Source organism: Numenius arquata, chromosome 21 (genome assembly GCF_964106895.1).
Source record: "Numenius arquata chromosome 21, bNumArq3.hap1.1, whole genome shotgun sequence".
NCBI lineage: Eukaryota > Metazoa > Chordata > Aves > Charadriiformes > Scolopacidae > Numenius > Numenius arquata.
Window position 1 is genome coordinate 7,068,761 of NC_133596.1, and position 70,016 is coordinate 7,138,776.

The 70,016-nt window shown below is 52.2% G+C and overlaps 2 protein-coding genes across 3 annotated transcripts; one reads left to right on the forward strand and one right to left on the reverse strand.

The window, feature by feature from the left end:
• The first annotated feature begins 3,302 nt into the window (after window positions 1–3,302).
• TFAP2E (transcription factor AP-2 epsilon) lies at window positions 3,303–25,772 on the forward strand. The gene is made up of 7 exons (XM_074161987.1): window positions 3,303–3,329; window positions 3,462–3,908; window positions 4,219–4,270; window positions 21,582–21,810; window positions 22,093–22,211; window positions 24,959–25,100; window positions 25,484–25,772. Exons 1-7 carry the CDS (start codon window positions 3,303–3,305, stop codon window positions 25,770–25,772), a joined length of 1,305 nt encoding a protein of 434 aa, XP_074018088.1.
• An 11,906-nt stretch (window positions 25,773–37,678) lies between these two features.
• PSMB2 (proteasome 20S subunit beta 2) lies at window positions 37,679–48,655 on the reverse strand. 2 transcript variants are annotated; one of them, XM_074162028.1, is made up of 6 exons: window positions 48,499–48,655; window positions 46,755–46,877; window positions 46,100–46,170; window positions 40,980–41,142; window positions 39,451–39,500; window positions 37,679–38,529 (listed from the first exon to the last, which is right to left on the reverse strand). In XM_074162028.1, exons 1-6 carry the CDS (start codon window positions 48,587–48,589, stop codon window positions 38,422–38,424), a joined length of 606 nt encoding a protein of 201 aa, XP_074018129.1. In that variant the 5' UTR covers window positions 48,590–48,655; the 3' UTR covers window positions 37,679–38,421. The 2 variants fall into 2 exon arrangements, with proteins under 2 accessions (XP_074018129.1, XP_074018130.1); XM_074162029.1 differs by having other exon boundaries at window positions 48,574–48,589.
• Window positions 48,656–70,016: the final 21,361 nt, after the last annotated feature.

The following is a 70,016-nucleotide window of genomic DNA, read 5'->3' on the forward strand; positions in this document are numbered from 1 at the left end:
TCAGCAGGAGGGTGATCTCCTCTCTCCCCCAGCGCTGCACTGGGCTGGCTGTGGTTCCCAGTGCTGGCTTGGCCATCATCCATCTCCATGGGCAGCAGTAGAAGCTTCCACAACACCTGACCGGGGATCCAGGCTGGGCCTGCAGGACCCCATCCAAGAGCAGAGCAGTCCTAGACCCGGAGGCTTTTGGCTGCTGGTCTTTAATTCCCAGGCAGGCAACCTGGCAGCCAACCAGGAGCCCAGGGAAGTCCTCCAGCTCATCCTTCACCACATCCCAGGGCAGTGGGGTTTGGCCACCAGCAGGTGCCCGGAGAGGAGCACCTGTCCCTTATTCTCACACTCTTCAATGGGAAGTCCCACCAGGTGCGGGAAGGACCATCCCTGAGACCCTGATGGTTCACCATATATTTGAACTTTTGTATAACACGCAACATGGTCCTCTCAGCTGCCCGTGGGCTGATAGAGGACAGGGTGAGACACCAGCCTTGCCCTGGGATGTTACCGAGCTGAATGCCAGAGGAAATGCGCTGTGTAGGTGCTGGGGCTCCTTGAGCAATATCCCTGCTCTCCTGTCCCAGGACACCACTTTCCAAACACATTCTCGGCCAGAGAACCTCTAAAAGGCTGTTTTCCCTCCCCAGGATCCCTGGGCTCTGACAACAGCATGTTCAGGGGGGGAGAGCACTGGAGCTGGTGGAGGCTCGGGCCACGCGGGTGTCTCCGTTGGCTCTGCCTGTGCGGGTCTGCAGACCCCGGCGTGCTCCCAGCCCAGCGTGAGGGAGATGGTGCCCCAGCAGCCTGGTCAAAGCTTCAAAGGCTGTGGGGTCTCTCCTCGGCCACCCCGAGCTTTGCGAGGCCAACCGCAGGTTCTGTCACCGGCAGCTGGCATCTGCGGGCATCAGTCCTCCACTGCCAGGAAGGTGGATGTCAGCATCACCTCATGTCCCCTGCCTGCCACAGCGCTTTGAGATCCCAGCACGGGGTGGGACTGCAGCCAGCAACACCCAGAGCAAACCGCGCTTTGTCTCCCAGTGCATTTTCAACACCAGGGCGAGATCTCCAAGAACAAGATGATCGTTCACCGTGGCTTGGACAAGACGGATAAGGCCCCAGAGAAGCAGATGCACATTCCGTTTTGCTTTGACAGCTCAAATGTCATAATGCCGTTGCAAACCCGACTGTGGCATACATTATCTTACAGTGTTTATTCATATCACCCCAAATGCACTGGCAATAAAATTAAATATTTCATAAAGTTGTTATTTGGCTGCTGCGCTGCAGGAACCAAGCGGCTTCCCTCTGAGCTGCTGCCGGGGAGCATCCCCGCGGTCCCGCACGCAAGCCGGCTCCCGGCCCTTCCCGCCTGGATTTCGCACAGCTTCACCTCCTTCTGATGAATAAAGACTCAACATTATACGGACTAGATGAGCAAGGGGCGTTAAGAATGGACTGGAACATAACTGCAAAATACAGCATGTCCAATCCAATTTTTCCTAGCAAATGAAACAGATCTGGTGGAAAATAAATACAGAACTTCCAGGAGCAGCATCGTTCAACAGCATTTGAGGGGAGATGAAGAGATTTGAATAGATGAGCCCTTTACACCTCCACACATCCCTCCTCCCTCCCCTAAATGCCATCTTTAATAGAAATAAATTAGAATAAATGATCAGCCCTTGCCTCCTAAAGACAGGTGGCAGGGTAATATTAAAAGAAATGAATAAAAATTCATTTAATGAGCATTGTTAATTAAACCTGGAAATCAAAGAGGTCTGAGTTGTGGGAATTCAGAGGAAAAATGAAAATGAAGGGAGCCGTAGCTCGGGGCAGGAAGAGTGGAATTAAATTAAATGCAATGCGGGATTGTGTTTGTTAATGTCTATCACACATCACGGTGTATTACAGCTGGGGGTAAAGGGTTTGTTCTCTGCTCGCACACGAATTACACGCTGCCACCAATGGAAACTCCTGCACGGCCACGGGCAGCCCCCTCCCGGCGGGTGGCACGGTGAGACCGCGGGGACCCCGCGGGGACACGGCGCCCGTGGGGCCGGGGGTCGTGCGGGAGCGTGTGCCCGTGGGTGCCGCGGGGGTGTGCGTGCGGGTGTGCGTGCGGGTGTGCGTGCGGGTGTGCATCCCCCTGCATCGCCGTGCGGGTGCATCACTGCACGGGCGTGGGCAGCCGCCTGCGTGGGCGTCTTACCGCGGGAGGGGGGCGTCAGTGGGGGTCACTCTGTGCCCCTGGCAGGGCCGCCCCGTCCCCCCGGCTCGCCCCGCCGGTGCCCGGTGCCGTGCTCAAGGACCCGGTGCTGCGAGCCCGCCTCGCCCTGCCCCGGAGGGAGGGCCCAAACAGAGGGAGGGATGGAGAGGAGGGAGGGCTGGAGAGGAGGAGGAGGGAGGGCTGGAGGAGGGAGGGGAGGGCGCGGAGGCAGGCACGCTGCCTGTCGTTGCTCCCCAGTTTCCCCTCGCTCTCTCTCGCCCGCCCGTCCCCTCGGGCAGGGAGCCAGGCCCGGGGCACCCCCAGACACTTCTCCCTCTGCCCAGGCCCGCGTTGGGGCTCTCCGCTTCCCGTCGGGGAGGAGGGGGAAGAGCCCCGGGGGGACCCCCGGGCTCTCCCGGCAGCACCGGCCCCGGGCCCCGCTGCGGCCGCCGTCGGGCGGAGGTTGCAGCTGCCCCCGGGGCCCTCGCTGTGCTCACGGCCGGGGCCCCCTCTCCCTGCTCGGGCTAATAAAGTCAAACCGTAGAGCATCGCCGCAGCCCCGCAGCCCCGCAGCCCGCCCGCACCCCCCGGCCCTCCCGACCCTCGGGGCTCGGCCCCCGGTCCGGCCCGGGGCGCTCCCCGACAGGGCTCTCAGGCGGCGCGGCCCGGGGCGGGGGGAGCCGGGGGTGGCACCGGGGGGGGGGGGTGTGGGTGGGTGTTGCGGCACCGCGCGACACGGGAACGGCGCGGGGAGCGGCGGGAGCGGGGCCGTCCGACGGCGCGGGGAGCGGCACCGGCCGCGCTCCCGGGGGCGGCGGGAGCCCCTCGTCCCCCGCCCCGGCCACCGTCGGGAGCCGTCGGAAACCGTCGGGAGCCGTCGGGGCCCCGCGGGAGCGGGCGGCGCGTCCCCGTCCCCGCGCTCTGACGCGCGCTCCCGGCGCGGCGGGCGCGCCCCCGCCGCTATAACTGGCGTGCATGGAGTCGGGGCCGGCGCAGAGGAGCGGGCGGGCGATGGGAGACGCCGCTCCGGCGGGATAGAGGGGCGGAGACGGGGGCACCCCCGGGGCCCGGCCCGCCCGGGGCTCGCCGCGGGCCCGCACCGATGCTAGTGCACAGCTACCCGGGCATGGTGAGTGCGGGACGGGGCGCGGGCGGGGCGGGACGGGACGGGGCCGCGACGGGGAAGGAGGGGGGGGGGGTGGGGGGGGGTCGGGACCGGGGGTCCGCGCCCTCCTCACCGCCGCTGTCTCCGCCGCCGCAGGACCGCGCCGAGGGGCTGCCCGGGGCGCCGGCCGGTGCCCGCCTGCCGCAGCTGCCCGCGCTCAACCAGGCGCCCTACGGCTCGGCGCCGCCGCTCTGCCACACGCCCGCCGCCGACTTCCAGCCGCCCTACTTCCCCCCGCCGTACCCGCAGCCGCCGCTGCCCTACCCGCAGGGCCAGGAGCCCGGTTACCCGCACTTGGGGGACCCGTACGCGGCGCTCAGCCCGCTGCACCAGCACCAGCAGCCCGCCTGGCCCCCGCAGCGCGGCCGGCAGGAGGACGCGGGGCTGCTCTCGCAGACCCACCGCGCCCTGGGGCTCGACCCCCGCCGCGAATACCCCGCCGTGCCCCGCCTGCTCCACGGGCTGCCCGACGGCGGACACGGCCTCGCCGACGGCCCGCTGGGCCTCCACGGCCTCGGCCACCACGGCATCGAGGACATCCAGGTACCGGGGGGACGGAGGGAGGGCGAGGGGGTGGCCGCGGGGGCCGGGTACGAAACGGCGGGGACCGATTCCGCCGCCGCCCGCGCGCCCCGGGGGACGGGGGGATCCCGGCTGCGATCGGGTCGGGCCCCGCGGCGCCCGTACCCCCGGGCAAGGAGGGCTGCCGGGCCGGGAGCCCCGTTACCGGAGCTCGTCCGCGCCCGAACGATTCCTCCCGGCCGGGGGGCAGCGGGTGGACCGTCCGCCGACCGCTCGGGACCCGTCCGCACCGGGAGCCGCCGGCTGACGGCTCTTGCTTCGGTTCTTTCAGGCCGTGGACGACGGCGGGATGAACCTGCTCGATCAGTCCGTGATCAAGAAAGGTAAGAGCGCGGCGGCACCGCGGGACGCGGCACCGGGCCGGGCTCCGCGCCCCGCTCCTGCCCTCGGGGATCCCCCCGCGTCGCGTTTCCCCCCCCCCCCGCGACAGGCGTCGGTCCCGCGGGACCGCTCTCCTCCCGTCGGGAAGGGCTCGCTGCTGTCCCCGGCGAGACCGAAACGAAAGCGGCGGGTCCCGGCGGGCCAGTGCGTCCCTTCCCCCGCGGCCCGGTACCGAGGCCGCCGCACCTTCCCGGTACCGGGGACCGAGGGGCCCGGACGGACGGGTCCGGCTATCGGGGAGCCCCCGGGGCCCGCCCTGCCGGCGGCCGCGGACGGTTTGCGTGGGAAGCCCCGGGGATGCCCCGGCAGGGCTCGGCGGTAGCTCCCGGTGCTCCCGGTCCCGCCACCCCGGGCCTGAGCCCTGCGCCCGCCGGCGGGGGAGGCGCTGGGCCGCGGCGGAGCGGGCCCGTTCGGCGGGGCTCGTACCGGGGGCAAGGACGCGCTTAACGGGGACGGGGGGTCGGCGCGGCCGTTGGATCCGGTGCTGCCCGTCCCCGCGGCGGGGAGCATCCCGCAGACCCCCGGGCGGCCGCCCCCGTCCCGCCGCCGCGGCTCGGCCCTCGCCTCGGCAGCAACCCCGGGCCTGCGGGGACTCCTGCGGCCCCAGAAACGGGGCTTCGCCCGGGGACCGGCGGGGGGACCGGCCGCTCCCTCCCGGGGCCGGAGCGGGGGAGCGGGGCTGCGGGCAGGGGCCCCGCACGGCCCCCAGGGTCTCCCGCCGCCTCTCCTAATTTACTGCCGTTTCTCCCCGACCTGCTGAACAGCCCCCCCGCTTCCAAACGCGGCCCCGTGGGGAACACAGCTCAACGCCGTAAAATATTTTTCTAATAAAAACTTCACCGGGGCGTCGGGGGGAGCGGGGGGGGGGACACGGGAGCGATTGATGCGGCCGCTCGGGGCGAAAACTCCGATGAAATATTCACGCGCCGCTCCCGGGCTTCTCCCCGCGATTTTGAGCAAAAATAGGGAGATGGAAAGGAGGCGTTTGGCTGCTGCGCGGTGCCGCGGTCGCCTGCTCAGGCGGGCGAACGGAACCGCAGCCGCCCGTTGCGGGGTCGGCGGGGGTTAAGGCGGGCGGGCCCGGTGCCCGCAGCCCGGCGGCGTGCGGGCTAGCTGGGGGAAACGCCGAGAGCCCCGGGGGCAGCGGGAGCTGGCCCCCCCGGGCCGGGCAAATTGTTGTTGAAACCGGAAGGGTTTAGGTCGGTAGCAGCGTCCGGGGCTGCAGCGAGCGCCGGTCCCGTCCCGTCCCGCCGCGGCTCCGGGCACGTTTCCCACGGCTCGGCCGCAGCCGAACCCCCCGGTAACTGCCCAGCCCCGGCATTTCGGGAAGAATATCCCGATGGTGCGGGCCTTCTCCCGCCGACACCGGCAGTGGCGGTCGTTACACGGGGGGAGCAGCGTTCGCGGTGCGTTACAGCCCCCCTTTCCCATGAAAATTGTTATTCTAAGAACACAGCTTCGTTACACGCGGCATTTCAGGGGAACATTAATGACCGTAATTATTTTAGCTTTAATTAGAGCACACGAGAGGCATTTCATTAAATATCCTCGCATGAGAAACGGTTGCGACGAGCTGCCTGTGCGCTCCCGTCGGGCTCGCTGCTCGGTGGGCGCCCACAGAAACCACACCGGTAGCTGCAAAAAACATTCCGCAATGAGAATATTTCTCTGGAAGTTCGGTTGAAGTTACAGTGGGTTTGGTTTTGTTTTGGGGTTTTTTTTCTCTCTTTTTTTTTTTTTTTTCCCCAAAACGTGCCATTACTTGGTAGTTCCCGTCTGCTGCCGCAGTTGTTGTTTAGTGCCAGATTTGTGCCTGCGGATCCTCTAGTCTTTCAGAAAAGAAAAAGAAGAAAAGGAAAAAAAAAAAAAGAAAAAAATTAACAAAACCCACCAAAAAGAAAGAAAGAAAAATAAGGACGATAAAAAGAAATTAACCAAATAGCCCTGGCTGTGGGTGCAGTTCGGCTGCAGCCCCCGCGCCTGCGGAACCTTCCTCTTCCCATTCCGCTTCTCTTCCTTTTCCCCTGCTGAATTAGGGATAACGATGCAAACTATATTTCGGCGAATAATCGGATTCCGGCGGCAGCCCCGGGGACGATGCGCTGCCGGGGTGTCCCCGGCTCTGCTGGAAGCCCCGCGTTTGCGGGAGCAGCCTGAGAAAGCCACGGATCCAAAGCAAAGCGTCTTTGTCGGGGGGACGCGGGCAGCAGCGACCCCGGGACGGAGGCGACGGGGGGGTTTCTTGTAGCGGAGCCGGAGTCCGGGACACCCCCCCCCGATCTCCGGGACCGGGGGCCGCATCCTGCACCGCCGCACCGGGGCTCGGGCCGGGCTCCGGCGGGTCCCGGTCCCCGTTCGTCCCCGTTTCCGAGGCCGCGCTCCCTCTTCTCCGCGGGGCGGCCCTGGAAGCGATGCCCCAAATCGGGCGATTTGAGCCGAAAAAGGAAGCTGGGGAATTCTGGGAGCCGCAGCCGGGGAAAGGCCCGAGCCCGCGCCGGTGACCCCCGGGGACAGGGCCAGGCCCCGGGCGGCGGCCGGGAGCGGCGGGTGACGGTGTGCGGGTCCCCGAAATAAGGGGGGCGTTCGCTCCGCGCCGCGGGAAGCGCTGCGGGCGGGAGCTGCCGGGTGCGAGCGGCACCGCCGCTGCCCTCCGCTCGACCCGGGGGAACGCATCGCCTCGCAGCCCCGCTCCATTCAAATTTTTTTAAAAAATATATAGTGCGGGGTCGTCCTTAGTCGGCTGGCTCCGGCTGCTTTAACTGACCCCGGAGCCACAGCGGGGGGGGGGGGGGGGGGGGGAGCCCGAGGCGACGCCCTGGACCCCGCGGCCGGGATGAATTACACCCTCGGAAAAAAACGAAAATAAAACTATCAGAGAGAAATCCCGAGCGGGTCCCAGGCGGGCGCCGAGGGCGCGGAGGTGCGCGGGTGGGCAGCGGCGGTTCCTGCGCGCTGCTCTCCGCGGGGGGCGAGGGTAAACGTTAAAAAGCCCAGTTTTGCCATAAATCGCGCCGAGGTCTCAGCTGCCTCACCGGGGATGATTAATCCTTGAATTCCTGACGGTATGGCCCTCGGACAGAAACCTGATAGAAATCTGTGCATGTGAAAACAGATAAATCTCTCCTTAATTAGTTGCCGAGATACTGTTGTCCCGGTTCAACAAAAATATTAATCACCTGCCCCAAACCTCCAAAGCCGCCTTTTAACTCCGGGGCTCGCAGGCGTTTTTCAGTCGAGCCAAGTGCGGGGACGCCCCACTGAAAACCAGCACGAAACGGGGGGGAAGAGCCCGCAGCTCCCGGCGGTGTCCCCGCAGCCTGTCACCTCCCGCGGCGGGGCTGGGATTGCGGGTGTCCCCCCCGGGGGGAAGGAACCGCCCGGAGCCCCGCAGCGCGATGCCGGAGTATCCCTGGCTGCGTGTTTGCTTTCCCCCCCCTTTCATTTTAAATACGCTTCAACGGTTTTAGCGGTTAATACCATTACAGGGTTTTTTTGAGGAGAGGTGGGGGGTGCAGCTCCCTGATACACCCCGGGCGGGTTTTCCCAAGGCTCGGGGGGGAGCCGGGGTCCCCGTCCCGCAGCCCCGGCGGTGGCTGCGCGGCTCCCGCATCGCCGGGTCCCGCCGGCGGGGATGGAGCCGGGAGGCAGGTTTGGGCTGAAAAGACGCGTTCAAAACTAAATTTTCAGGATCGCTGTCGGGACCGGCTCCGGTTCGTTATTCCCGTGGGCAGCCCCCAGGCCCGAAGCGCTGGGCACAGCCGCGGGTGATGCGGGGGTCTCGGGGGACAGCCGGTGCGGGGGGGATGCGGTTCGGCTGCGGGGAGGTGGTTGCTGGTGGATGTAGAGCTGGGATCTCACTCCCAGCACGGGGAGTGGTGAATAGCACTGGAAAACAGAGGGTGAGCTTCCCCAGCACTGGTGTGACAATCAGGGGGTATGTTTAGTTTGAGGATTAAATGGGTAAAATCCTGAACAGGGTAGAAGAGCCTTTATAATTTTTTTTTTTAATACATATTTGTTTGTTCTTTCTCCTTTTCAAAAGTATTTCAGAAATTATTTTCTGTCTCATTTTTATTGTTGTTGGATTTGTTTGGGAATTTTTTTGTGTGAGTTTTTGTTTTGGTTCATTTTTTTTTCTGTGAGTTTTTGTTTTGGTTCATTTTTTTTTTCCCCTCCCAAACATTTATATAAGACCAGGAAGATATTTGACTAGAAAACAATAAAAATAACTCTGAAAAAGTTTAGTCCAGGGCTCTGGCTGCTTAGGCTACAGCAGCTACAGACATTTTCTGCTCTGTTCACCCAGTATTGTCCTGCCATGAAACCCCCCAGAAAAACGGCTGGAGCCCCAGCGAGCCCCGAGCAGCGGCTGCTCCGGGTCCTTCCCCGTGCGAGCGAGGAGAGGGTGATTTTCTGCTTATGAAATCAAGAATTACGCCATCGCACTTGGTAGCAAAAAAATCCTGCAGCTTGCTTGTAAAACAAGGAGGGGTTTTATTGCTTTGACATCCCTTCAGGATCAGCCCAAAGCTTCTGATAGAGCCTTTTTATTACAAAGAAAAACACAAATCTCTTTCCCTGGCCGCTGGACCCTGGGGGCACCCTCGGGTGCAGGAGCAGCCTGGGGTCCTGCCGGTGGAGGGCCGGGGCGAGAGGGGGCCCTGCGGGAGAGCCAGGGGTGTCTGCACACCCTGCTCGCGGGCAAGGGTTTTGGCTGCAGCGTTTTACGACCCGGAGTGGAGCCGGAGCAGGGTGTAGCCGGCGTGGGCTGGGGCTGGCACCCAGGCGCGCACGGCACAGGGGTGCTGTGTGGCTGGTGGGGACTGGACTCCCGGGGTTCATGTTGAGGCAGCAGGATTTGGCCGCTGCGCTCACTTTAGTGTTTGTGACTGGTTTAAGTTTCCATCTGAGGCTTTTCGGCTGCCGCGGAGTGGCAGCGCTAGCGTTTCTGCTCAGGAATGTGGACCTGTTTGGCTGGATGCTGGACAGACGGAGGGAAAAGCTGTGCCTCGGAGTGCTCCGAGCCCACAGTTAGAAATACTGCAAGAAGTAGCTGTCACTACTAAAGAATGCAGTGGAGGAGGGAGATTAAGACCGAGATGCTCAGATCCACTCGCCACCGCACGCGAGCTCCAGGTTTGGATGGAAAGTCTCCCCCTGGGTTTCACACGCGGGGCTGCTGGTGGGACCCGGGTGCTGGCGTGGTGGCCTTGGTGCCATTTTCCCATCGTCTCGGCCCGGGGAGGAACTGAGCTGTACGAAATGCCGCGTGAAGCCAGATGTGGCAGGGAGGAAAAAAAAAATTCCTGAAAGAATGGTAGATTAGATAAACATCATTTCCTGTGACGAGCAAGGTAATAAATGAGGTCATCCTCTAAAACACCCGGGGCTGCAAAGACACGTCTTTTCTAAGACTGGCCGTGGCCGCGGGTGGTGGTGCTTGGACTGCAGGCAGAGGCAGGGCGCTGAGCTCTGCCTCCCGGCCTCCTCCAGCTCTATCTACTGTGGGAGTTTGCCGGAGTGGGAAAAGGGGCTCACCTGGGACAAGCCGGGTCTTGACTGGAGGCTTTTGCTGCCTTAGCGCTGCTTGCGAAGGCTTTAAAGTTCAGACAAGCCCTCGCACACACCGGGGGGTAGAGCGTTCATCCAAGCGCAGGCACACCTCCCTCGCCGGGCGCTTCTCCCTCGCACACACATGCGTGCGCGGCAGGAACACCTACTAATCAAACAGGGAAACTTAAAAGAAAGTTTTTACTCTGAACTGCATCCAGATCACCATTCCTCCATTAAAATTATATTTTTAATGTCCTATAATTGCACCAGGATAAAACCAGGTGTGTGTTCATGTGAGATAACACACACGGGTGCCGGTGAAGGCGCTGGGCTTTGTCTCAACCTCCCTGCTGCCTCCCAGGCATGTGTTATCTCCAAGTTTCATGTACCTTGTCATGACTTACTGTTTAATTAGATGTTTTTAAATGAATTTTTTTTTTTCTTTGTTAGAAGTAAAGAGCAGTTCTTAAAGGGTAGGTTCAGAGAAGCCAGCTTGGGTTGCTTTTTAGCATGTGGCTTGAGTCAAACCAGCAGCATCTCTCCTCAGGAGCTGGACCCCAGGTGAGGCTCCTCCAGCACTGAGCGAGCACCAGGGATGCACCGGACTGGCTCTGGGCAGCTCTTCCTTGATTTCTTGATTTCTATTTTTGCAGCTCAGTGGTTTGGCCGATGCTCGTTGGGCCGACAGGGCTTGAAGCCGTCCGTGCTCGTGGGTGAAGGGGTCACCAGGGACTGGCTGTCCCCAGTCACCCCGTGTGCTCCCCCTGTAATTTGAAAATCTCTGTAAAGGCATGGAAACTTCTGGGGAAGAGCACAGCACACGCTCCCACCCCACTGGGCAGTGGGTCACTGCCATGTCACACCACGGCCCCGGCTCCCATGGGGGGTGGGCTGGCAGTGGGGCCACCAGGAGCAGCCTCATCTGGGTGACATACACCCTGTGATGCTCATCCCCATGAAGGAGGTGGGACTGAGATTGTCACTTTGCAGACGGTGCCACGTAGCAGGCATGTGCCTCGCTGGGGTCCCATGGGTCACCCCCACGGCAGCACAGACACAGGCAGACCCACAGGGACTCGCTCGTGTGCCTCCAGCCCAGGGTCACACCAAACCTGTAGCAGAGCAGAGGCAAATGCAGACCATTCCTCCCTGTTTAGTAACATGCCAAGATACATGATCTCAGAAAAAAATATGTTTGCAATCTGTCTTAATTATTTGAAGAGCCTAAATGAGGTTCTCTGAAGTCCTAGACTACCACCCTAACCACTAAACCATCCCACCCTTTCCTGTGTGATCCTGGGGAATTACTCATTCTTGCTGTCCTTCCACTTGTTTGTTTATTTTAATTCTTAATGGAGGAACTAATTAGCAAATGTGGATATAATGCTTGGAGCTGCTGCATCCTCGGCTCTCGTTCTCCATGCCCTATCCCATATCGAGCTCTGCTGTGTCTGGGTATCGGAGAGAGGTTAAGTGCTGGGGCTTGGTGGAAAAGAGCAGAGAAGCACGAGGGAGTGAGAAAGAATTGCCAGAAATGAGCCCAAACTACCCATTGCAATTAAATATCCCAGAATATGGTGTTCCTGCGGCTCGGGGGGCTCTGGAACGGAACAGGGGGAGCTGTGAGCAGGTTCACCTTTGCAGCCCCAAAAGCCAGGGCAGGTCCTGCAGCGCCTGCGGTGCGTGCTTGGGATTCCAGCCCAGCCGAGTCTCCCCACCCTCTATCTCAGGCATTTATCTGGCATCAGTCACCCAAGTGCCGAGGCGCCAGGGAGCGAGGCATCGGGTCAGGCCCTATTCCCTCTGGACTGGTCGGACAGGTCCCGGGGAGCAAGCGGTGTCCCCAGGGAGGTGGCTGCGTGGGGATGGTGTGTCCCCAGGGCTCCCCGGGAGCCCCGAGGTGGCCCCATGCATCTGACCGACGGTATTCAGGATTGCTCCAAGCACAAGATCCGAGTGAGCAAGAGATGGGGCCATCATTGAAAGAAACATCAGAGGGTTTGTAGACACCACTAGAGCTGCCCCACTGTCACCCACATGCTCCTGCACCGCTGGCTGGGTTCTCCCCCTGCTGTTTCTGTGCCCGGTGGGAGTTTTCCCCATGGAAAGACAAGGACATCGCTCCTTCCCTAAGGCTCCTCTGTGGTGTGTCCCGGCTGGTGCAGAGGGTTTCCCGGTGCGGCCCTGGCAGGGACATGGTCCTCACTGGGCAGCAACACCTCTGCTTTGCCAGACATCCCACCAACCCACAGGCCTTAGGGACTCAGGGCATCTTCCAAGCAAGGAAAAGTCTTTGCTGTGGTCGCAGGCGAGTGGTGCCTCTCCCCAGAGCCACCCCCGGCCGAGCCCATGGCTCCGGAAGGGCAGGTGAACCGACAGCTACATCCCTGCCCTCCGAGGCTCAGCCAAACCCTCCCGCACGCTCTGTGCGTTGGCAGCAAGTTCTATATGAAGAGAAGCAATTTTTCCCCTTCCCCCCTATTATTTTTCATGTCTAATCTTTGCTGAAGGGTCTTTTGCCCTTCAATAATCTAAGTACATTTTAACAAATTGATAGCAACAGTACCGTGGCTTACGTGGGATCCGCCGCCGTTCGCAAGAGACACTGCATCTTTGTTCTCCCTTTTCAGATTATGTAGATCCAAGCCACACAAATTCAGGCGCTTCTATAGGGAATACAGGGAAAACCTCTCAAGCATGTTACTGTAAAATGGATTATACTGTTTAAACACATAAAGATCCCGTAGACTGGTTGCCAAAACCTAATGGGAGTTTGTGCTGCTAAATGAATAAACCTGTGCTGGTTGATGGCACAGGGCAGAGCGGTGGGGGGTGTGGGGGGGTCCGGGGTGGGGGGACATCGGATGAGAAACTTGCCTTGGTGTCACCATGGCACAGCACAGGGTTCCGGTTCCTTTGGCTGAAATCCTCGGGCTCCTGTTTCAGTTTCTGCCTTCCCGACACCTGCGTGGCTTGTGCTGTGAAACACAGGAATTGTGTGAAAACAGAGGCAGAGCTACATCGGTCCGTCCAGAGCAGTTCGTAATTGAACTGAATTTTAAACACTGGTTAATTTTCTAATGTAGGTATGAAACAGCTTAGCTGCAGACTCAGCGAAAAATAGTTTTGAAGAAGGGGGAATGAAATAATGTGAATTACTGCACTAAACTGACTTTCCGAATGAAGCTGCAAAGGGGGGAGTGAGAAGTGCAGCCTTCAGGGAGGGGACGGGGCACTGCGGTACCAGCAAAACCCACCTGCAGTAAATACCTGCAAATATACCTGCAAGGGTTCAAGCGCTTGGGTTTCCCTCATCAGGAGGGCAATTTAGCCATTAATATTTGCTGCTTTCCAGCGGGGTATTCCTGAGGTTACTGCTCAGGCTGCTGCATCGGAGGATCCCCAGACAGCACAGCCCAATCCATCAAGTAAAGCTCAGCAGGGAAACCTGTGGGAACTCACAACAAGTTGTTTGTGAGCAGTTTCTGAAAAATTCACAGAATATTCTGAGCAAGCGGCACATTTGAGGCCGAGTCATTCCTAAAGGGTAAAGCAGGGAAACGCATTAGCTGAAATGATTAGTTACTAACTGCTTACTAATCCCCTTCCCAGTCCTGAAGGAGCACAGGGTGCTTTTGCAGAGCTCTGAGTAAATTTTGTTGTTATACTGATTGGCCCATTCCTATCGGGACACAATGTACAAAGCAGGTACCGTCCTTAACTGAGACGCCGTATCTCGGGGAGGCTGAACCTTCCTGCCCCATCGATCCGTCCCAAAGCTCCCCAGGAGACACCTGCGGTGACACACGGCAGGCAATTTACTGGGCAAAAGAGAGGCACAGAAAGAAAAATGCAATTAATATCACATGGCATCTTAGCATTTAGTTCGTATCCTGATGTATTGATTTGCATGGGAAACAAAATGTTAAGTACAGGAGCTTTGCATAGGCATGGGACCCATCCTGATTTGCTTTCTCATGGGAATAGTTTGAGGCTGCTGAGTTGTATCCCTGGTCCCTCTCTTCTTCCGAGGGTCCGAGATCCATTTCCCTATCAGGACTCAGCAATCTGGAAAGCCCTGAGATAAAAAAACAAAACACCAACAAGATTCTTTCCATCCTTCCATTTGAAAAGGCCTCCGAGCCGATTACAGCGTTTCCTAGAGAGGCTCTTTGACACAGGGACCTGGTGCAGGTTGTGCATTCAAGATAAAGAAAATACCTGTATAATCCCCTCTAGGAAGAAAGGATAATTACAGGCTGCGGGTTTGAAATATAGCTGATGGCACTGACCTCCTTCCCTGGACCATCAATAAATACCTCTCTGCTGAAACACCAGGAAATTGGAGCAGCTGAACTCTGCAGCACCTCCTCGGCAAAAAGGGGCTTTTAAAGGGATGGTAGGAGCAGTCGCCTCTGGCTCACACCCACATGTAGATACTTCTTTATATATGTATCTCGTCTTATAATTTACATCAGAGACATTCAAACGAAGGTTAGATTAGCTCACTGAAAGCTCTTCCTGAAAGACAGCAGCAATCCCTCGCCTTCCTGGAGCACCTTTCATCAGGGGCTACACACAAGCATCCATCAGCCAGAGCTTCCAGCGCAGGGCAGAGCTGCAGGACCCCCATCTACTTGCAGGGGGGGAACCTGGGAGGGGGCTCAGGGCTGTCATCATCGGACCTGCAATACCATGGAAGCAAAATCCCAGCGGCTGCAGCGAGAAGCAGCCGAAATAGGTTTGCATGGTGCCCCTTCGCAGGGCAGCACGAGCAGACTCTTCTGGGGCTGCCCTGGACCCACAGCGATGCTGAGCTGACCCACACGTGGCCCCAGAGAGGGACCTGGGGGGCTGAGATGCTCTTGGGGTGGCTGGAGACAGCACTGTGCCTGAAGATGAGAGATTGTTTTGTCCCAGGTAGTCTCCTAAAAGGATTAACTGATACCCCTTTAAAATGCGATCTAAGCTGTGGCACACTCCCACTTTTGAAAGAGATGTTGCAACAAAAGCTCCAATACCCAGGGATTCGGCGCTGCCGAGGAGGAGGATTTACCTGTAATGTATCTAAGGAGAGAAGAAAACAGACTTGTAAGACGGGCAGCGATTTGCATGTTCCCTCTGGACTTGTTTTTCCCCTCGCAGCACCCCCAGCTCCAGCTGGAAAAGGAACTGAACAAATAACACCACGATAAGCAATTCAATTTCCAAGTACCACAAAATTTCCTGCTTACAAATGATTTTGCAGGCAGGTAGCACGGTTCTCAGATGGAAATGAGTCAGTACATCTTTTTCTTTTTGTAGGCAAGATCTCTTTTCCCCTAAGAATCCCCAGGAGTGGATGGTGGTGATCCCACAGTCCCCACAGGCAGAGCCTGAGCCCAGGCTCCAGATGCACCTTTCACACCGAATATTTACATGGAAAAGTGGCTGTTTCCAGGAATCACAGTGGTGGTTTCAGACAAGTGTTTGTGAATGTGGATGGGGAAGGAGAGGGAGTGAGTCAGCAGCTCAGGGATGGAGCATCGTCAGCCCGGCTGATGGCAAAGGCACAGGGCTGGGGATCTGTCTGTGCTGAAACTCCTCCGGGAAAAGCAGGAAATTCCGGGACTTTCCAGCTCCCTGGGTAAAAGCCTTGGAAGAATGGGTTTCTTTTGCTCCTCCTTCTTTGTACCTGGAACTTAAAAAAACCAAGGGACCCACCTCTGCAAACCAGAACAAAAGCATCAGAAACTTCATGGCTTATCTTGGGACACCTTGAAGGCACAAAGCTCCTTCCTCCATCAGCTGGATCACAACTGAGCGACCACCAGTTGAGTGGTGTTTCTTCTCTCTCACCCTGCTGCCCGGTACCTCCTGAAAAGCCCTCACGGAACCAAGGCTGTGGCACCCCATCACACCCGCAGTGTGGCTGGAGGCGTCAGCACCTCGTGTTCACGAGAACTGCCTTTCCAGGCCTGTCTGCCTCTCCGAGGAGCATCTTCAGGTGCCATGCTGAGGTGCTGGACCAGCTCCTTCTGGCTACCTTCACCACTCAGGGGCTTCTCACCTGGAGAAGCCTTTCATCCTGGGATCACTTGGCAAGTTTTAATTAGGTATCACAGCACCCCTCCCAGGTAGATATCATTATCTCCATTTTGTTGCTGGAGACAGTCAAGCCCAAATTGGGGAGTTGACTTGCCCGGTGTCATAAAATGATTCTGTGGCAGAGCAGGGAGCCAGCTGTGGCCATCCCAGCCCATGGGCTCCCTGCTACCTCCAGGCTGCTGGGCTGCACAGGGGGACAATGCAGGCAGGGTGCTCCCCAGCTCAGGAGAGCCAAGGGATGAAGCCTTTCCTGCTCTTGGAAAGCAGGACCTGTTTTGGAATCGCCCTCTCTCCAAATCAGGGGTTTTCATGCCACAGCACATGGAGTTGTGCAAGTTCCATCATCTGACAGCTACACCCAAGGCAAGTTTTGAAGACAAACTAGATCTGACTCGGCACAAAAAAGGCACCTCTGAAGGGAGATGACAAGCCTCGTGGGTTCAAAGGGAAGCCGAAGCCATGGGTCCCTGCATCAGGACAGGCCACTCGCACCGGAGTTTGTGTCACACTCCACGTTGCTGCTCAGCGCTCTCCTGAAAGGTATAATGTATTGCAAATGGTACCTGCCCTGCAACATGAAAGGAGGCAGCGAGGTGCTGAGCCCCGTGGAAATGCTCCCTGTGACGTTATACAGAGGAAACGGGGACAGTTTCCCTTCCCTCATTCGGCAAGGCATCCTACGCCTGTGATTGCCGTGCTGCCACTCTCAGCAGCTGACTTCCAAATACAAGAGCATCAGGAGACAAGATGATGCAGTGACAAATATTGCACAGCATTAAAAAGAAAGCCTGGAGTGATAAAAGCAGAGGCCACACTTAATCAGTGTTTATAGCTGTTGCCCAAGCGTTAGGAACTGCTGTAAAGCCTGGATTGCTTATAAAAGCATTCCCACAGACCAGAAGCGCAGGCATTCGGATCATGCCCATACACCTGATCTTTGGTAAATCATTTAACTTGTTCTGTGCCTCAATTTTCCCCAGCTGCAATAATGATCCAGCTCACACAGGCACTGGGAGCCAGTTAATGACTTAAGTGGCTGGTCCCATCCCAGCCCTGGGCTGGGGATTAGCGACGTGCGAAGCTCTTTGAGGTCTGTCAGCAGAACCTTGTTTCAAAATCAGTTTTCCCTTTCAAATCCGATCCCTGCGACGCTGGTGCTGTGCAGCCCCACGGTGCTCACCTGCCTCCAGCCCCGCTGCTCCCCAGGACCGAGGGCTCACCAGGGCAAAAGGCTTCAGTTTGTGAAATCCACAGCCGAGCTCACCTCTGCGTGAGGAGCTGAGTATCAGCAGCACCAGTCCAGGCCTTCTGGATTTGCTGAGTTAGAAGCAGCAGGATTAATCCTAACAACGTGACGCTCCCATGGGAAAAAAACCTCCCAGGAGCAGCCAGCAGCTAAAGGAAAGAGCAAAAAAAACTTTAGAGGGACAAAGTGGAGCAACCAAACCTCAACGACCAAGGGGTCTCAGGGAGCAGACTAAGACTTATTTTCTTTTTTAGCTTCGCCCCACGTAGACACATCTACTTTCTCTCTAGTAACTCACCCTGCCGGGACTGTGCCCAGGGCTTTGGTCCCTCTCCCACCATCCCCAGCCCCCGGGGTGACACTAACCCACACAACAGTTCATTTTCTCAGAAGGCCCCAATTTCTTGCATAAACAAGTCAGCCAGTTGCAGAGCACAGATGTTCACCCTCACGTTCCCCCGATTCAGTGGTGTCTTTGCCATGAGGCTCCTGAACAGAAGCCACTGGCACCAGTTAGTCCGGCTGCAGACCCCGGTTTTTGGGAACAGCCTTTCCCCAGCGCTGCTGCAGGGTCCCCTCCATTCAGCCATCTATCACACGGCTTGCAGTGCTCACACGGGGGTAATTAGGAAATAATAATAATGGACATAAAAGAAAAAGACCTTATACTCCCCAGGAGTTCTCTGAGCCATTGCTAAAAGCCCATCATCCTCATCTTCTCCTTTCTTTGGCTGAATCAACCCAAACACAGCCTCACAGAGGAAGTTCAGCTTGTGACCTGCCCTTTATATCTTCCTGGGGTGGGGGCACCCAGCTGAGCCCTGTCCCACTCATCAGGCAGAGCTGGGAGGGGGCCAAGCACCTGGGTACCAGCAACTAACCCTTTCCTCGACAGCCTGTGCGATGTGTTGGTCCGTCACTGTATGAATGAGCGTCTCTGGGGAATGTTTTTGGTGAAAACCTGGTTCTCCACGGTCACGAGTGGGAGCTGAGCCTGCCCAAGGCGCTGCCATGGGGGTGAGCAGGGTGAGAGCTGGGTTATTGAGGGAAAGGCACCGTCCTGTCCCATGTCAGAGACGGGCATCTCCTATGGCTGGACCCAGGAGACCTCAGAAGGGTTGACCGGTGCAGTGACACCGATGTGACATTTCCATTCCCAGCTTCAAAGCACCGTGTGTGGGGCTCATGTCCGCTCCTCTGCTGGGGCACGGCGGCGCCGAGAGCCTCCCGCTCGCGTTGTGGCTGTTTGGCACCCGGCGAAACCTCGTGGTGAACCCCCCATCCTCTGCCCCACTGGTTCGTTTCTCTGCCCCGTGGCTGGGATGGACCCTCGCCACGAGGCACGTGGCTCTTCCCGGCGGGGCCGGCCGCCTGCATGCACCCGTCCGGGTTCGGAAGGGTTCCGTGGCGCAGGGGTCGGCGTGGCCAGTGCGCCGGGGCGTTGGGCTATCGGCTGCGCTCCCTGCCCACCCGCAATGGTCTCATGCTTCCTTCTTGTCTGCAGGCTGGCTCAGGTGCTCCGATCACCTGCTGCTTGCGGGAACAGGAAAGCAGCAGCTGAAGATCGAGGGGGACTTTTGGTTTACTCAGATGACAAGAGACAATTTTGGTTCCCCAAAAGCCAAGGAAACAAAGCTGTCAGGCTTTAATGGTAGCTTGTCTCCCTCCTGCAGCATGTTTATGGGCAAACAAGCTGCAGATCAGACCAGGCAAACAGCAGCAGGTGAGGCCAAATAACAATAATTAATAATTAATGGCGAACGTGGCTATGTTTATTCTTGTTGTATTGAGGCAACGCTGTCTAATGGATGAAGCACTGTTACAGGACTCAAGAGACCGGCTCGGCTTCCAGCGCTGCTGCTGCGGGATGGGCCCGCCACCCCTTCCCTTCCTCCCTCCCTCCGCATCCCCCGTGTCCCGCTGCCGAGGGTGCGAGCCCTCCGTGACACGGCCGACCCCATCCCATGCCCACGTGTGCCGAATGCGATGGGGCTCTGGCCGCGGCGGGGGCCCGGAGGCAGAAGAGCAATGCCAATAGTCACGTCCTGTGACGTGCCCGCACGGTTGGCTGCTGGCACGGAGCTGCCCGCGCCGGGCATTAACCTCCGCAGCGGCAGACGCTGGGTCACGGCTCTTCGGGGGGGTTGTTTCTGACATTAGGGTCATTCCTAGAAATGCCGGTACGTGTTTCAAACGTGTCGTGGTGCCTCCATGTCATCGCCCCGCTGTGCATCGGCATCCATCCCTTCCTTCCCACCGCCCTGTCCATCCGTCCCCTCCCCGGCAGCTGCGTCAGACCCATCCCCAGCCTGGTTTTCCGTAGGTTCCGGTGTTAATTCCCGTCGGTGCCAGCTGGGTTTGCCTCCTCCATAAATGCCATGTTTCACGGACACGTGTGGTGAAGGCACGATCCCCCGCTCCCCTGCATGGCTGTCCGGTCCCTGGTGCGTACGCAGGTCCCAGCCCCGCATGCGGCTGGGATGCACGCCACTGCACGACTTCAGGCATGCACAAATAAACAGAACATGTAAATTATGCAGAGCTCGTTGTGGACAGACAAAGTGTTTGATACTCCCAGCAACACCAGCTCTCCAGGGGTGTCTGGTTCGGGGATGGCCCTTGCTGCAGCAGAACCCAGCTCTGCAGGGTACCCGGACCTGACGTGACACACGCCTGGCAGGGCTGCGTGGCTGTTTGTGAAACACGCTCTGACTTTTTATTTTAAGGGTGACCCCTAGAGACAAATAGAACCTGTTCTGGGCCTGCGGAGGAAAGCTTTGAAGTTGCCGCTTCCTGGAAATAGCTCTGGGTTCCTACGTGGCACGGTGATGTTCCCGTATTTGCTCTTCCCTGAACATCCCTCCACCAGCTACAGTTGTGGCAAAGGCCAGCACGGCCGTGGCTGGCTCCAGCGGGGCACCGGTGCATATTGCCCTTCAGTCCCCTGCCTTGGTCCACGTTTCATGCTGAGAGGAAACTTAATGTACCTTAACTCCTTCCCATTCATCTTTTAGTCTTAAAACATTGGCCGTTTTTATGTACCATGTGCTGCTTTTTATTGCCACACTAACAAGTCGTTGAGCTGTATTTACAATATGCTGATTGTAAGCGCCCACTAACAGGTCCAGCCTACGGACCCTCCCCAATTAATTTTCAGGTTTTCTTTTTCATCCTGGGCATGTGTATTTCCTTCATAAAACCCGCATCTCGCCCTGGATTCCTTGCTGCGTTACTTGCAGGAACCATCTGACTGTGCGTTGTGGAACAGTCATTGCCGAGGAGCCACAAAGAATGCCAGGGCGGGAATGATCCGGAGCGATGGCATTTCCAGTCCTCTTTGGATTCTTTCAAAACCTGGTTGTTTTTTTTGGTTTGGTTTGTTTTTTTTGTTTTTTTTTTTTTTTTTTCCTCCAGGATTAATTTGGTTATTAATTTCAGAACATAAAAGCCGGAGAGATTTGGCACAGGTTTCAGCCACGGTTTTAACCTATAAACCTTTATTGCGTCTAAGAGCGTTTCTTGCTGGAATGACGTATGGGAAAACCCTGCCCACTTCACCCCGGGTGTGACGCCAGGGGCCCGATGCGATGCTGCAGTCACCATTGCCCGTCCAACCTCTGGTGTTAACCGACTCTTGCCCATTAAGTAAAAGGAAGTCTGTGCTGGCTTAATTGGGTTTGATTTTCTCAAGCTCCCCTTTAAGCTGGGGATGACGGAGGTTCAGGGCTGTGGCTTGTTGTGGGGCTGATCCCAAAGCTGAAGTCAAAGAAACTCTTTCCACGGGTTCCTGTGGGCTGGTACTGGCAAACACGGCTCTCGGCCAGCCCAGCGTCGCCCGGGGTTTCTGCAGGGTGTGGAGGTGGTGGCTGTCGATCCTGCCCGGTGGGACGCAGCCATGTGCCTGGACCCGGGCTGTGGCTGCCACCCCGTCCCCGAGCCGGGAGAGGAACGGCCGCCACTGCCACCCACCTCCCCGGGCGCCCCAGGAGACAGGGAGGGGAAGCTGGTCACAGGTCCGGGCAGCGATGCTGCGGACAGTCCTTAACCCTCCGGGAGACCAGCCCAAAACCTTGAGTTTAATTAACAGTAGAGCTGGGAGGCGTGGGAAAGCGGGCGAGAGCAGAGTCCAGGCTCCTTCCATTATTTTTTTTCCCTTTCTTTACTTTAGTTTCATCACCTCACTTCTCTTGTTTTATTGGGGAAAATATGAAACTAACTGAGATATCCCTGCCAGCCCTGCTGACGTCTGCGATGGCAGCGCACTGGTGCTGGGGGCCAGGAAGCTGCCAGGAGAGTCACCGAGCAGCGTCCCTGGCCCCGGAGTCTCTCAGCCACGGTCTCTTCTCTCTCCCTCCCTTGTCTCCCAGTGCCCATCCCCTCGAAGGCCAACGGCACCACCATTTCCACCCTGTCGATGAACAAAGACGGCCTGATCGGAGGGGTGACGAACCCCAACGAGGTCTTCTGCTCCGTGCCCGGCCGCCTCTCTCTTCTCAGCTCCACCTCCAAGTACAAGGTGACCGTCGGGGAGGTGCAGAGAAGGCTCTCGCCCCCCGAATGTCTCAACGCCTCTCTCCTCGGAGGAGTCCTCCGCAGGTAAGCGGCTCCCGAGAGCCCCGGGGCAGCCCAAGGACACGGGGCTGTGCCACGCGCTGAAATGCAGGGGCCCACGCCAACGCAAACTTTGTGTTGAGCACCAGCTCTCACCTCTCAGACTAACGGAGACGAGAAATTCTGGCGTGTGGTTATTGGGGAATAGCACTTCTGTTGCTTTTTCTTCTTCCCCTTCAAACCTAAAAGTTTAAACTGGGATTGGTTATAGTTAGTTTAACATTAAATGCATTGTAATTTCCCCCCCTCCTTGTTTTCTCTTTTCAGAGCAAAATCAAAAAATGGGGGTCGGTGTTTAAGGGAAAGGTTAGAGAAAATCGGGCTAAATCTACCCGCAGGAAGGCGCAAAGCTGCCAACGTCACCCTGCTGACATCCCTCGTGGAAGGTAAGAGCCTCCCCGCTCCCGCGGAGGAAGGGAGTGCCCAAACTTCAATCCCAATTCATTTGCAGCTTTCCACAAACGAGAACGCTTAAAACAAAGAAGGCAGCGGTCACCGCCAGCCGAGACTGGGAATATCCCCGCGTAAGTCTCCGTGCTGATCCAAGCACGTCTGTCTTCCGAAACTCAGACATTTCTGTCGGACCAGTCACAGCCCGTGGGGAAGAGGCGCCTGCAGCCGGGACGGGGCTGCGAGCTTCCTTTTGGCTGGATCTAAGGGTGCCCTTCCCGCCTGGGAACCAGTTCTCATGACGCTTAGTCAGGTTCACAGAAACCCAAATACAAAAAGGCTTGAATAAAGCGGCCAAGAGGTTTGGTTCAGTTTGGAGTCTGGTTCTGCAGCACCGCGTGCCCACTGAGGACACAACTCGGGGGCAGCATCGGCCCCTTCTGTCGAGGCTCCATCACCACTCGGGGCCGTGTTTTGTCTCCCGTAAGAAGGAGATGCCCCGTGTCCCCCTCCCCTGGGACAGCAGGGGACCGGTGAGACAGGGAGGAGATGCCACACAGCCCCGAGGTGCTGCGGGAGGCGGGAAGCTCGGCAGCAGCGTCCCTCGGAGCGCGGCAGGAAGGGCTGAGTATGGAAAAGGTGTGACCTGCCCGGACGCGTGAGCTGCCCCTGCTCAAAGCCGCTTGTTTATTTGCTCCCCTCCTACTTTTTGCCCTATGGAAATGATGATGTCTCCGCTGCGTCTCGGGAGAAAGGGGCACGGGGTACAAACAAACGCACCGACAGCTCCGACTCCCTCCCAGCTTCGGAATCCATTGTGTGTGCGCCCAGCGTGTTGGAGGCAGCTGCCTGCAGTTTCTGAATAGAAAATCATCTCCATTGTTGCCGGCAAATTAAATGACCCGCTTCATTAGGCGGAGGTTGTTACTGAGGGCAGTTGGTTCGTGCTGAATGAAAGGCTGATTTCCATTAAAAGAAAAGACAGAAAAGAATGAAAGAAAGAAAGGAAGGAAGAAATGTACAGTTTGATTTCAGGTGGCTGCTGATGTTTTGGTTACTGCTTACCAGCCCATAGTAAATAAAAGAGGGGTGCCGTGGGTGCTTGATGGATATAATTTCCTCCTGTGCATAAGCGTGGTGGTACCCGGAGACGTGTCACCCAGAGGAAGGTGCTATTGCATTGTCATTATTCCGCTCACAGAAACTGGCCCCTGTGCCCCAGGCACCCTCTTTCGTGGACATTTGCTGCCTTGGTTTAATTTGTTTTCTCCCCTCTCCCTTTGCAGTGTCTGCTCATTTGAAAAAAAAACACTGGGTGTTTTTTTGAGGGATAGACTTTAACGATAGACTTTTTCTTACACTGACGCACAGCTGTTTGTATGGACGGGGGGGAACGGGTGCCGGGGAAGCCAGGGAGCGCTGTGAGGGCTGCAGGTAGAAATGCAGCCTCCTTTGGGAGCCTTTGCCACCTACACCCAGCCCTGGCCCTCTCTCGGGCATCTGCTCGGTGGGAGCAGCTCCAGCAGGGCCCCAGGGGAGCAGCAGGGCTAGAGGTGTGCGTTCAGGGTGGCTCCTCTGGCCTCCTGCCCCACCAGCGGTCCCTCTGCTCCCCTGGGCTCTGACACCTTGTCCCCTCCACAGGAACCCCTCTCTCTGAGCCAGCGCCCAAAGTGCCTGTAAAACTCGTACACACTCACGGTGGAAATAAATCCTGGCTCCAGCCTTAGTTCTCACCATGAGGTCACGCAGCCCTTTTTTATCCTCACAATAACTGCTTTTCAGCAGCTATTACTTTCTGATAGTTTTTTGACATACAGACGACTGCAGTTCTGATTCTCCAGGTTCACCTCATTTGCTCTTTCTTTGGAGGAGGAGATAAAGTGGAAAGTATTATGGTTATAGGGGAAGCGCAGACACTTTCCCCGTAACGTGGCTCCGCAGAGGGAGCCCCGGGAGCTGGGGAGCCTGCGATGGGATCTAGGTTAATGCTGTCAGGATGGATGGCCTAATACGAGTGAGCAGCAGGGGGGCAAGTCAAATTAGCTCTGCCTGCCCGACCGGGATTTCGGGTGTTGGGCATGATCAATTGCCATCAGCTCTGATTATTTCCACGGGGACGCCTGGAGATGGATCAATTCCATCAATGGGTGGGCATTTCCACGGGGTGATGGATACGCTGCCGGTGCGTCCCGCCCGAGGGCCCCCGCTCGCCGCGGGAGGATGTAACCCCCTTCCTCCTGCCCGCTTCTCACATCCCCGTCTCATCTTGCAGTCGTGGGGCTAAGGTCGCTTTTTCACCCTCCAGTCCCATTTTAAATCTCTGCTGAATTAGGAAATTTTGGAAGAAGTGGGGAGAGAAAGACGGAGCGAGGGAAGTGCCCAAGTGAGAAACCCCCCTTTTGGAGGAGCAGCCCAGCGTCACCCCTCGCCCTGCTCTAACTCCAGCACCATCTTGATGCTTTATTAAATCTGGCAAAAGAAGGAACCAGCTTCTGTTTAGAATTTGGCAATGGGTCATTTAGCCCCATGTGGAGTAATCGTCTGACAGAGGAGTGTGAGAAACTCATAGTGGAGTCTCTGCACCAAGAGCCAAAGGTGGAGAGAGTTCCCGGGGGCAACTGAGAAAGGGAAGTGCTCTGGTCCCAGCAGAAATAAGGCACCTCAGTGAGGTGGCAGAAGTGGCCACAGAAGGTGGTCCCCTTTGAGGCGGGTGCTGACGCTTGTCAATCTGTCCTGCCCGTAGGTGAAGCCGTTCACCTGGCCCGGGATTTCGGCTACGTGTGTGAAACGGAGTTCCCAGCCAAGGCGGCGGCAGAGTACCTGTGCCGACAGCACTCCGACCCCACGGAGCTCCACACCAGGAAAAACATGCTGCTGGCGACCAAGTGAGTAGGGACGGCAACCAGCCACCCCCGCGTTAGGTACCCGCAGCCCGGGAGGGCAGCATTAGCCCCGAAAACTTACCCTTTTGTGGGGAAGAGATGGCCTCACTCGCTGCACACAGATGTGGGAGATGCAGCAAGGTGAATAGTTAGCGCGGATTGAAGGGTTGCTCTGACCCAGGAGAGGGTAACGTGGCTCCAGGGAGCATTTTGGCTCGGGCACCAGCTCCCACTCTGCACCCGGGAGATGTGATTCTATGATGTCCCGAGGCTGGAGCCGAAAACCCCTGGGGGGAGGGAGCTGCTGGGGCAGGGAATGGGAAAAGACACCCCAAACGCAGCTTTCCAGCATCACTTACAGTAACACCAACCTCTCTCTCTCGCAGGCAAATTTGTAAAGAGTTCGCAGACTTGATAGCCCAGGATCGCTCTCCGCTGGGGAACAGCCGCCCCTCGCTCATCCTGGAGCCCGGTGTCCAGAGCTGTTTGACTCATTTCAGCCTGATAACCCACGGCTTCGGGGGCCCGGCCATCTGCGCCGCCCTCACCGCCTTCCAGAACTACCTGGTGGAGTCCCTCAAGGGGCTGGATAAAATGTTCCTGAACAGCACGGGGAACGGGCACACGGCCGGAGACTCCAAAGCCTCAGAAAAAGAAGTGAAGCATCGGAAATGAGGTGCTGTCTCCCTCCCTCCCTCTCCCCGGTCACGATAAGGGGGGGGGAAAGACGATCCAGTGCACTGTTTTCTGAACTGCTACGGTTGAACTTGGGATGAAACTCGTAAAGCAAACAAAGAAAAGACAAAAAAAAAAAAAAAAAAAAAATTAAAGAATTTAAGAAGGAAACAACTCCAATGGACATAGTGAGAGTGAAAAAAATAAGCCAGGTTAATGGCTTTGGGGGTTTGCCTTTTTTTTTTTTTTATTTTATAAATTGTGGATGATGCAGGAAGCCAAGTCATGTGCAATTTTATTTTGGGTTTTGCTTTTTTTTTTTTTTTTTTTAAAAAAACCTGTAGTGAAATCCTGACACGCTCCAGGAATTTTTTCCAACTGAAAAACTGAGAAGAAAGAACAAAAGCCTCATCCAGGGCAGAGGCAGAAGCAGCGGAGGGCAGGGAGCTGGATCGCGGGCGGTACCTGGATTTATCAGCTGCTTTTGACAGGCAAACACCCGGGAAACCTTCCTGTTTCCCCACCTGCAGCCCAGTCCTAAAGCCAGGCCAAGAGAGAATTTGCCAGCAGAACTGCTTTGGATTTAAAGCAGTCTCAGACTTCGTTTACAGTTTTCAAACTGAGACTCAAGGTGGATTTTCCCTGGAATGAACCGCAGACCCCGCGGTTCCCAGGAGACCCATCCCCACGGCTGCGGTCCCAGCGAGGGGAAAAGCAGGTGAAGTTAAACCCAGGACTCATAAAAACTCCACAACCTACAGATAACAGCACACAAGTTTCTAAAATTAATAATAATTAATAAAGCACAAGGAGCAGAACTTGAACCAGGCCAAACTGAACTGTTCTAAATCTGTATATATTTATTTATGTGTAATTAAAATCTGAAAGTTTTAAAATGTCCAGTGCAAGTTATTTATATCAAATTGAGGTTGTTTTTTTTTTTTTTTTTTGCCTTTTTTTTTGTTTGTTTTCAGGTTTTATTTGTTGGTTTTTTGTTTGTTTTTTTTTTTAAATGAAAGTCTTTGGATTTTCTGCCATTAGAAATGGGAATGAAGTTTTGGATCCACAAAACTGTAGCATGGACAAGATAGGCTGTGATGATAATGACTATAGAATTTCTGCAGGATTTTGTACTTGCTGTTGTTTCTCTTAATGCTGCAATAGATGTACAACACCCACACCACGATGTCATTCTCATTATCTCAATAAACCTCTTTTTATTTGAAGGAAGCACCTCCATCGTCTTTGTGAATAAGGATCCTTCTGCCTCTGTATCGTGAAATATTATATAGATTTTTAGAAACCGTCTCCTCCAGTTCCATGGCTGACGTTTGACCTGTGCAGTCACAAATGAAGCGCTCGGAGGATGCCAGGAGCCGGGGTTAACGCCCCCATCTCCCAAATCTCTCCATCTCCGCCAGCGCCAGGGATGAATAGTGAAATGATGTGTTTGAGGTGCTCCAGAACTACTCAGGGCAGTCAAAGCTAAACCTGTCTGCGAGGAGCTGCAGCAGGACCTCGTGGTATCAAGACAAGGAGTGATAAATTAAGCTCCACTAAGCCATATGCAATGAAGCTCTCCCCGTGAGCTGCTGTGTTCGTGGCATTATTAAGGGTAGGACTCTGAGAACAGGCACCTCGGGCTCACAGGAGGTTGGAAATACAAAGAAAATGATGGGAACTGTTAGAAAAGGATTAAAAATCCAGAACAGTGATTATAGTGCATGACACACGTGTTTGTACAGTATTATATTGGACTTTCCTCAGGGCTGTGCCCATCAGTTTTCTCGGGGGGCTGCAGAATGGGCTGGTGATAATAGGGAAATAGTCAAACAGTCCCCAGAAAAGACCACAGGCTTCCGGAGGGATTTCCCTTTTAGAAAAGTGTGAAAGAAAATATTTTCTGTACTAATATAATTTGTGGGGATGGCTCAGAGTCAGAAACTCACAGCTAAATACTCCCTTCCAGAGCTTAGGGATGCATTTAAATTGGGAATGGGATTGGAAACGTCCCTTGGTAAGAGGTTTGTGAAAGCAAAGACCTCAATGACAGGCTCTGCAGGTCTGGTTTTGCTCTGGACCTTCCCAAAGGAAGAGCCAGGGAAGGAGGAGGAGCCAGGGAGCAGAATGGAAATACTACAGACACATTAGAGGCTTGTTTACATTTCAAAGCTGTTTTGGATAATGCAGGGTGTAAGCCGAAAGCACAAAAACTATTCCTATTTAAAATTATTCCAAAATAGGAGGGCCCTGTTCTGCATCAGCATAATCCATGTTTAAAATGGATTATGATAAAGGAGAGTAAGGTGCTTTTGTGCTACAACACAGGTTTCCCTACATGGACCCTACACGGAGTTATTTAGGATAACCACCCTGAAATAATTCAATTTGCAGGCATCCTCCGGTGCACGGTATCAGAGAAGAGCAAACTACGCTCCCATACGTGATGAAAGTATGTGTGTGTGCACTGTAATATACAGGCGTGAAACTATTCCATAATGTGATCATCTTATGAAAACCTGACGTGGTCAGGGCACTCTTTGAATATCAAGGAATTCTCAGCCATCGCAGCGATGAGCCACACGGAACCGGGAGATGCCTACAGTAATTACATGCCACGTCCATCGGGTGGAAAAATACCTCCCTCCTCATTTTCCTCTCTGGGCAACTGCGAGGCTTTTGAATGTTTGATGAGGAACAGCCTGGTGCCTGAGACACCAGGATGCCACCAATTACCTTTTAATTGGGAGGAGGTTTGACGATTTGGATTCACTTGTTGATTCCGCCAGGGATGCTCAAGACCGATGATGGACGTGACACGTGGGATCAACCTTCTAAAAGCACTGAGACTTCTTCCACTTCCCAAAATTTTGGGCACCTTCCTTTCTGCAGACCCACAGAGGTGCTTGAGAAGAGCATCTTTCCGAGGCTGTACCAGGCTGATTATTATAATGAGTCAGTACCAGAGTTCCCCTCCCGGCTCATTGTCAAACAACATCCCCTGATGTGCTCTTTGCCTCTCCATCCTAGGAGGCAAAGAAAAAAAATAAAGGAAAAAAAATGGCATTTACACAATTCATGGCTCAACCCCGGTATAAATTCCCACACTGATTACAAATATTATCGTGGGAAAAATACGTGGGATCGTGTCAAAGAGTAAAAATAGATTCAGACTCATGGTTTCTACGCTTGTTATAGAACACTCTGGAATTTCAATCCTGAAGGGGAATTGAAAAAAAGAAAATATCTTTTTTGAATTAATTTTGAATGAATGACAAGTCCAGGGAAACCACATGACAATCTTTGACAAGCGAGAAAGAAGAAGAACGTTAAGAAAAACTCTTCGTTCCCAACAGCAGCCACCCCGAGGGTGACGCGAGGGTAAGAGTGACCTGGGACACTCTGCTGCATCTTCAACGTAAACAAGCCGAGGTGGTGCTGGCATTTCTGCACGGCTTTGGACAGGCTAAATAATTACCTGTAAGCAGGCCACCTTAAAAGCAAGAGGGTAATAATAGCTCTTCGTGCTAAAGCAACACAATAAACAGACTTTGCTGACCTGTAGTTAATGCATTCTTTCATAAATGAGAGAGTTCATTAAATTCCAAACTTTACATAGAGAACCCAAGGAGCCACACACCACCAGCGAGCAAAGGAAGTTTTTCCTGTTGGTGCGACTGAATCAAAACACCAAAACCGAAACCATTTTCAAATCAGGCAGTAAAACAAGTGTTGTTTGCAAGGGTGACAAAACACGCGTTTCAGGGATGATTGACTGGGCAGCCCAGAGAGATCACACGGAGCCATGTGCGGCACACGGCTACAGCCTTAGGTACCCGAACAGATTTGGGGAGAAACAGCCCAAACCCAGCCATTACACAGGATCTGAACACGCTGAGCCAGGAGGTATCATTTTGGTCTTCCTGCCTGACCTCCTTTAGGTTGCAAAGAATTCCATTCCCACTGCGGCCACCTGAGCATCCCTGCATTTTCAACAGCATCCCAGAAATAGCAGTAATGATCCCAGACACTGAATAGACACCCAGGCTTTGGCCCCACAATCGCGGTCCTGACGCACCCCAGCGACCTCCGAGGCAGGCAGCAAAAGCGATGCTGGTGTTATCCTGGATGGCTCCTTCGTAGGTTTTTATCCTGACACCTTCAGATGCTTCTCATTTGATTCTTCGCGGCAGAGAAAAGGCTAAAATTATACCCTGAAATTCAGAAGTGTTTGCCCTAAGGATAGCTTCATCTCGGTAGCAAAGGTTATGGCCAAAGAAGATTTGTTAAATGGAGACAGCTCAGCTCTTTTTTGGGTGTGAAATGAGTTCAGAGAAAGATCAAGCTCTTGCTCCAAGTTGAGAAGTTCTGCAGCGTGTCAAGATGTGTCTGGATGTCACAGTCTTCTCGCCTGCTGATGGCTCTGTCCCCGCAGAAGTGCCTTGGGTTCCCCTCGAGTTTTCCACTCCACAGAGCCTTAAATTGGCTAAAGGATCCCCAAGAGGCAGCATTTTCTCAGCCTGACTGAATGACCTGCACTCAAAAAAACCTGATAATCAGTCCACCATCCTCCTCTGTCCACACCCAAAATTTCATGTGCTCTATGTGGTTCTTTTTATTTTCTCATAGAAGAGAGAAATTTCAGCTAATTCTGCGATGGTAGCTTGGGTTTATTTATTCTCAAGTGCGTACTGTAAGTAGTAAATCCCATTCTTTCCACACGCCTCTCCAGGTCCTCACAAACTCACCCTGTGTTACAGACCTGGTGACAGGGGATCCCTGAAGGTTTTTACTCGAGCTCCAGAACATCTGTGGCTGAAACACTGCACGCTTTTGTTCTGGAGTTCACGAGCTTCATCACACCTTGGAGACTTCACTGTTTCTGACCACTGCGTGGAATTGCAGACAGAGGACTTGCCTGTGTTTCCTACATAGATTGTATCATCCAGGGACACTTCCAACAGGTTTACTTCTCAGCATGCAGCAAATATTTTCAAAAAAAGGGCATTTCCTATGAAACCATTTCATGCAATCAGCATATCCAGCTATTTGTCTTGGGAAGGTTAGGTTTATGTCCTACTAGTACCTTGTTGTGCCATCAAATCCCCTTTGTATTAGGCCCTGTACAAAGAGAACTTACCCCAACGTTGCTATTTCAGTGGACAAGATTATAAAGGAAATAGTTACCTGCATCTTACAGAAAACAGATGCCGTGCACAGAGCTAAAGCGATTTGCAGAGGGAGACATAGGGATCTGGGGGAAAAGCTGGGATCCAAACCCTGATAATTCAAGTCTAGCACCGTAACTACAAAAAAAACCCCAAAACTAGTTTCAACAGTCTGTTTCAGACAAAGACCTAGTCTATATGTTTATTTTATTTCCAATGATAAAAAGTTATCTCCTTTAAAAACCCCTGCCCTACTTCGCTGCCTGTCGGTTCATCGCCAAAACGAGAAGAGCATCCAAAGGGGGAAGGGAACCCGAGGTGTTGGTGCTGCCGAGGAGGCGCACGGTGGAAAGGCCAGTTTGCTCAGTCCGGACAATGGAAACAGCCTTTCTACACCCTCTGTGTAATGTGCTGCTGTTTTGACTCTTAAATGGACCCTGGCACCAGAGGGAATTGCTGCAGCCCAGGCCTCCCACTCCTGACCCATTTTCATTTCATTTCCTCCCCCCCAGCCCTGTCATATGTCAGGAGCACATTATACCTTTGAGAGTTTCCTGCTAATTTGGTGATCACAGGGAGCCTCCAGAAGAACACAGTAATTACCGTGCTAAACCAGGAGTCTTTTTAGCACAGATAGCTCTGGCTCTGCCCCGTTCGGGAGCTCTTTGCGAGGAAGAGGAGGCTTGGCAGAGTTCTCTGGAGATGGGAGCCCCTGCAAGGGACGGGGACCCCATCGCCGCCTCGGGTGCCACAGCCACACATTCATGGGGAAAGAGGCAGGTTTCAGGCAAACTGGGAAGCGTTCAGCTCTCCCCAGGAAAAAGATAAAGGCAGAAGAGGTGGGAAACCCATCCACCTTATGGAGCATCTTCCATAACTTTTGGAAGAAAGATGGAGAGTTTACAGAATCTACAGGAAGACTTTGATGAAAAGACAAAAAATAAAGGAACATTCCTGTTTTAAAGTGTTCTTAAAAAAGTTGTCATAGTGCCTTTGAGTCTGCTGAGCTAAGGAGTAATTCAGTCGAGTGCTGTGAGGAAAAATAGCTCTGTTCAGTTTGGGGCAAAGATTTTTTCCTATTAATGCCATGTGTTAATAAGCTTTTTCACAGCTTTCGAACATAAAGAACCTTTTGGTTTCATTCGCCACAAATTTTGGAGCCAACGCAGAAACCAAACCCAAACCCGTATGGCTTTACAGCTCCTAAAAACATCAGCAGAGGTTAACCTCAAACCTGTAACCACCTTCTGTAAACACGGGAGATGAAGGCAGGCTGACCCCGGGCAGTGTTCACACCACCAGCCCTCCTCAGGCTTCATCAAAGCAGGGGCAATAAACACCCAGGTAAATACAAGACACAAACCCAGGAATATCAGCCGGACCAGACCGGAGCCCCGAGTGTGACGACTTGGAGGGGTTTCTCATGGGCTTCGAGTGAATACTGTAAAGACAAACAAAATTAGAACCCAGTTTTAATTGGTTTCTTCTTGAAGGTGCCCACTCAGAGCGACAGGATTTTAAGGATTATTATAAAAAGTGAAAAGAGAAACAGGCTTGAACCTTATCACTTTTAGATGAGAGAAAACAAGAAATAAGTAAACCCTGGAGATCCTTTTATACCCTGCACTTGGCCTTGCCCGCTAACAGAAGTTTCAGAGATTCAAGAAACTGCTGTTCCAAAAAAGAAAACCACGAAATGATGTGACAGCTTAGGAAAGGTCTTCCCAACCCCCAGATGTCAGGGGCTGGTTGTGGACTTCAAAGTCTGATTCCCACACACTCCCACTGCAGACGTTTTCATTGCACAGACAGTGCACTTTCTGCTAACCCCAGGACCATAAAGGTATCTCTTTCAGCCACGGCCTCAACACTCTCCGTGTTTGTTGGGTAAAAGCAAGTGAATGTGTTATAGCGTCCCACATTCCAAAACAGCCATTTCAGGCTTCTCCTGAATTTTTTTCCTAAGCAATTTTTTTTTTTTTTTTTTTTTTTTGCTGTGGGATCACAGAAAGTCCTTTGAAAGCACTATCACAGGGTGCTGTAGCTTTTCCTCCCCAGCGTACTGTTGCTGATGAAATACTGCAAGCATCCTCACTTCAAGCACGTAGTGGTAAATGTCAAGAGCCTTTTGCAAGGGAGAACAGTAGTATCTTACAAAAAATAAATAATAAAGATGTGCTTTACCTCTCTGCTTGTTAGTGCTGGGACTACGTAGCAGAAGATGGCCTCCAGCCACTCTTTTTGGCAGGTCACGAGCTATCTTAGCCTTCACTTGTGTAAAACACGGATAATGATCTGTTCCATGGGACAACTGTTCAACACTTGTGAAAAGTAAAGTGTGCACCTTCCAAGAGAAGGAACAATCCTGTACCTCCTCCCTGCCACTGCTGGACACACATGAACCCATTCTCTGTGATGCCGAGGCTGTGGCCAGCACAATCCACACAGAGATGGAGCGGCCAAACAAGCTGGGGAGGAGGCGCGAGGTGCACGCAAGATCACTGCCCTCTGCTGAATGGAAGAGGCTCCCGAGAGGCACAGATTTGCTCCACAAACCTGAGTTCTGGCATCTGTTGCATTTCAAAAGACAACATTTAGCAAGAGGAGATCAGGCATCACTTAAGCCCACCACCATTGGGGTGGTGCTACAGCAGGATAGTCAGTAATCCTAAAAAAATTGCCACAAAATACGATGGAGCCTGCTTTGTCTCCTGTCAATTAAAGGAGATGCACTATTTTCATGTTTGTGCATAAACACCAGAAATGTTTGACGCCATCAAGGAAACTGCTACTAAGCAAAAGGTGCTTTGCCCAAACCAAACCACACGGAGCCAAGTCATCGTTTCAGCCAATTAGATGATTAGGTTGGCCCCACCCTGTATGGTTGCCTTACAGCTAATTTATAGATCCAAACTCCCACTGCAGTTGCTGCTATTCAGATTATCCACGTTTTACTTTCACCTCTCTATAGATATGATCGGCGGAATTTAATTTTTCACAGATCTTGCCAACCTTTAATGCTTTACTGTATCGCATGGGGAAAGAGAACGTACTGGCAATTCTGAGCCAGATCCTTTTAAACCTCCTCTCCCCAATCCTCAGCAGCAGAGGGTTTTCTCCATTCCTTCCACAGCTGTCTCCAGTTAGATGACAAGAATAAGCTTATTGGATAACGACCTAATTGCACATTAGCACAGAAACAAAACGCTTAAACTGTCACTTTACATTTTCAAGACAACTAACTTATTTTTAACATGGTCCTCAGCAAGTCAGGAGCACACAGAGCTTCAAACCGGCATCGTCAAGGCCACGGAAAATAAAGAGAAGTTGCAGGAATTCCACCATTTCCATTTTGGTTTTTTAAAAATCTGTTAAAACAACTTGTCCATTCAGTTCGATCAGTGCCCGAATGAAAATTTCCTGCCCTTAATTACTGTTGATGGCAGACTGATAGCAACACACGGAAACTCTGTAAAAGGTTCAACCTTCAGAGGGAACTAAAAATGGCTTGAAGGATAAAGTTTTTATGAGCAGGGTAAATTTTCAGACACGGTATGTACAGAGCTTCACAGGCAGCAGTCAGAGGTTTTTCCTGCCTTAGATACCGAGCAATTTTATGCAAAAGGAATATTCTGTCCCAGCTTCAGATTGGAAAATGGAATCAACCGCGTTCTAAGCTCAATGAACATAATCCATAGTGTCAGCCCTGGCACCGGCCAATGCTCCTTGTAGGAGCCACTGTCAAAACTAGAGCCAAGAGCAAACACAAACACATCCTTGGGAGAGTCGAGCCTGATCCCTCCCCTCTGCTCCCACATCCTCACTCCGAACAGTGACAGCTTTTTTGCAAACAAGGTTTCTGCCAGTGACTGTTTCATCACGTCACCAGGAACAGAAGGCAGAGAGTGCCAGGAATACTCTACAGCATTGCTCCAAACAGGTTTATTTCTGTATCTTCGATAATTCTATCGCTGTGGAGTCTCTCCAGGGGCTCACTGGTTCGACAAGCACCACCTGGGGAGAGCCCTCAGGTTCACAAAGAAAAAGCAACCCCTGCCCCAGGCATTTCACCCCCCGTGCCTGGAGCATCGTGGATTCGCTGGCCTGGAGAAATCCTGGGGAAACACGTGGGTGAATCACCCTGGGGTACCCTCTGGAGAAATCCTGGGGAAACACGTGGGTGAATCACCTTGGGGTACCCTCCCCCCCAGCGGTTCCACAAAGGCTGGATCCAGCAACAGGGAGGTAGTTTTCTACCTTTCAGTCATTTCTATTTGCACATCTGTGCTCGGCTGTCACTTGCCACCCCACACAGGAAGAATCCATCTCTCCAGACACCTTCTAGCCATCGGGTCACCTTTAGGATGGCAGAACTGTCTTGACCATGTTACAAACTTGCACTAATTACAAATATGCCAGTACAAGTACTGATGACCCGCTCTGTGCCAATGTTTCTGGTCTTTCCAGGCATGAAGGTCTACAGATGCGCATTTTTTTCCATGAAAAGGTATAATTAAACACCAAGAAAAAGACCCCCGGGCTCTGCACCTACACTCACATCCTCCTCTCAGCAAAGCACTCCCAGCTTAATGTTGCCCAAGGCCCAGAGACTCCGCTCCCGTGTAAACCAATCTGGGAGCAGACTCCTGGCCCGGAGGAGATGAGCGGGAGCAGTGATCTGTTACCCCCTGCTCAGGAAGAGACGGCTTCAAACAGGAAACCTAAAACGAGAAAAAGCGCCTTGTTAACTCTTTAAGCCCTGAGGCTTCGGTGGTAAAACATATGGTCAGAATTACCAGCCAAAGCAAAGCAGAACAGTGCACTGTGGCTACACTGCCCTCGGAACACGCTACTTTGCTTTACAACATTCAGTTTTTTATAATACAAAGAACAAAAAAACCCCAACTTATTAGTAGAACGCAATACTTCCTTGCAGCGCTCAATTCTTTCAGAGATTTCTTATGAAAAAGAGAGGCCTGTCGTGATAAATACAGATGCTTTTCAAACAGAAAGGTGAATTCTTTCCAAAAGGGATTCCTGGACTCTAGGCAAAATATGGTTTTCAAATGCTTTAGGGCTAAACTTGAAGCAAGAAAGAAGTTTTCATCTCCTTAAGTGATGCAGATGGGAAACTTAAAACTTCTTTTTTTTTTTAAACAGATTCCATATATTACTGCAAAAATTAAATTCAGAGACATTCAACTTTAAAGATCAGCCCTGTAAATCTTTAAAACAATCCAAAATTACACAGCAGAAGTATTACACCTTTCCTCAAAAGGTGTAAATTCTTGGAAAGTCCTCAAAAGAATCTACTTCCTTAGGGGCCGGGGTCCAACCTCATTGGAGGCCAATTCTTTTGTTCTGCTCTGCAATAAAGGTCTGTATTTATTCATTCCTGGAGGTTGCTGCTCCCTCGGCTTCTGAGCAGCCCCTTGTATCTTCCCCTCACTGGGGGATTCAGCCCCCGTCCCTGCCCTCGGGCAAAACATATGTTCCACCCCAGCCCCAATCCAGCCAGGGTGTTTGCAAGGGAATAATTGTTTTATGTTTATTAATCACCTGCATGCAAATAGGCGCCAGTAAAAACTCCAGGCAGATTCTCTGCCAGACTCACATGATCCATAGCACCACACCCCAGTTTTGGGCTCTGGAATAACGAACACCGCCAATAAGGAGGCATCACTCCTTTGATATGCAGTGACAAAAACATCACATCAGCTCAGCCGCTCTGCAATGACGACTTTGAAAAGACAGACAAGAAACCTGCAAAAACATTCAACATCAGTGGTAAAATAAATTAGAGACGCTGCACATTAAGCTCAACAAACCCATTAATGCAAGATGAAGGGGTGAGATTTCAGTCGCAGAACTAGAACACTCAGACTCTCCTCATGCTGTTGTGACCTGCCAAGAGAAAAGAATCAGGCTGGGACCTCCTTTCTTATAGCGTGAAAAAGTTTGAAAAAGTTTTTTGAAAGAAAAAGTAAATTTTAGCAACATGTTTCATAGTGTTATATGCCACTGGCCTTAAATAAAAGCCACTGCAGCCACGACTACGCTAAAACCAGCAGATAATTAAACTCATTCTGGAAAAAGTTAAACTACAAAGTCTGATGGGACTCAGTTAAAAAATAATAATTTCAGTAAGGGCAGTCTAAAGAGGCAGGGTGAGTTAAGGCACTGGGGCTGCGAGTTTCTTCTGTGACATTAAGTGACTCTAACCCAGTTCTCACACGTTCAGTAAAATGGGAAAACTTGGTCTTTAAGACCGGCAACTTTGGGGGGAAGAGAGCAACATTCTCAAGCACACCACAGAGAGAGGATCAAAACAGCTTTGACAAATAAAGGCAGTTTGGTCTCTCACTTACCTTTCCCAGCCAAGAACTCAGGTGTTGTGCCACACCACACAATACAGGCTGCACCCAACCTTGCACACATCCATCCTATTTCCAAGACTCTTTTCCCAAGCTTACTCAAACACAGAAAGAGCACCCAAACAGAGCACTGTGAATGGTTACCTCATTCAAGGCAAACCCCAGTTTGGAAGCAGTCTCAGTGACAACTGCTCTCCCAAGAATCACTTCTGGGCAGACTGTGAGTATCAGCCACGTGATAGTCGTATGAGGCTGTTCTGTGAACGGAGTTTTTATACGGAAGCATCACTGACAGCCCAGGCCTCAACGACTATTCTCATGGAAACCAAGCTCTGGTGAGTGGAGAGTAATTCAAAGAGTTATGAAAGGTGCTGCAGTTTTATTTCTCATTGAGCTTCACGTTCTTCTAAATATAGACACACATGAATTAAGAAAAAAATCACACAACTGATACATCGGTTTGTATTTAAAATACTTAATGTAGCTATGAGCCTACGTGCTGGCAGAATACTCTTTCCCACTAACAGAACCATGACCAGGTGAGTTAAAAACGACACCAGCATTTTAAAATCCATCCTACTTGAAAATATTTCACCTTTCACTTGGATTAGGCTGAAACAAAGTATAACGCAAGCAAAATAGGTCTTTGAAAACTTGATTATTATTATTTTATAAAGCAAAGAGCGGTAACATCTCTGGAAAAATAAAGTAGATGCCATATGTTTAGCATGAAACACTTGCCTGGTGTTGAGCTTTAATTACGAGAGTGGATGACAGCACATTGTCATCTAGAAAATACAGTACCAGTTTCCCCACACGTAAGAAAACTTATGGGGAGGGGGAAGTAAAAATCTCTGAAGAGGAAAGAAAGGTACATAACCCGAATGTGCACCTATTAACACTAAATCACGTTTCACCTTCACCAGGGAATGATTTGCTTAAAAGCTCTCAGGAAGGATCAGTGGAATAAAAACATAAAACTGGCTATATAAATGTCAATCTTTATTCGATCTCCCAGTGCAGTACATGACTTGTGTGCTCCAAATGAATAGAAAAAAAACCCAAAAGTGAACAAAAAAGACAACTGCTGAAGAAAGACCTCAAGGGTTAGGACGTTGCTTTCGGAAGGGGAATATTGTCCACTTCATGGATGCCATCTTTGTCAATGAACCGGGCATTGAAAGAAGCCAGATTGAGGATGAAGCGTTGCTGAAGCTGTTCAACAGAAGACAAAAAGACAAAAGAGATGAGATTCATGCAAAGCTTAGACAAAAGAGAAGAGCATAATTTAAGGGATATGCCGTTGCACATCAAAATCTCCATTCTGGGTCTAGTGACCTGAAATATCAGGAACTAGAGTGTTTTTTTCACTGCTCAGGATTCAATTAGCAGGACTTTGTTCTGTTTTAAGACTATCCATGTTAGACAAGCCTTGACTAGAGATGCAAAACACACAAGCTTCATAACAAGGAAGACATTTAAGCAGGAAGAAGTCTAGAGTGGGCTACAACTTGGGCACAAATGTATGTATCAAAAAGATATTTCAAACAGAACCTCTTTACAGCATTTCTGCCTGATGTTTCCCCACGTTTCTTCCCAATTATATCCAATTCAACCTCTTAGAGACAAGGATAAAGAATATTTTCCTACAATAAAAGCCCTGGAGTCTGAAAGGTTACATTTATGATAAAACTGATCATGAACTTTAAGGCCAAATTTTTACCTCAGTTAGATATCACCCCACAAGCTGGAAGAGAAGTACACTTAGAAATATATTCTAGTTAAGTGTAACACAAGTACCAGAAGGATGCTTGCACTATGTGCAGAAGAAACATAAAAGGCAAGACTCAAAAGACTGTCTGTATCAATATTATGCTAAGCGTGGAAGAAGAAGTAAAGAAAAGCAATTAAGCTTCAAGTTTATGTTCTGGAGGACGTGAACCATGCTAAGACAATGCAAGTGCCCACAAATCCGTTTCCTCAGTAGCTATTTCACATCTGGTCAATGCGCTTTTATTACCCCTTCTGGCAAAGGCAGCAAAAAAATGCCACAAGAGGAACAGGAAAATATCAGTAAATGAATGCAAACAAACATTCCTTTCTCAAGATCATAAGGGTCTAAGTTTGGCAACTCACCTCCTCTAGACATTTTTTTAGGAGCTCCACAGCTTCCTCACGTGTGATACCTGAAAGAGAAAACATCCACAGATTGATTGAATTAGAGGCCGTCTTTCTCAACAGAAACTTTATTAAATTTAAACAACTTTTCAGCTGAGCACCAAAACCTCTCCCTTCCCAGCTCACAGAAAACACTTTCCAGATGTACTGAGGACGCCCTGCACCAAAGCGCTCACGCTGCAACAAGCCATTGAGAATCGATTTGTTACAGTGAATGGGAAGCATGACGGAATTCTGCCTCCCATGGCCAGGGACGGGGCTTTGGAGAGGTCCAGCCGGCTCGCTCTCTCCTCCAGCTTATTACGGTTTTAAATCAGCTCCATCTGTCCACAGCCGGCTGCAAGTCAGTGACAGTAGGCGGGGACTGGGTTTAGTGCTACGTTCCCTGCTGGGTATTAGTTTTAATAATGGGAAAGGCACGTGTGTGATGCCCCTGCTATTCTCACACATTAGGATAAAATCCAGCACTCCATACGGATGGCAAGCCAGGACAACGTGCTGTAGCTCACTATTCTCTTTTCACAAGGAATGGTGAAAATGGAGCAGTATCACTTTCAAGAGACATGACTAGAAAAATAAGCTCTTATTTCTAAAGTTTGTTCCAGACCTGCATCCTCTGTTCAGGCAGAAGCCCCACTAGAATAAAATTTGTCAGTTTATAGCTATTTCTTGCTAGAGATAGATGAAAGGATTACTAAGCAAACGTCTCTGCTATGAGATTAAACTCAGCTTCACACACAGGAATAAAGTAGTTTTGTAGCTACAGCCAAAGATGTCAGACTAACAATATTCCAAGCTTTGTATGTTTCCTCATACGTAAAGTGGGGATGGGGCCATATTTACTCCTTGGCAGTGTAAGAACTGGATTACGATTCTAAAATTAAAACTTTAGACAGGTACAGACATGTGCAAGAATTATGATCAAGAAGTACCATGTGCATAAAACTGTAAACCAAACCATCATCACCACCACTTCAGAGTACTGATCTTGCAAGGAATATCTTTTCACTTGTATGTTTTTAATATATTACACACAAAGCCAATCCAAGATATGAAGCAACAGGATCTGGGACTGCCCTCTGAAGATTGATACTCTGGGAAAATGTACATGTCATAGCCAACAGGCAAGCAAGTAGAAGATAAAGTTATCAAAATATTATTTATTAAAAACAGACTACTAGCAGCTAATGGTCCAGGAAAGTCTAGTCATGTTTTAGAATAAATTGAAACTTCCTTCACTTACAGTCTGTTATGCTTCAAACAGGAAAACACTTTAAGGAGTTGACTAGTTTCACATGCCCATTTCAGCAAAAACAGAAGGCAATCTTTAAAGCTACATTTATTCTAACAAAAAGTCACATTCAAATCTGTAGCATCACAGCAATTGCGCTGGACCATCTGACTCGGCAAACATCAGTCTCTCAGTTTAAGCCTTTAATCTACCAATCAGTAACAGGGGAATTTTCTTCTCCATAGACTCCACTCACCTGGTTTGTAATAGCGGTCGAGGATGCTGAGGGTGAGGAATGCACCGTATCCATGTGCTGCAAAAGGAGCTTTAGCCAGAGCCGCGAGGTAGTCCATGTAGTAAAGGGCAGGGCCGTCGTGGTCGTCATAGCCAGCCAGGAGCAGGTTCACGTGGTAAGGGGTCTGCAGAGAGAAACCACCTTTTAATTACAGCAATCACACCCCAATCTCTGAATCTTAATTCCCTGTGTAACCTACAGAATAGCAACACACTGGGTTTCACAATTCTTTGCCATAAAATCCTACCAGCACCATCAATACTGCCTGCAGGAGACTACGCATCTCAATCTAAAACAGATTAGGTCTCTTCATAATACATAATGCAAGAGTAAATAAAGCCATAAAACTCTGATTCTCCTGAGAATTAGTGTTTGGTTTTGGGTTGTTTTTTTTTTTTTTAAAAAAAAGCTTTCATGGCACATTCAAACTTCAGAAAACTTTAATTATGTTTTCACACCAGATTCTTTCATCTCAACATATTGCGGATTTTTACTGTCAGCACGTGAGCACAACGTGAACATTTTGCAGTTTATAAGGACGTCTTTGTTAATTTAGCAGGCTCGTTCCTCAGCCATGCCACTGCTAACCAGAGAGCATGTTAGCACATATGAAAGTTTACATCCAGTGCAAACAGTTATATACAGTGTTACGCCATCTTGTTAATTGATAGTTAGATTTTTATTGCACATACCAAGTTTAATCCTTATCATTAGACTAACTTGACCAAGTGGATGAAGATGATCTAAGGAACTGGTTTATTTCTATCCAAAACTAAGACACTTCAACATCTGCAGCTTTTCCTCTTTGGTTGGAAACCGTTTTCTTAAACTAGAACTTCAGTCTGCTTTAGCTGCTGTTTTCTCTGATTCTTGTTTATGGCTTCGGCAAGAGCCTATCAAGCAAGACGAGAACTATCCACATCTTATCCAGAAAGACCAGGCAACCGCACAGATGTAACCGTGCCTTTTTATGGTGCACATGCAAGTTTAGCAATTCCTTCCCCGTTTCCTTCGCAGTTTAGGTTTAGCATGTTCCACCATCGTGAATAAAGCAGATGTCCCTGTACATCTTCTTCCAAGATGTGTTACTTTCTAAGACTGTGAAACACGCATGTACTGTATTGTTTTTAAATGTAGGCCAAGAAGAAAATTTCGGAATTTTACATCTTTTTTAAAACAGCTTTTATATCCTTCCAGTATTTCCACATTTATATAATGTTTCTTATTAAAGATACTAACAGGATCTCTCTTAAAATGCTGGAAAGTCTAGATCAACAAAGCAAAAAAAATGGGGAAAAAATGATGATACAACTAACAATAGATCAGAACAAGCAAACGTAATTTCACCCTAAAGCCAAAACATTAACTTCATCAGAGGAAAAACTTCATTTTGATAACAAGCACAGTGAATTCGCACTCAAAAAATATTACAGTATACTATATATTGACTTCCAACAAATAGAAAGAATAAAGCAGGCTACAGTTATATATCAAACATCACTGTAAATTGTGTGATTTAATCTTCAAAGCAATCGAGAATATTTGGAACCAAGTTACCATGCAGCTGTAGTCATTTAATTAGTCTGTATTTCATCATTTAATTATTCTGAAACATCACACAAGTTGATATTTAAGAGCCATGACACAAGATCACTCAAATTATTGTGTGACTTTGAATTACCAACAGTGGCATATGTGAGATAGTCAACCATAAATAAATGGGGTTGTACAGACTTCAACAAATCTGCAAGCTGTGCTTCAGTCGAGAGTTCTGCTAACGGTGGATGAGGCCACTTCTTTGAACTCAAACACAAAGTGTCCCCCGTGCCTTCCTATTATTCAAGAGAGGTAGGATTTAAACATTAGAAAATATACATCATCTATTTACTACTTCTGTGATTACAACTGAAATTCACAGACAGCACCTCTTAATGCTGTCGTAGTGGGACTAACACCTCCGTGCCGGGACATCCCTTGTACATCTCCATCCTTCTGTGCATTCCAAAGGCAGACTTGCCTTTTGTAACCAAATCCATGCCAACAGTTCAAAACTCGTTAGAAGATTGGTGTAATTAAAAGGCTACCAAATGAGTGAATGACTAACACTCCACGACAGGTTTATTCCACGCCCCCCTCCAAACTTAACCTTGCTTTAAGAGGCACCATTTCTCATCCCAAGTAGCTTTGCACTTTACGCTGTTTGATTTAAAATAACTACAGCAATTAAGAGACGTGTGAAATTCTTCAGAATTTGCAGCTGAAGAGAACAGTTGTGATAAATACACCAACCCAACAAGCTCGGCAGCGGGAGGCCAGGCGGTGACAAGCAGCGGTGTGACATCTGGCGGAAGCCACAGTCACAGCAAGGGGGGAAAGGTGGGCGCGAGGAAGCATCCCGCCAAGCGTGGACACGGGGAGAGGAACTGACGGGCTTCCTTTGGACCCAGGCCAGACCCTGTCACCTATAATTAAACATAGCGGCACAACAAGACACTGAACTTCATCAGGTTTGGAGGGGCGAGGGGGTATTTTTCCTGTTCCCCCCACAGCAGGCAACCTCAGCAGGACGTTAAATGTACTAAACCCAGCCCCTGATTCAGCAGGTGAAGATGCTGCAGGAGGTAACAGCGGAAGAGGAACTGCCGCCCTCACCCATGTGAAAGCCCCCGGGCTCCAAAGCAGTTTCTAGGTTTGCCTCAATTGCAACATAGAAATGGAAATCAACAAAGATTCTTTTCACATCCTACTTGGGAGTATAAGCTTTTTTGTTGTTTTGTTGGGTTTTTTTGTTTTAAAAAGAGAAAAGTCATAAGAAACCACATGTTGACTATTCAGTAAAAGAAAAGAGCACAGTGATGAAACAGCTTTAAGCTACAAGCCCAGTGTCTTTACACTTGATACTTTCCACCAGAAGAACAACTTCAAGGCGCTGCCTTCCAAGGGCCATCCCCAAGACATCAGGAACTTGGCCTACATGAGCCACAAGGTTCATAAACTGAATCAAACTGGGCAACGTAGGGAGGAACCCAGGTGGTGATTAACAATGCAGAACAAGCTCTATTTGGGGCTGGGCCACAAAAACAGTCCAATGCCTGAAAAACTGCTGTTCAGTGTTTGCCACTGCCCTTCACACACCTTCTAGCGCTCCGTAACAGAAACAGCTTCACACGGTACGTGGCAATACAGCAACAAACCACCTTTTCCCCAAACTGTTTACTTCTCAATGATTTCCTGCTCCTAACAGAAGGTGGTGGCATGTTTTACCTTCTCATTTTTTATCATCCATATAATTAAATTAGTAGCCTCCAGGAACCCTAAATGCAATTCAAATAGATACAGAGAGCTCATGTTAACCCAAATTATGAGGAAAATGTAACAAAATTAACAGGAAAAATATTCTGATGGCAAGGTTTGTATCATCAAGTTCCAAATCCCACAAACAAATCATTAAGTGCTACGTTTAAAGAAAAAGAGTTCTCCCTGCAGTACAGAGATCACTGTAGTGTGACAGTAGTGTCAGAGTGCGCCGCTTGCTCCGGGGCATTGCCATCTGCAACAGCACAACATTTTGTCTCCGGTAAATAAACACATCTGCCTTTGCCAGTGTCCTCCCCACTGTGCTGCCCATCTGGAGCAGGTGAGCTGGAAGACAGGCGTGGGCTCAGGAAGGAGGGGAGACACGGGGATGATCAGGCCTCAGGGGACACGGCACAGAGGAAGATGACGGTGCCACATCAATGCCACATCCTACTGGCCAAATTTACCCAAAAGCCTGTTAAATTACTCCTGTAGTGGTACTTTAAATTGTAGGTAAGAAATGGCTGCTTCTGCTTTAGTGGGCAGGACATTCAGTGTCAGTCTCACCTACACCATCTGTGCAGGTCGGATGCCCTTGAGACAAGCCACCAGCACCAGGAAACCTGGCCGACAGTCACCTGGGCCAGGCACCAAGCAGCATTTCTCCTTCACATCAACCTCCAAAACGGCACAGAGTTCCACAAATAACACACACACTCCCTTCCAAATCGCATCTGAGCGAAAGCTAAAGCAGGCAGCATCACTGCCAACCATCATCCACCAACCATGCTTAATCCATGTATTTGGCTAAAGTCATTTAAACCACAAGAGCAGCATTTCATGTGTGAGGCTGAGGCAGGACCCTGTGCTGAGCTCTACTGACTCGCTCTAACTTCGGTACCTTGAAAACATGCTACCTTCAGCTATCACCCACGGCAGAAGTGAGAACACTGATCTGACGCTGTTCCTGCAGATGAGTTCTTGAAGAAGGGTCTGGACCTCACTCCACACACGTGTAATTCTCAACAATACAGTTCTAATGTTAATACTGGCCTTTATTTTCTACCCCAAAACATTAGCTCAGGCCTGTGCAGTAAACTGTTAAAATAGCAATGTAATTTTTCCCATGCCCTACTCCTGACAGAGTTGTTCAGCTTCATTCTCAACATCCTATTTCTTCTCTTCTTTCACATAGCGTGTTGAGGAGAATGCTAACGAAGTGCTTCCTAACCCTGGATCTTTAAATGTCTGTTTGTCCCTTCATGACAGCTTTTCATACTTTGAAAAAATTACCATGAGAAAAATCGGTAATTGCAGTTTAGTAACTTGAAAATACAGCCCCAACTTGGATTTGATATTTACTGAAAGCCTCATGTTGCTGTTTACAAAAGGGACTTGTTTTGCTAAGTACATCAAACAGCTTTGCTCTATTAAATCATTTTCCAAGAAGATTAAACGGATTCAGTGCATTTGCATGAAAACTGACAACCTTATCTCGATGTTAAAGAGGCTTAATTCACTTAGCTGTCTGCAGTGTTTGTGACAAAAATGTTTATTGGGCCCAAGGCTGGAATTTTAAGCCTACAGTTGTATCAGTTATTGATAAGTGATGCGATAAGTTTTTTAAATAAGCAAATCAAGTTATATTTCAATAAAACATCCTTTCAGCAAAGTGAATTCATCACTAAAGACAGAAGCCGCCACATTTTTCATCTGACTCCATTACTTGAAAATCGAAATATTCCCCTGTAAGACTTTGCCAAAATCTTTTGGCTACTACTCACTCGACTCCGAAGATAGTCAGCCAGGTTTCGCCGTGTGAAGTTTGCAGCTGCGGTAGGAGACAATTCATAACCTGGAGAAGAAATGTGTGTATTTGATAAAAGCGCAAATCCATATTCATGTTTCACTTCCTGACTTTCCATTCCTATTCTGAAATAACAAGATATTCTTTAATGACAAATTGTCACTTGTCTAATTCCAGTTTATTCTAAAAGCTGCAAGCATAAAAAAGGCCCTCAAAATCCAGGTAGCTCGTATCCAGGTAGCTCGTATCTGTATAGACCATTAAAATACATAGCTTCAAAAAATTACAATACTATGGGCACATGGCCTGAATTTTTCAGTCCAGTGTATCAGGAAAACCTGTAACAGTTGTCCTGCAATGGACATATTAAAAGAAATATTGTACCAACAAACCCATTACATCGTGTATATTACAAACAGGTTATCTGGGCTTTGGATAAACCTCTTGGTTTATACTATATGATCCAACCTCCATTTCTTCATCCTGCCTTTACTATCACCTTTGCATGAAACTAACAATGCAGAAATCCTTAAAGCTAGAGAAGCTTTGAGAACTTGCCACCAACATTCAACTGTTACCTACACTTATTAACTCTGCTTCCAAACCCTCAGTAACTGTTCTCCTTCACTCACCATTTCTCATTTTGTAGAGCTGAACATTTTTCTGGATGTATTCTGCAAACTGGACAGTGTCTCCAGGCTCCCCAACACACAGGAGTAGGATCTTTTCACTCATCTTAAACATTTTATCATGGTCTAGGCAAAGAAAAATAACATTAGGAGCCATGGTCATGAGAATGACAAAACAATTTATTCTATGTCATAACACATCGTGATCTTTCAGAAGCAAGAAAGGAAGAGACTTGGATAACTGCGTTAAAGTCTTCCTGAGCAAACCCTACCATTCAGCTTCTCACAACACAATACACAAGATTGTTAAACACATCGCCAAGAGAAACCAAACTGAAACGCACACAGTGCTCCCTTCAGGAAGGGAGGCATTGCAGAAACATGGTCTTTCTTACATAGAAACAGACTAAAACTTCACACAGAATACTGTGTTTAGACAAACTTCAACGTTGTGCCTAGTTCTTCCTTGGGTCAGGAATAAGAATTTTAGTCAGTGACCATTCTTCTTTATCTAAATACACAGCATCAGAAGCTAATCCTTTAGTATAAAGCTGAAACATCAACACATCGAGCAAAAGCAATCTTAGGAAATCCAGAAACAAATTCCATGTCAAGTGATCCCCCTCTTCCTGATATCCAGGACTGTCTCAAAAATTAGCAATCTAGGCAAGTGACGCTTTTTCAGAAACAGGGTTTTGCCTGTCATTATTTTTTGTAAAAAAATTGAACCTTGAAGTTATAATTAAAACTTATAAAACAGCGCAGTGATATACACAGCAATTAAGGAACAGTTAGCTATACTTTCACTCATAACTGCAGTTTTAAAAACTTGTCTCTGCATATTTGAGTGAATCCAAGTCGTCATGATGACAACACTGCTGACAATTCCGTGCTGCAGGCTCATCTCATCAGAGCAGGCTGGCACCCAGACACCCGAGAGAGAAAAACTCAGGCAGCTGTTGGTGTGAAAGGAACGCCACTTCTCTATGCTGAAGGTAGGTGTATGGAACACTGCTAATTCTCCACCTCTGAACTTCACTTTCAGTTTACTAAATGCTGCTGAACAATCTCTGCTGCAAGACAGGTACGAAGTGTCACAATCCCTTAATATGATTTTAAGAGTTATTAAAGTACCCATGAGCTCCCCAGAAGCTGTGTGTCTTGAGAGCTCAGGAAAGGCCACGGGCACTCATCAGCCCTTGCAATCGATTCACAAACTAAAGCAAGCATTAATAAATGCCAATATTCTAAATATATATCTGAAAATTGCTGCTGGAAGTAGCACTGGGGGGGGGTCTCCCCAGAGCAGAGGGGCAGCATCCCCCCCCTCGCCACGCTGCTGGGGATGCAGCCCAGGACGCGGGGGGCTTCTGGGCTGGCAGCGCACATTGCTGGGTCATGCTGAGCTTCTCATCCGCCAACACCGCCAAGTCCTTCTTCTCAGGGCTGCTCTCAATCCATTACATCCATGAATAAAACCTAAACCGAAACACTCGGCAGCCTCCACCTTCACCCACACATGCCCATTCTAACAGCCTTTCCCCAGCCGCCGCCAGCGCCAGAGGCTCACAGCTGCCTGACCGCACACAAGGAGCTCACCCTTGGTCGCTTCCTCATGACCGGAGCCCAGGGGCACCCTGCCCGCCCAGGGCCGGCCCGGCTCGGCCGGGGCTCCCCGCCGGGCCTGCCCCGGGGGAAGGCAGAGCTAACCGAGGGCCGTTCGCTCCGCGCGGGCCTCGCCTCTCACCGTGCTTCATCTGGACGATGCTGGAGGCCGCCACCGTGTCGGCGGCCACCAGGACGTAGTCGGGGCCCTGGATGCCGATGAGGTACTCCATGGCCGCCCGCGCGCCGCCGTCCCCTCAGGCCGCGCCGTGACACAGCGAACCACCGCCCGCCCCCTCGCGCGCAAGCGCCGGCGCGCAGTGATGACGCACCGCTCGCGAGGGCCGCCGGGCCGGGAGGAGGGGACACGTGGGGCGGCGGCCTGAGGCGATGGCGGCGGCCTGGGGCGATGGCAGAGGTCGGCCGGGCGCTGCTCCCCCCGCTTTATACCTCCCCGCCACCTTCGCCAGTCACGGCGCCGGCCCCAACGAGCCTGGGGGCGGGGGCCGGGGACAGCGTGAGGCGTTGGCCGGCCTGTCGGCATCCCGCCCCCTCTTCAGGGAGCGCCGGGCCGCAGGCTGCGGGGATCGCTCTGCCGGGGGGGTGAGCGGCCGGTGTGCTCCCGCGGCGCTCTGCCCTCGGCCGGCACAGCGGCACGCTCTGTGGGGACAGCGGGGCTCGTACACTCCAGTTGATGGAGGTTTCCAGCAAAGCTGAGTTTCCTGTCGGGCAAAAGCCCTGGGGTTTCGCTTTGGGACAAAAATCCTGTGAGTCTGAGTCTTTGGCGCCATTCCCAGCCAAAGCACAGAGTGTTTGCGGGTGAGGAGCACATTCCCAAGGCAGAGTCTTGGTGCAGAAAACAGAATGGTGGTAATTGTGTGTCCTGCTCGTACCCCACAGCCTGTGGGGCGAAAGGAATGGCCTGGGGGTCTCAGAGGGAATGGCTGCTGCTTCCTCCGGGGCCCGTGGAGCTCCACGAGGAAAGGCAAACACTAAACCCTGCTTGTGCGGCAGCTCTTCCCGAGGCACAAATTCTTTTGGACATACGCAGCTGGCACTCCTGCAGCCTCCGATCTATGTAGTCAAAGGGAACTGAGCTGTGAAGAGACTGAAACCCTTCCAGGAGCGATGCAGTGATTTGTTTGCTGCCCATCTTCCAGTGTCGGGGATGGCCAGCGGTGCCAGCTGTGTGCGGAGCCCGGCCCTGAGCTGCTGCCTGGGGCTCCCTGTGGCCACAGCCTGCCGGTCCGCAGCCGGTGACTACGGGTGCACGCTCGGTCCCGTCCGGAGTCCCTCCCGCCACCCCAAACACCACCCCAAGCAGAATCCTGCACAGTCGAAGGGACAAGCCCTATGACCCACCTGGTGAGCCAATAAAGGAGTTCTTTGCCAGCCACCCAGGGAAAACTCCCGAGCCATGGATGTGCCTGCGGATTTTTCTGTTAAATGGGGGCCTCAGAGCTTCCTCATGAGCTCGGGTAGAGAGCTGGGGTGGTTTCTCTGTTCCATCACCCAGCTAGACGTGGGTCCTGACAGCCGCTGATGAGCACGTGCTGTTCTCTGCTGCTCCCTTTCCCCCCAATGCTCAATCTACTTAAATTTCTCAGGGCAAAATCTGTCTTGTCTTAGGTGGCTGTGCAGCACCCAGAAGCTTCCAGGTGTGGCAGTAACGTAGGTAATTAATAATGAGAGAAACAAAACAAACACTCTTAATTGCCTGGACATTGTCGAACTGCAGGCGCCATCCCGACGAGCAGCGTGACTCCAACTGGCACTTGGTGTATTGATTGGCCTCTGCCCCGGCCCGAGCCCCATCTGATACGCTCTCAGTGCAGCTCCACAAAGGCCCAGCCCCGCGCTGATGAAAGGGGCCACCGAAGCGTTAAACCCCCCCGGGGCAGTTGCTTTGTAAAGGAGGGGCAGCCCCCGGGGAGATAAAACTCTGGATGCTACAGCCCGTGGCAAGCACCCAACTGCACCTACACCAGGAACGTCACTGTGTAATTATGAGAGCTGGGCATAACCTTTGTGTGGTTTGAAAAATACTCAACGTGCCAAAAAGCAACAGCAAATTGTCTTCAGGAAACGGTATAAATGAGTGTGAGCAGCAAATTCACCATTTTGACTGTTTTCCAATTGCCTGTAGCTACACTTGTTAAATTGAGTGCCACGTGCATAAATCAAACCAGGATGTTTTCCTTTACCTAAGGATGGCCGAGCTCCGTGCCAGCGCTTAAGTGTTTTCTGTGTGGAGCCAATCTGAAGTTTTAAACACGTTTTTCCCTATAGCTCTCCATACGTCTTGCACACGTACATACAGCCGGGCAGCCCACCTCCGCAGTTATTTTTTGAGACCTTTTCAAGAGAAGGTTAACGAAAAATCAACAACTACCGTCCTCGTTGCTTTTTATTGGGCCCTAGGGTACAATTAAATGTTAAGGTTGTTATTGAATTTTCCTGACAGATGGAATTTCCCCGTTTAGGAAGCACAGGGGCATCCAGTGCACACCCACCTCTGCCTGGGCTGAAGGCACTTCTGACATGGGTGTAAGGACAGCGGGACACCTCTGCCTAGCAGAAATCAGGGAGTATTTCCCATTAAAGGCTGCAGTATGTCTTAAAAATGTGCCTTTGCCTATTTTATTTTCAAGACAAATATTGTGGTTATGTATATTTATCCTTGGGTGTGCTACGCAGTTGGGGGGGGGGTTATTCCAAGAGAAGCTGTGAATAGCACAGGGATCACAGAATCCCAGAATGATATGGGGTTGGAAGGCACCTCTGGAGATCACCTCCTCCAACCCCCTGCCAAAGCAGGTCCACCCAGAGCAGGTCCCACAGGAACGTGTCCAGGTGGGTTTTGAATGTCTCCAGAGAAGGAGACTCCACCACCTCTCTGGGCAGCCTCTTCCAGGGCTCTGCCACCCTCACAGGAAAGAAGTTCCTCCTCATGTTTAGATGGAACTTCCCATGTCCTAGTTTGTGCCCGTTCCCTCTTGTCCTGTCCCTGGGCACCACTGAAAAAAGACTGGCCCCATCCTCCTGACACCCACCCTTTCAGTATTTATAGGCGTTGATCAGATCCCCCCTCAGTCTGCTCTTCTCCAGACTAAAAAGTCCCAAGTCCCTCAGCCTTTCCTCATAAAGGAAAGGAACGGAAGGGAGGGAAAGGATCCTCCTGTTCCTGCTATTTCAGGTGCAGGAAATGAAGGCGCAGAGAGGAGCAGTGATTTAGTGGAGATCACGGGGCAGGTTAGCAGACTGGATAGGAATAGAAATGTCTTGATTCACTGAGCTCCTCTCTGCCTGTTGGAGCGTGCCGTTTGGATCACACAACCCCGGCATGAACTCTGCGAGGCTTACACGGAGCTTTGCTCTTAATCTCCCCGTCTGGGCTCCACAGAGCTCCTCAAGCTGACTTTCTGTGGGCCTGAACATGGTGTATTCAAACAGCTGCTCCTTAGGGATGGGCAGGGACAAGCCTTGCGTTGTTCCTCCTGTGCCCAGGCTGGTGGGCAGTCTCTGGTGCCAGCCTGTTTCTGGCTCGGTCCTCCCTCCAAGATGCCACTGGGTCCCCAGGGAGAACAGCGCTTGCGGGAGTTTTAGATTAACAGAAGTTGCAGAATCTTTCTTTCACGTGTTTGTTCTGCTCACTTCTCTCGCAAGCTGAGCTCAGGGTGGAGGGAACGTGTCCTTCTTGCAAAACTCCTTCCTTAAGAGTCCTTATTCTTGCCAAACTTGTCGGGAAATGCCAATGCCTGGCAGAGTCGGTGCCGTGGGCATCCCGTGGCAGCCCCACTGCCGGCAGGGGCTGCTCGGTCTCCCTGCCCCTGGGTCCTGCAGAGTGTTTGCCCTCCACCTGGGATGGCGAGAACGGGGCATCCATTGGAGTGTGCAGGTGAAAATGGATTGTAACCCGCCGTCTGCCCTGTCAATGGAGCTGATTAGCGCGCGCGTGTGTGTCTCTGGCAGGATTGATCTTGCAGGTGAGAACCTTTCAGAGACCAGCTGGGGCCCTGCTCCGCGGTGGGATGCTCCTTCCTGAGCAGTTCTGCAGCGGTCATCATCGTCTCCTTGCGGTGGGCAAGAGGAGATTCATGGCAGGCAGCTGGGATGGCCAGGGACAGGGAAAGTTATTTCCCAATTTTCAGGGAGTGTTATTTCCCAGTTTCCCCGTTTCTGGAGCCTCCCCAGCAGCGCAGAGCATCATGGATGCTTCCTGCCAGGTTAACTCTTGCTTCCCTCTCCCAGTTTGATTTGGGGTTCAGAGCTTCCCAGTGAGGCAGGGAAGCAGCCGGCCCCACGGGGTAATCCTGGAAAAGCTCCGTGATGCTGATGCCGATCCCAGCGCGATGTCTCGCTTGGAGTGGTGTGTGACCCACAACCGTACAGCTCCGTGGGGCCCAGCAGGACGAGCTGTTTCATAACCGTTGCTAATTGTGAAATTAAACCATAAAAAGAAAAGCTGCTTCAAGTCATTGCATCGTTTTTTTTTTTCCCCCCACTGAGGAGGCACAAATCAAGAAATCAGAATGTTTAACAAAACAAACGGAGATTTCTGCAGCGTTGTGGGAGATTTATAGGCAGCAACATCTAGTCAAAGCTCCCCCCAGCTCCTCTAGCTCAGTCCTTCTCTTTGAATTCCTGCTGGTCACTGAATTATTACTTTTCTTACTATTTCCTGTGCTTTAAAAGTGGGGAAAGCACAATCAAATTATCGTCATGCTCATTTGGTTAATTACCCATTTAGTTACTTATTCAGTTCATTAAAAAGACGCTGCCCACTGTCAGTTTTGAGGCAATTCAGAGAGGCAGGCAGTTAGGAGACAGGATATGGGACGAAATAGGCCATTACTCCGGCCCAGTGAATGGCAATTTATATCCCTTCTTTTCTGCTACGTCACTTCTGTGCACAGTTTGTTCTGGATTTAAGAAAAAACCAACCACAACAACAAGCAACAAACAAACGAAGAAAGCATTCTGCTGGCGATCACCATTGCTTGTTAGAATCCTTTTAGGTTTAACCCATAGCTCTGCAAAAGACAAAACCACCTATTTTAGGACTCGTTTTCTTCAGTTGAGAAAAATGTGCTGCTCCACAGGTCATAAGATGCTTGTAATTATGACCCTGAATAGATAGAAATGTTGCTTCTTGAGACAAATTCTATCTGACAGTTTTTACAGTACGTTCGTTCAGAGCAAAATGCCCTGTCCCCTGTCACCCGGATTGAAATTATTAAGAAAGACAGACATTTCACTGACAACTCTAGCCTCGGGGGGGAAAATATTCCTTCTGTTCCCCTCTGAAGGTCAGAGCTCACATAATGCAAAACACTTAGAACGGGCGTACACATGCTCACACACATGCGGAATAAAACTTTCTCCTCGATGGAGCTCTGGGTAGGTTTTGTGGCAAACAGGAACCCGCTTCGCACGCGCCTCAGAGGATTTTGGCCAAAAAAAGATGAGCCCCGCACCTTTCTTCAATCTTCTCATTGTCTTGTAAACAATCTCCTTCTCCTCTGCGTGGGAAACTCATCAGTAGAGGGTTGTGTGTGCTCACGTGTTCGTGCTTCCCCTCACAAGACGCGTACCCAGACGTGGCACATCCGTCGCTGGCAGTCCCTCTGCCAGCCTGGGATCCGCGGGAAAGTCACACTTCCCTGGCATCTGTTTATTCTTTCGAAATATTTCCTGGCTTCTTTTCCTTGCTGATAAAAACCTGTTTGCGACTCGTGGGTCCCACTTATCACTTAAACTGCGTTGCCAGCTGTCATGTGTCCCTGCGCTGGGGATGGAGAGGTCCTCTCCATGGGAGCACCAGCTCCTCTCTGTTCCAGAGCCTTTTCGTGGGGGAGGAAGGGCAAAGCCTGGCCCTTCCGAGCCTCCCCAGCCCCGGCTCGACGTGCGAACACAGAGCTCCGTGGCCGCGTACGAGCTGTCACTCACCACGACTTGCCCGTGGATCACTTAATCTAGGGCTGAAAATTGGACTTGAGCCGAGGTGTCCGGAGGTGGGAAACCAGCCTGCGGCTCATTAACCTCTCCCTGTCGCATGAGGGGAAGCGGCGGCTCCATCTTCCCCCTTTTTCCAGCGATTCGACGTGTGCTAGGTCCCCGCTGACTGGGGTCACCACCTGGCCTGGTGTCATTTGCACCCAGTTTTCCCAGGCTGGACCCAGCTCCCAAGCACCGGCCCCGCTTTCGCAGCCTGTCTTAGAAGCTCTTTCTCAACCCAGCTGTTAACGGGCAGCTGATTTGCAGCTCCCCTCCCAGCACCCCAAGACAGAGCCCTTCTAAGACGCTGGCCCTCACTCCTCTTCTAGAAACCACTGGATTAATGTCACCCTCTGCCCGGGGACCTAAGGGGACCCCGACCGCACAGACCAGCTTGTTTCTTTGGCTGGCCAAGTGACATGCCTCAAGTTGCACACTGGCACCAGTGGCAGAGCTGGAAACGGAGCTGGGAAGCCTTTGTTTCATGTTTACTCACAGAAAAAAAGGGTGGAAATCCTGAGTCCTGCACCCCGAGAGCAGAGGAGGGAAGGAGACCGCTCCGGTGGCCGCTCTCCAGCCCCAGCCCCTGTCCCCGACTCCTCTTCCCGCAGGGACACCAGCTTCTGCTCAGCATCTTCCCTCAGAGCCGCAAGAAGCTTAAAACTTTTCTTTCTTCTTTCTCTCACTCCCTCTTTTTCTAAGTTTAATTCTGAACAGCCGGCTGCGTTCAGCCTGACTGGTTTGTTATGGCTTATAATTTGTGTTAGGATTAATTAACTAATTACCGACAAATGTCCGTTGGCAAGATTCTGCTTCTGCTTGTCAACTTGAAGTATTTAATTATTTTAATCATTTACTTTCATCTTTAGAATTTATGCTCTTCCAAGAGCGTTTCTAGGCATCTTTTAATTATTATTCTGATTTTTTTTTCAGAGGGGTGGTGAGCTGGGGGGAGCGAGGTGGGGGATGGTATAATTTCTCATTAACTATTTCAGTGAGTAACTTCCTCGAAACTCGTCCTTGGTTTTCCAACCCTGGTGCGGAGAAGGGACAGCCTGAAACGAGGGCTGTGTGGGGATGCTCGGAGAGGGCCAGGCTGGGCTTTTGCTTCCCAGCCCGAGTCCTCCCTTTCCCAAAGGATTTCAGGGATGCAGGCTGGGTGATGCCGCTGTACCTGTTCCTGGTCTAGGGGCTCGAGTGGGTGTTGATCTTCACAGATGCTTCCCCCACCAGGAATAACCCCCTGACCCCGGGGGAGTGCTCAGGACCCCCGTTAGGCACAGAAGAGCCTCTGCAGGATCAAACCACTGTGCCAGCAAGTAAATCAAACCAGAGATCATGGGAAAACATCCATTTATAGAGATTTTTCATCTTTAAAAGATGATGAACGGCTTAAAACCCACAAACTGAATTGTACTTTGAGCATCCCACAGGTTTGACTGGGGAAGGCAGGAGCATCAGGATGGATCTGGGCTGTGGGCTTGCATGGGAACTCCATCCCCTGGACATACGGCCAGCGCTGGGGATGGGGCGGCAGTGGGTAATGGGGACAGCGGAAAAATCAGCCAAGGACATCTTGCTTTCACAGGAAACTCCACAGGGCTGCCACGGTCAGGACCCCGGCTGAGAGCACCCCGAGTGAAGAGGCAATTTGCTCAGTAAAACAATGGATACTCGTAAGGTATAACAAATATATCGCATAAATGCAATGTATGCACTTAATTCTTCCCCTCCAAACACACTGGCCCTTGCTGTTCCTTCCCGATTTTGGTCTCAAGACAGGGCAGCATGTGGCAGTAACGTGGTGGTTTTTGGTTTGCACGCTTTGCACCCGGGTCCCCGGCAGAGCTGGTTGGGGGGACCGGGGGATGAAACGGCACCTCAGCACCTCCCCGTGCCCGGGCAGGTAGCGGGCGGACAGTCCCACAGCCCCAGCCAAGCAGCCAAGGCATCTAATCTCTCTTTTGCGTTCCACACATCAGAGCTGCGGCGCTTCTGCGGGATTAAAACACGAGAAAAGAAAGCGTGATAAGCTGATAAAAGACGGTGAAACTCGGAGTCTTTCACTGATACTCTCCAGAAGACATCCAGGCTTTTTTTCTCTTGCCAAATGCTTTATGCTGCCAACAAACCAGATTCTGAGGTGCTTGCGAAAACCTCCCCTTGCTGGCCAGCTGCGGCATGGGCAGAGCCCCACGCCGTCGAGCAGGGCACGCGTACCCCACTGACTTCAGGAGGAGTCCCTCTAGTAAAGACTAATGAAGGATTCAGCCCCAAGAATATTTCTTTCCTGAAACAAATGAATCCCTTGGACCAGAGCGCTGACAAGAGTGTGCTATTTAAAAGGTTTCTGGAGGGTACGTAATTATATTGAAAATAATTAGGGGCAAGGCAGCAGTATTATTACTACTTATCATATCACTCTAAACTTAATCCAGACTGATCTATGGGAAGACATTGGGAATGCGGAAGATGGTCCTTTTTTAAGCAAGATGAGTCCATTGCATCGCCAGTTTGCTGGGCTGCCACGGGGGGCAAGAGGCCAACTTCCCCTTAGGAGTCACCCATTGAAGCCAGTAGGTTTGTACCAGAATCGAATGGAGGGGACCGGGAGGGCTGGAGCCCAGCCCTGGGGTCTCTGGAGTCTGAGGTTCAGTGCTGGTCATTTGGTCCTTCAGGCGACATCCCGGCCCCTTGCCCTGTGACACGACAGCCCCTGGGCTGCGAGCAGCGAGGTGAGCGAAGGCTCCCGGGGAAGCAGCATCGCCCTGGCGAGCTTTTACGGAGAGATCTAAATGAGACAAGAAGGATTGTCTTAATTAACTTCAGAATCCTGTTAATTAGAAACCTCTCTGCATTAAAAATTGCTCTAGTGACCAGACCAAGCCGTGCCTACACATGAAGGCAGAGGTAGAGATGGATCACACCCAGGTCTTTGTTGGGGCAGAGGCTGTCAAATGTCACGGTGTTGAAAATGCAGCTGGACCATCAGGGCTCCTCTGGAAGCCAAGCTGAGGACCCCCCACAGCGGGTTTGACATGGCAGGAGGGGAGGAGGACTTTTGGGACAGGCTACGAGCTGCTGTGGGACCATGAGAGAGTCAAGATGTGATGAAAACCCCAGGAGAGCCGGGCTGGAGGGGCCGGCAGAGCCTGCAGATAGGGAAACTGAGGCACAGGAGGGGCACAGGGGACAGATGAAGGCAGTGCAGGGCTGAGAACAGCCTCTGCATCCCCCAGCTCCTGGGCCGGGCTGCAGGTGCCCCATCACCCCGAGATCACCCCTGTGGGGGGGCACGGGGACTTGTGGGGCTCCGGGGGGGTCCTCCCCTCACTCCCAGCAGAAGGAGAACAGACCTGGGACCAGCGGGGTGCGGGAGCCGGGCTGGGTCCGAGGGTAGGTAGGGGTCCTTGTGGGAAGGAGAGCCTCGTCCTGTTGCAGGCTGACAGAATGAACTTCAGTTTATGCCCCTGGCAGTTTTTTACAGCTCAGCTATTCCATTTAGGGCTTGGGAGCCAGTGGAAGGAAGCTCGGATCGCTTCACTGACCAGCCATAACATCCAGCCAGTACATTAACTGCCCTGCTGCCCTGATCTGATGTGGTTTTACAGACAATAGCTACTGGCTATTTAGGCAATGTATAAATTAACATATTCTGCACAAACTAGGAGCATATTTAAATTAAAGGAGAGTGCCCTTTATTTGTCAATCACTCAACATCCACATTTTTACATTCCTTTAAAAAGACAATTTCAGCCTTTCTTAATCCTACCTCAAACCGTTTGTCTTCGTGAGGGGAAAACGCTGTTTGATTGCCGAAGTGTTTCTTTGCCCCCCCTCTCCCACCCCCTTCCCCTGCCTTTAATTAAAACAGCCCCCAATCTGCTCTCCTGGAATTTCTTTCCCACTTTGGCTCGGTAACTTGTGACCTTCAAGTCAGGGCACCTTCATTTCTGACCAGGCTGGAGTCCGCCTGGCACGCAGGGGTCAGAGATGCCGAGATAAAGAAGTCACCTCGCCGACCAGCCACCAGAATCCGGGTCGGGGTGGCCGAGTCGTGCCCCTAAACAAAAGAGGTGGTCAGGGCTGGGGCAGCAACAAACTTTACCTGCTCTTATTCCCATATTGATGCCTGACCCTGCGGTAAAGCAAGGAACGGGTGTTGGAGATGTATCGAACTGATGGGCTGGACAAAACAGCACTCGGAGGGGGAAAAAAATGACCTGAGTGGTATTTTGCAAACCCGCAGCCCGAGTTCACTCATCTCTCAGGTGCCATCTCTAATAATTTTAAGAACTACACAATGCAAGAGCCAGAGAGGAGTTTCCCATTTTGCATTTCCAAGAATCCCAGGATTTCTTGGAGCTCTGCGGCTCTAGCAGTGAATTGCAATAGCTCAGCAAATTATCAAAGGGCTTTTCTCCTGACAGCAACTGGCGGCAGTAAAGCACCTTTCCCTGCTGGGGGATCTGATCCATCAGCAGTGGGATGTCTGATGGCTTTCAGCAGGACAACACCATTTGAATATTTGAAATCCATCTCAGTTATTTCTTCTGCCTGCAGAAAACATGAGTTAAAGAGAAAAACGCAAAATAACCCAGGTCCCAAAACCTTCCTAACTGCCACATCCCGGTTTCTGCCCGGCTCCCACACCACAGCGCTGATACAAGACAAAATATATTGCAAGGAAATGCCCGTTTGGCAAAGTTTGCCCTCTCTCTCCCTGTCAGCCAGACGCTGACACCTCGCTCCTCCCGACGAACCAGGGCCAATGTGTGTGTTTAAGGCCAGAACCAGCATCGATCGGGGTCCGTCAGTCACTCTCCTGGAATAAAGCACCGGGGATGCGGCGGGGCTTGTCGTGGGGGGACGGTAATGGACACACGCTCGACTGAGCTTGCAGCCATTTCACTAACCGCCCCGAGGCTGGAATTCTGGGGTTTTTATTATTGTTTAGAAAATCAACATTTTGTTTGTTAAGAAACTATATTTAAGGTGCTGAAATGGAGCTTTCCTTAGCACTGAGGGGCCTTTCCCGTAGCCCTCTGCAGCCAGGCAGCTTTGGGGGGATTTGGAGGACCTGGCTTGGTCCGAGCCCGGTGCTTGGGGCAGCTCCAGCCTGTCCCACCACGGTGCTGGGAGGAAAAGGAGGGAGGAGAGTGGCTCCAGCAGGGCAGCACGGACCCTGCACGGCTTTGTGGGGTCCCCGGGCAGCAGCGAGACCCACGATCCGATGGCATCGCGGTGCCGCCTGGGACCTGGCTGTTAATGACGTGCCCGAGAGGTGTGAAGGCTCCACACTGGGAACAACACACCGAGGGAAAACCACCCCGACTGCCCTCAAAACGGAGCTGCCTCCTCCCCACTCCCCTCCCCTCCTCCTCCTCCCACCTGCCTTTCATTTTTCCTCATGCATGGAAGGTATTAATTACCCAACTTGCTTTAATGGCTTGCAGGAAGTGCCCTGCAGCCATCCCGGTGCGGAGCGAGCTTTGCCCGGTGCGGTTCCGCGCCGTGCACGGCCCTGGGCTGCCGGCCGAGGAGGAGGAGGAGGAGGAGGGGTGAAGCATGGGGCTGCTGGGGCACAAGGTGTTTCCCATGTCCCTGTGGAAGGGACCCCATTTTTCTGAGCCCTCTGAGCAGCTCTCTTTTATCTCTGGTGTCCAGCTAAAGCAGCTCCGGTGCCCTCGGGGTGGCTGCACAGGGTTTGTTAACCTCCGGGACGTGCAAAACGTGACCTCTCACCTCCCCATAATAAGCTTGGCCGCACGTTCCCACTCACTGACTTATTATTTGCTGCTGCTGAGCTGTGCCTAACCTCGCTGAGCTGTGCCTGACCTTGTTAACCTGCCGGGAGAGACGGGGGAGCAGGGCCAGGGAACTCATCCCACCTGCATCCCCCAGGAAGGGCTCCATCCTGCAGCTGGATGCAGTGCCAGGACCCTGTATCCCCTGGGAAGGGCTCCATCCCGCAGCTGGATGCAGTGCCGGGACCCTGTATCCCCTGGGAAGGGCTCCATCCCGCAGCTGGATGCAATGCCGGGACCCTGTATCCCCTGGGAAGGGCTCCATCCCGCAGCTGGATGCAATGCCGGGACCCTGTATCCCCTGGGAAGGGCTCCATCCTGCAGCTGGATGCAGTGCCAGGACCCTGTATCCCCTGGGAAGGGCTCCATCCTGCAGCTGGATGCAATGCCGGGACCCTGTATCCCCTGGGAAGGGCTCCATCCCGCAGCTGGATGCAATGCTGGGCTCACCAGCAATTTTAATAAAGGATCTGGGGAGCAGAGAGGTAGAGCAGTGGGGCACAGGAGATTTTTATCTCCAGCAAGGTGTGCCTCAAAACCACTGAAACCTGGGATGCAGCTCCCTGGGGAGCTCCTGAGTTTAAATTTGGGCTGTCCCCTGCTCCCAGCCACCGCTTTCTCTGCAGCAGCCTCAAACCGAAGGCAGTGTGCTCATGGGATTGATCTGCAAACCGATCGACACGGGGCAGCTCCAGCCTGTCGGAGCGGTGTGCATGTGGCAGGAGCGGGGTCTCAGCCACAGCCCTGGCATCACCCACTCAGTGCCGGGATCCTCTGGGAAGGAGGGTGACAAAAACCCTTTCTCCTGGGAACAGCCATTAGTTCATCGACCATTTCATGGCCAAGGACAAGTCCTGTGGTTGGAGCCCTGGCTCTGCCTGGCCCTTTCCCTGCGCTGCCAGCTCCATCCCTGCTCTCGGCACCGGGAAAAGCCAGCTCCGTGCCCTGGAAAGCCAGTTGCCTGGTGCCCACCGGTGCGGGACCTGCCGAGGCAGCAGGGCTGAGCCAGGGGAGCGCGGGAAGGGAGCAGCGAGGCACGGGAGCAGAAGGGCATTAATCACCTCGCCGTGATTAGGGGCTCACTGAGCACAGGCTGCCTCGGGGACTTTCTGCTCCCGTACCTCCGAGTGCCCCAGTTTGCCGTGCTCTCAGGCAGACGCAGCCCAGCCTGCACACCAGCCCTCGGCCCGGGCAGCCCTGCCTGCTTTGCATTCCTCCCGTCGGCTCCAGCTCCTTCCCACCCCCTGCCAATGGCCACGGGATGATGGGTCACCACGGTGGAAATGGCCATTTCTTAATTGCTTTTAGAGCTCTGCTGCTCAGGAGACCAGTAAAAGCAGAGCCTGCCGCCCACGTCGCTCCAGCTCCCGGCTGGAAGTCACCTTCCCAGGGCTGAAGCTTTAGCCCAGCCCTGGGGACCGGAGCCTTCATCAATCCCTCATGGAGGACCGAGGCGGTGGCAAGAACAGGGTGGCCGAGGGCTGCCTGGAGGGTGAACCCCCAGGAAGGACCATCGGAGGACAGGCTGGGAGAGACGGGCAGAAAACAGGGACAAGGGGGCACTATGTACCACCAAGGGAGAGGGCAGCCCAGGCCACATCGTGCTGAGGAAGAGCAGCCACCTCAGAAAGTCAAGTGTCAGATGATGCAGAGATGCTTTTTTTTTTTTAACATCTTGAAATACACAGATTTATTCACTCGGAGCCATCCTTTTATTGCACGGAGATGGATGTGTGCGCACACGTTATTTTAACTTCACGGCTCTCCCATCCGTACATAAAACAGCCCAGGGAGCCGGGGTTGATTCATCTGTTTGCCACAGAAGATGGATCAGTTAGCAAATTATTTTATTGACCCGCAGCTCTGCTCAAGGTCATTTGTTTCAGTGGCCGAGGCAGCATGCCTGCCGTGGCAAACGGGGCTGAGGAGGGAACCTCCATATGTGAAAGGCACGTCCAAGCCCTTGGGAAACTGGCCTCGCTGGGAAACCGTCAGCGTCACGCTGGACCCCTCGCAGCCCGGCTGTGCTCGCCGGATAAGCTCGGTGTTTGGGCTTTGAATGCTGCAGCTTTCTCAGCTGTCCCGAGGCTTTTATCCCTGGCTGCGGCTGGGAAAGAAAATCCCTCCTTCTTCACCAAAATGTGGTTTGAAATCTTCTTGCTTTGTTCTGGAAGGACAATGAAAATAATTTCTGATGATGAAGGGAGAAAATACAATCAAGTAGCTCAATCCTCAACCAAACTTAACCCGGGTCCGTAGCCCGTAGGGAGGAGAACTGCACAGAAAACCACGCTGCAGAAAAGCCGTGCCCTTCCCAGAGCCGTTGGTCTGCACCTAAAATCAGGCAGGGAGAAAAAGGCAGACTTTCTTATCGCCTGAGGGGGCCTGAGGGGTTTCTCTGCAGGGAGGGGGTTTTGTGGGCATCCCTGCTGCCCCACATCCTTATGAGGTCCCACCAATGTGCAGAGACCCCCCGCTGCCCCGGCATGTCTCCCCCTTGGCTCCCGTATCCCTCGTGTCTACCCCCCGCTGCTCCAGAGCATCCCTGCTTTTTGCTGTCCTCTCTGAGCCTCCCATGGAGCCGGGACCTTGCTAACCTTCATTGACTTCCCCTAAACATTTACTAATTGATCGCTGCAGGGTCACCACAGGCTTCTGCTTGCGTTCAGGGGCGATGAGATGTCCGTGGAGTATCCTCGCGTGAACTCCCCCTGTACCTCCGTCGACACGCGCGCGGTTCTGCATCTGCTGCTCTTGCTGCCGAAGCGGCTTTTAACCAAAGACATATGGGGCCCATTAACACGGTTTTGCTTGTTTGCAGAGCCCGATCTTGGGGAGAACTGGCTGGTTTCAGCTCAGAGTTAAAAATCTCAAGCCCCGATAGAACTGAGTGCAGAAGCAGAGACCGGGGAGACGGTGCCAGCCCGGGCTGCCCGTCGGCACACGCGGTCGCATCAAGCTCAGGATGAATGCGGATGTTGAATCTGCAATGGGCACAGAATAGATTAATTATAGCAAATAAATAATGTTTCTTTTGGTCTAACTTAATGCTGAGCCCCTCCTGCGGTAGGTCTCGTCCCACCTGAGGTCTGCCCGGGTGGAGGGGAAGGGAGCTGGGAGGATCGGCCGGGCTCTGGGCTCGCCACGTCCTCACAGCCGTGAGAAAATGATGCTGATGAGAAGTACTTGGGCAGAACCTCTGCCCCTCGCCTCTGACCTCGAGAAATGGATCTAAAATAAAAGCTGGGCTTTCTCCATCTGTAGCCCCACCCCGGCCTTCACACTTTTTTTCCAACTTTACAAATGTGCCAGATTAAAAAAAAAAAAAAAGAAAGAAAAAACCAAAAAGGGAAAGTAGCACATCCCTTTGTGCAAGGCTTTCTTAAAATCCCTGTTAAGTTCCTGTACATGCTGACAGTTTTACAATTTACATGACAGCTGGCTTGCTTGGAGGAGATCTCTGTTAATTAAAATAACACAAAGGGAAAGAAGCGAAATCGTGTCAGCGGATAATTAATTCGGAGCAGGGCACCAGGCTGCGCGCCGATCCCGCTAACGAAACTCTGCAGGAATTCACAGCTTTACGGGGCCCGGTCCCGCTGAGCTCCGGGAGCCGCGCTCCCTGCTCCGCACCGGGCTGTCCCCTTCCCGCAGGACACGCATCCCTTTGTCGGCCCCGCCGTGCCCTGGGTGCCGGGCGCTGCATCCCAGGGAGAGCCCGGACTCGGACATGGGTTTTCCCAAAGTGTCCGGGTCCGGCCCCAGCCCTCCTCCTCCTCCCTGGGCTCTCCCTCTCCCAAAGCGACGCTTTCTGCTCCTGCCCCTTTGCCCTGCACCCACGGCCATCCCTTGTCCCACGTGCAACGGCCGTGGCCAGAGCATCTCATCCCCGCCACCACCTCACTCGATGCCGGGGCTTTCCAGGGCTGGGAGCAGCCGGTGGGGACACCGGCCCGTGGCCAGCGCAGCCGAGGCCAAATCCTTCCCGGGGGCAGCCGGGTGGGTTATCTCCCCACTCCAGCCCCGCTGTGCCGGGGAGGCCGGCAGAAGCCCATCCAGGGGAGCCGCAGCCGCGCTGCTGGAGACGAGCTGCGTCCCCTCAGCCCAGCGGCAAATCTGCGGCCGCTGAGCCGTCGCGGTGCCTCCCCGGCAGGATGGGATTTACACAAGGGCTGGGCGTGGGAGGGGAAGGAGCGTGGGCAAAAAGGGGGGTCCAACGAGCCCTGAGTGGATTTGGGGAGCCCGGGGCGGGGGGGCAGGGAAGGAGCTCCTGCAGGGAGTAACAGGATTTAGTGGGACTGGGCGAAGCAGAGCGAGTCGAGCCCTTGGCTGCCAGCCATGGCTCTGGGGCGCTGCCGGGGTGCAGGCTGTGGCATAATCCCCTCCTTGCCACCCCAGTGCTGGTGGTGGCACCTCGCGGTGCCCCGATGCTCCCTGGGGACGGTGGCTGCACCCAGCGCCCTCTGCAAAACCGGCCACTCAGCACCACGCGGTTAAAGTTATGCTTAGTTAACTATTCTGCGGCTGCTCGCGCTGCCTCGGTGTGCTGAGCAGGCGGGCTCGGAGATGGGGAAAAATAAAACAAAAAAAAAAAACACAGAAAGGAAAGAGAAAGAGCAGCCCAGGGCTCCAAAGCAGCTGAGGTGTCAAAGACAGAGATTTAATGAATGTGCCTGCGGTTCACCTGAACAGATGAGCACAAGCTAGAAGGAGAGAAGGAAGAAAATGGAAAAAAGAAAGGATCATTTTTCAGATTGGCAGCTCCCCTCCCAGACATCTTTTAACAAGAGAGGAAAAAAAAGGCTTTAAAGGGCCAGCCAGCTGCTTCCCTCCGCTGCAGCAGGGACTGGGGCACCCTGGCACCCGTCGCGGGGGTCAGGCTGGGTTGGTGCTGTGGGTCCCAGACCCCCGGCTCCCCTTGGAGACCGGTGGCCGCTGGTGGGCTGGAGGAGCAGGGTGCTGCAGGGCCGGCGGCAGAGGAAGGGCTGGAGAGGCGAGAGGAGGCAAAAACCTGTCGGTTCATCCATCACCGTGTGCCAGACCCGGTTTGAAGGCAAGCAATAAGTGTCTGCCTGCAGAATAAATCTGTGCGCTCAACATGTTAATAAACAGAGGGGGTTTGCAATAGCCAGCCCGGGTCGGTGGCTCTCCACGCTGGCTGGAGCCCCCCCAGACACCGCTGGTACCCGCACGAGCCCCCCTGGGGCGTCCCTGTCCCCCACCGCCCCGCACTGGGACTGGGCTCCCTCGGCTCCGTCTCTTGGTCCTGCCTCAGGAAGCTGCGTGGGAAGCCTGGGAGAGCTTCAGCTCTGGAGTTTCTTTGCAGTTTACCAAAAGGGAGACTTTTTTCCCCAGCTGCTCTGGGCAGCTCCTTTTTTTGTTCTCCTTTGTAACCATTTCCCATGCATAAACTTACTCTAAACGGTGCCATGTCCAAGCAGTTGGCTGTGAGTTTTATCCAACGTTTCTTTTTCAAATGTCTAGATGGAACTATTTTAATAAAATAGTATTTAATACAACTGTATTAAAAACAACAGGTAATGTGTCCCAAGCCGGCAGTTTCCCTCTGCTCCTCCGTCCCACGAGGGAAAAGGAAAAAAACCACAGAAGAATATCCCTTAGAAAAGTCAGAGTCAGCTGGCACAGGAGGGGATGCTGCTTTAAAGGTGGCCAGTGCGGACCCCGCTGCCCCTCGCGCACCCTTCGCACGAGGACCAGCACCACATTCCTTCTCGTTTCCACATCGCTCCGAGCTCCGTGGCCCTGTGGGAACGGGGCCAGGAGCACTCCAAAATTTAAAAAAAAAATAAAGCAAACCCAGCATGTCCCTGTTGTTCCTGTCCCTCCTGCCTGGGTGCTGGGACTTCGGGGTCCCCCCAGGCCCGTCCCCCGCTGCCTGCCCAGTGCTTGCTCCGGCACTGCGCCGAGCGCTGCGCGCGGCTCCCGCAATTAGGGCTATCTGGGTGCCTTCCCAGCTGCAGGACAGCATTTTTGCAAGCAGGACTTTGATCTTATTTCCTAAGAGTTTCTCTTTCCCTTCCTTTTCGTGTGTATTTTCCCCGGGTTTTGTCTCATTACTCGGGGGAAGGCTGATGTTCCCCACGGCGGCCGGGCGGGAGCTGTGGTCCCCGTCTCGCCCCCCCGCGACCCCAGGGGCACGGGGACGGGGCATCCTTCCGACTGGGAGCAAGTTTGTCCGTGGGCCGCTCCTGGGCAGAGGCTGCCAATTAGGAAGCTCTGTCAGATCGGCTTCTTGTCAAGGGAAACACTGCGCTGGGGTCCTTCTGCCCCCCCCCCTTTTTTTGTTTGTGGCTGCTTTTTTCTTGGTATTTTTAATGATTTTGCAAAGGAGCCTTAACGATGGAGACGAGGGCGCAGGGCTGCTCGTGGGTCCCCGTGTGCTGCTCTGGGTCCCGCTGGCACCACTGCCCCTGGGGACCATCACCCCTTGGGTGCCATCATCCCCCCGGGCAGGCGATGGGGACAGGGACATCCCTGCATCCCGGGGGGACGCGCCACCAAAGGCCAGGCAGCCCTAGGGAGGCTGCCAACCTCGGCGTGCGCTGTCGGCTCAGCTCAGAGTATCAAAGTCAGCCCAGATAAATAAATAAGGAAATCTTGTCCCCTGAACATTTGCATTTCTTCTTAAAACAGGCCCAGCCTTCTCGTAGCCGTAATCTTCCCCAACGCCAACCTCTGATTAAAACTCCGGTGTTGAGTGAGTCGTAATCCTTGCCACCTCAGGGCCAGTTTATTATTATTATTTTTTTTTTTTTTATCCATTAAAACCTGTTTTCTCTAAATGAAATAAAATAGGGGCAGAGATAACAAAACTCATTGCTTTTTCATATATATATAAAAGAAAGAAACATTTTGCATTCGAAAGAAAAAAAAAAGTTAATAAATGGCCGAGCCCCAACAGATGGGGGTGTGTGCGGAATTTGCATTTTTCAGATTAACATGCACGAGCGAAGATAGAAAACGCACTTGCCCCGGGGAAATAATTTGAGAAATCTTTGCATATTTTATTTAAAAGCATGCCGCGTTAGGCAGGGTAATAATGCAGAGCGATGGTGATTAGGTTAGGCCTGGAGGGATCGCAGCCTGGGACCCTCCCTCCTCTCTCGCTCTGGCTCAGCCTCCCTCCAAGCCCCCCTCAAACCTTTGGGGTTGCACCCCAAACATCCAGCCCCGTTGGGGGGGGTGAGTGCACCGCTGGATTTAGCCCCATGGATTTGGGGCAGCTCCATCTGTGGGGTCTGGGCAGCTCCTAGCGCCAGCAGCGAGGCTTGGGATGCTCCAGCCCCACGCGTGTGGAGGAAATCCTCCCTCCGCGTTCAGCCACCCCCTCCCCACGGCTCAGCAAATCCCCCGGGATTTACTGCATCCCGCAGGGGCGGTTGGGGTCCCAGTGCCCCGATTCCCCGGGGAAATCCCGTCCGTGGAGGTCGGGTCTGGCAGCACCGAGGTCCCTCTTCTGCAAAAGCAGGGTCAGCGTTTGCACCATCGTCTCCCGTTTGAAGCCGGGGTGTAAATCAGGGGCTCATCCCTTAAAGTGCATCTCAGCCCGGGAACGTGGAGTATGCTTTAAAAATGCATGGCCTTTGTCGTGGGGAATTTGGGCAGCTGGGAAGAAATTGGGTGATCTCTCCCTAACTGCTTCCGCTGGAGTGAACTGCCTGCTCACCATTGTCAAAGATCTTCCAACCCCTGGATCTTGGGAAAGCACTTGATAAAGGGGTTTTGTCTCCCGTCCCACGGCGCGGGAAGGGGGAGAGGAAAGAAGCTGCACGTAGCAGTCCTGGAGCTGGGTGCCAGCAGCCCCTCGAAGCCCCCAGAAGCCATCCCTCCCTCGGGCGGCAGCGATGGGCAGCCTTTGCCCCACGCCAGGGTTCCCCCCAGGCACAGCCCCCCAGGACGGCACGGCATCGGCTTGTAGGGACCGCGCTGCCCCGGTCCTTGGGCTTTCAGGCCATCCTTGGGGTTCCTCCCCGCTAATTAATACCTTGCTCTAGCGAAAGCCCGGGCAGATGGAGGTGCCCCTCCAGGAGCCCACCCCTCGGCAGAGCAGGAGCTGAGCCTCCGGAGGGTGGCTGATCCTGCAGCTCCATTAACACCAGTGGTGTGAGGTTGGGCTAAAACCTGCGGTGCAGGAGCCTGAAGATGAAAGTCCCCGCAGCTGTGCAGTTTAACAGGGTGATAATTGGGGAGCGGGAGGGGAAGGAGCATAAATAGGAGGCACAGCAGGGGCAGGGGCTTTTACATGGAGCCAGAGGCTTCTTCCTTGTAGGACTGGGGGGGGGAGAGTTTGCAGCTGCCCCCACGGTCTTTTGGGGGTGTCTGCCAGGTGGGATGCTCTGCTCTTGCTGGACACATCTCCTATGGGGTGCCTTTTCATAGGGGGTCTTGTCCCCTTCCTGCTGATGGAAGGGTGAATGTGGGGAGAAGCCTGGAGGTCTGTCCTGCTCAGAGATGAGCAAAGCCTTGCTTTTCTGTTCAGCTGACACGTGCCAAGCCTGCGCCCCCCCTCATGTCAGGGATGCTGGGCTGGGGGCTGTGCGCTGCCGGCCTCGCTGGTGGGTACAGCCGGAGCCCCGCAGGAAAGGCAGCACTGGGAGGAGCTCTGCAGTCCCACCTAAAAGGGATAAAAATACCAAAACTAGGGCCATGAGGTTGCTTTAGTCTTGAAAATCTTAATCTCTTCTTTAACATGGGGCCTCTTCATTCTGGCATTTAAAGCTTAAGGTCTCATTTGTCAGTTCTTTCCAGGTGATGAGATCTTGCAGAGATATAAGAAATTCTTCAGCTGGGGGTTGCAAGGAAGACAGCCCTGTGCGATACCAAAATATAGCTCAGAGCAGCCAAACCATCCTGCCCGAGAGCTGGAGAGCTGCTCTTCCCTCCTCAGCCACATCAGGGGGTTCCCAGCCCTCCTGGAACCATCCCCGTCCCCTCACTGCCCACCGATGGCTTCAGCAGCCACCAGACCCGGCTTGAAACATGGCAAAAGCCCCTTTTCCCTGGCAAAACCAGGCCCTTGGAAAGCTCCTGCCACTTCCCCGCTTTGAAATCTGACCCAGAGCCTGGCTCTCTCCCTGTCTGCTCCCATTATTAATAAACTTTGAAGGGCTCCCTTCTGTCCTTAATGAGATTAGTGTTATTTTCATGCATTGCTGCAGGGCAAAGGACTGAAAAAGTGGCTGATCTGTAAACTAAAGGGTGCTAATCTATAGAGGGTGGGTCCCCCATTCTCATGGCCTCGGGGGCTGGGTGAGAGTAATCAATTAAAAGAGGGGATTAGAGGTGCCGTGGTCACCTACTTTATTGAGGTCACCCTGACACCCTCCCGAAAGCAGGGCTGGCTGTGCTGGGTCCAGCCCGGTCATTGAGGCTCTTAGAAGACAAAAAAAAACCCTTAATCACCAGCCCCTGTTTACACTCTGGACCCAAAGGAGCAGTAGGGGAAAATCTGTTGTTAATATATTAATGGGCACAATTTGCTTAGTGGGTCTGTCTGGGCTTTGTAAATTAATGCTAATTTAAAGCACAACCTCACTGTCTTTTTTTTTTTTTTTAACTTTATTCCAGTGCTTTCATTTTGCCATGAACTTGGGGAAGGAAAAGATATACGATTTGGCCAAATACGGTATTGCTTTTGCTTTGGTTCCATAGAGGTTGTTTGGGTTATTTTAGGGAAGGAGAGGGTGGTCTGGCTCAGACTGTGTTAAAACACGGTTCCGGTGTCCACAGCTGGCCATAGAAGAGATTTTTCACTCTGGGCTTTTTCCTCCCCAGAAATATCCTGGGCAGCTTTGTGCTGGGGTTGAGTCGCTGCCCAGACTTTCCACTACCTGCT

Bases quoted from the DNA above. Each gene is read 5' to 3' on its own strand.
- TFAP2E (XM_074161987.1), top strand. From the start codon at position 3,303: ATGCTAGTGCACAGCTACCCGGGCATG. The intron at 4,271-21,581 runs GTAAGAGCGCGG...CTTGTCTCCCAG, and splicing joins TCAGTCCGTGATCAAGAAAG to TGCCCATCCCCTCGAAGGCC. The intron at 22,212-24,958 runs GTAAGAGCCTCC...TCCTGCCCGTAG, and splicing joins GCTGACATCCCTCGTGGAAG to GTGAAGCCGTTCACCTGGCC.
- PSMB2 (XM_074162028.1), bottom strand. From the start codon at position 48,589: ATGGAGTACCTCATCGGCATCCAGGGCCCCGACTACGTCCTGGTGGCC. The intron at 46,171-46,754 runs GTGAGTGAAGGA...TTTCTTCTCCAG, and splicing joins GCTCTACAAAATGAGAAATG to GTTATGAATTGTCTCCTACC. The intron at 41,143-46,099 runs GTGAGTAGTAGC...TTCTCTCTGCAG, and splicing joins CTGACTATCTTCGGAGTCGA to ACCCCTTACCACGTGAACCT.